The following is a 72,089-nucleotide window of genomic DNA, read 5'->3' as shown; positions in this document are numbered from 1 at the left end:
GGGGTGTTACAGAGGTGGTATCAGAGCATGGTTACGTCCATGCTTCCGGAACTCATGATTTAATCGGTTTTCAAATATTTTATCGAGTCAAAAGGAGTCACAAAAGGCATTAGGAAACCGGTCACGTCCAGCGATAGGATTTATTGTTTTAAGAATTAGGATTAGATAGTTGAGTTTAGAATTGCTAGGTTGTTGGTTAGCTTTGCGGTTAGGTTGTGGTTAGTTTCTGTTGGGTTAGTTGTTGACTAACTTGCGTGTGAGTGTTCTTTTAGTTGCAGCTTGTAAGTGTGTTCGTTGATCGGCGCTTTAATGGTGAAAACCTTAAAGTGAAAGGAGTTCAAGGCCAAAAACCCAAAGCCGAAGAGATAGAATGAAGATGGTTCAGAGGACTGGACAGTGGTATGGACTGGACATATGAGAAGAAGCGAGACTACATTTGGAAAGGACTTCAGCAGTATATGTTTAAAGGAAGATCGAGAAAAGGATTGAGTAGTCAGGAGCAAGAATGATCTATCCGAAGGAAAGGATAGTATCATGGGAAATCAGTGCTGTGGCATAGGCAAAGCAAGATGATGCAGTGATCATTCCATTGAAGAGAGACAGAGACGAGTATGAAGACCGAAGAAACCGAAAGAGAGATTTCAAGGGAGAATCGATAAAGAAGCAAATCAAGTGATCAAGACCGCAAGATGAAGTAATCCAAGGAGAGATAGTCATCAAGGGATAGCATGTCGTGAAGCTGAGCAGTTACACACTTAAGAATTCGAGGACGAATTCTATTAAGGGGGGGGGGAGAATGTGATAACCCGCCCTTAGGGGTAAAATGGTCGAGATCGACAAAGTCGGAGTTTGGAGCCAAGCTTTTGGGAATCAAAAGATGAGGAGGAATGTTGAGTTTTGATCATTTCAAACTTAACATGGTTCAGAGAAAATAGAAGATTGGTCGAGCATCAACTTGGTGGTCGAATCGCGGGCGACAACGATGGATCGAGAAGTTTCAAAGTATGAGAAGGTCAAGAATGGATCGTAAGTGAAGCATGAGTCGAAGTAAGCTGCTCTACCCTTATCAGAAGAATCTTAGATTGATCAGACGGACGTTTTGGAAGCATAACATTTTTGGAAGCACGACGGGATAGAAGCTCGACGTTTTCAAAGCATGACGTGACTTAGCCACTAAGTTTTCTCCGAAACTTCGTAAGAGCGGAATATTAATTCAGAGACATTATAAGTCGGAAGCAGGATGGGAAGCAAGCAGGACGGGAAGCAAGCATGATGGGAAGCAAGCACGACGGGCAAACCCGAAATCGACCGAAAACCCTGATTTCGGTATTGTCTATTTTTCGAGGAAGCCGGAGGCTCGGGAGATATTTTTCTTCAAGTTCAGAATCCTTATGGAGTCTATTAGTAATATTCAGAGCATCAGAACGGGAGCGGAAAAATATTCAAGATTGATCGCGGGTCGAAAAATCACCGGAAGGGCCGAAACCGCACAAATGGACCGAGAAGCTCGAGGTGGCTTGATCTAAGTGATCAGGACGTGATGTCTATCTCTTAACCAGCTGAGTGTCAAGGGAAGCTCGAGGTGTCGCTGTGCATGGGAGCAGCACATGCGGCTTGACACACAGAAGCACGAGGTGCCGCGCAACCTGCGATCGAAGCATGCAGATCGACATGTGGTCACTGTGTGTCGCCGTGCATGTGATCCAGCCATGCTGAGAGACATCTGGTCGTCCATAAAGGAGAGAGGTGTCATCCTGCATGAGTTTGATCCATGCTGACCGCCATCTGGAGCACGAGGTGCCGCGACGCATGCAACCGGAAGCATGCGAGACGACACACGGGCACTTGGGTGGTGAAACCTTACTGGTTGGTGTATACTATAAATACCCCACGACCCCTTGCCATTTCATTCATCCAGACCTTTCAAAATCAGTCCCAAACGTTGCTAGAGAGAGAGAGAGAAAGTAGAAAAAAGAAGTAAGAGGTTCCGATCTTTTTCGAGCGTTTTAGAGAGTTTTCGAGATCAGTTTCTCTACTGATTTCGAGTGAGTGCTTAGGGAAGGCTCTGTCCAAATCAATTCGTCCAAGCAAGTCATATTCTCTGGTGATCAAGTGGAGGTGCTGTCCAAGGTCAGTTCAGATCCATGGGTTCAGTTCAGTCGAAGATTTGAAGATCGATACTCTGCCGAAAGTCCGAAGAAATCGTCCAGCAGCTAGGGGAGGTTCTGCTCGAGTTGAGTTCTGTCCAGACCAGTATCAGGGGAGGTTCTGTCCAAGTCAAGATCAGTCCAGTCCAGTCCATTCAAGATGTCGAGGTTGGGTTTTGGCTAAGTCCTCTCCGATCAACCAGCTGCTTATCGGCAAAGAACACTGTGAGTTGGCTTGTTTGAATTCCACTTGGAATCTAGGATAGTTTTATTTATTGATTGAGTTCCACTTGGAACTTAGGTTAGATCGAGTCGCATATAGATTAGATTAGATCACGCTATTGCATGATAGAGTCCTTAGGGTTATTTTATTGAATTGGACTCAGCTTAGCACGGGCTAAGTTGAGATGAACGGAATTAAGACTGAGTTAAAAACCTGACTAGGACTAGGGCTAGGATGCATCATGTTTTCTATTCTTGCTTGGTTATTTGGTTGAGTGCAGGTTCCCGTTATCTTTAAAGATAGTTTCATAGCAGGAGGCTTAACTATCTGGGTAACGGTTTGATTGAGTTGATTGCTTGGTAGATTAATTAAATGCTTGCTTGTTTATTTAATCTTGTTGATTGAGGTTAGTCAGCTCTTGGTAAGGGAGTGACTAACCGGTTGAGTTGTTTATTGTTGATATTGTTGTTTAGTATTTTAGATGATGGTATTAGTAGTCTTAGGCCATATAGGCCGGATTACTGGTACTAGTTGTTAGTTGTAGAGTCTAGAGTCTAGGATAGTGTTGTGTGTGTGTGTTGCCGACAGTATGTGCGTAACCCGCCCATACTAGGCTTGTTTAGGGTTGATTAGTGTTTCCTCGCTGCCTCGTATTTAGCGGGTTTAAGGAAACCCCTTATTCGCTGGATCGGGAAGACTCAGAGAGACGGGATCATGGCCTATGGCTGAGTGATTACACGACGGTGTAATGTGACAGTGACCCGAAGGACTGTGGGCTGTCGAGCGGTGACCCGAAGGACTGTGGGCCGCGGTCGGTTGAAAGTTCCTCTCTTCTGGCCTTTGTGGTAGGAAGTTAGGATGTTGCCGATTTTGGGGATGAACACGAAATCACCATTTCCCGGGTTAGAGTATTGGTTAGAGTGTTGTGTTTTATTAGAGTGTCGTAGAGGGTTGTGGAACCCTCAAGTTAGTGTAGCATCGATATACGGTGTTACATTTTAGATCGAGTCGTAGTTAGTATTCTTGTTATTGTGATTGTGGTTGATTGATTTGCTTGCAGGTTCCTGTTACTTGAAGTTAGATCATGGCAGGAGGCCAAGTCTAACTTAGTAACCGGTTTATTAATAGTAGTTTGTGATTGTTGATTGGTGTGTATTGGTTAGTGTAGGCCTGATGTTGGCATGTATGTGTCTGAAGGATTGCTTGTGAAGGGTGGTGGATATTAAAGCTATGTGGTATCATTGGTTGGCCGATCATGTTTTTGTCTGATTGTTGGTCGACCGATTGATGATACTTATATAGTCTAGGTGTCTAACACTACACGAGTATTGAACTCAGGCGTATATATGGTTAACTAGGGGATTGGTTGTTGACTTGTTTTTCATGCAGGGTCCTGTTACTCGAAGTTAGGCAATGGCAGGAGGCCATGTCTAACTCAGTAACAGTTTGTGTAGCCTTAGTTTAGATTTCTTGCTAAGGCTATATTGATTGTTATTTTGGGTTGTCTGGGTTAGGTTTAGGTTGGGGTAGAGGTAGCCAGCTCACTGAGTAACATTAGGTTACTCATCCATCTCCGTTGTCTTTTTGCAGGTTTCTTTAGTAGGACGATCGGATAGCTTGGTGCTGAACGTTAGGACCACCGGTGTAGATTTGCTTGCCTTTTGTTAAACGGTATTTTTGATTTGCGTTTAGTTGACTCGATTTTGGCATTAGGCCGGGACCGGTCTCGAATTATTCAATGTATGAATATTTCTTTGAATCAATAAAGTAATTGTTTTATATGCGCTTCATGAGTACTCTGATATTTGACTAGTCCGGTCTAACACAACGTTAGGTCGTTGTACGGGTTGAAAAGCCTTAGGCCTCGATCTAACGGAAAACGTTAACTTTGGGTACGGGTTGCAAAGCCTTATGCCTTGAGTTAGCGGGACGTGTTAGTGGATGAACTGGTCTAAGTCGTGGAGTAAATTTTGTGACTCTGACCGGATCGTCCCTAGCCCGTCACGTAGCGCTTCCGGACCATGGTGTTGGGTTGGACGGTCAGTCATGTTCTTGTTTGATTGTTGGCTGGCCGGTTGGCCTTTCATCTCCAACCCTTGGCGTTGGTCGCTCCGTCGGTCATGTTCTTGTTTGATTGTTGGCCGGTGGTTCGACCTATGTCTAGGACGGTTCGGGGGTGTTACAGATGTGGTATCACCTGTAAACACCCCGAACCGTCCTAGACATAGGTCGAACCACCGGCCAACAATCAAACAAGAACATGACCGACGGAGCGACCAACGCCAAGGGTTGGAGATGAAAGGCCAACCGGCCAGCCAACAATCAAACAAGAACATGACTGACCGTCCAACCCAACACCATGGTCCGGAAGCGCAAACGTGACGGGCTAGGGATGATCCGGTCAGAGTCACAAAATTTACTCCACGACTTAGACCAGTTCATCCACTAACTCGTCCCGCTAACTCAAGGCATAAGGCTTTGCAACCCGTATCTAGAGTTAACGGTTTCCGTTAGATCGAAGCCTAAGGCTTTTCAACCCGTACCACGACCTAACGTTGTGTTAGACCGGACTAGTCAAATATCAGAGTACTCATGAAGCGCATATAAAACAATAACTTTATTGATTCAAAGAAATATTCATACATTGAATAATTCGAGACCGGTCCCGGCCTAACGCCAAAATCGAGTCAACTAAACGCAAATCAAAAATACCGTTTAACAAAAGGCAAGCAAATCTACACCGGTGTCCTAACGTCCAGCACCAAGCTATCCGATCGTCCTACTAAAGAAACCTGCAAAAAGGACAATGGAGATTGAATGAGTAACCTAATGTTACTCAGTGAGCTGGCTACCTCTACCCCAACCTAAAACTAACCCAGACAACACAAAATAACAATCAATATAGCCTTAGCAAGAAATCTAAACTAAGGCTACACAACTGTTACTGAGTTAGACATGGCCTCCTGCCATTGCCTAACTTCGAGTAACAGGAACCTGCAAGCAAATCAATCAACCACAAGCACAATAACAATAAGATACTAATACTACGACTCGATCTAATACGTAACACCGTATATCAGTGTTACACTTACTCGAGGGTTCCACAACCCTCTACGACACTCTAAACAAAACAAAACTCTAACCCAATACTCTAACCAATACTCTAACCCGGGAAATGGTGATTTCGTGTTCATCCCCAAAATCGGCAACATCCTAACTCCTACCACAAAGGCCAGAAGAGAGGAACTTTCAACCGACCGCGGCCCACAGTCCTTCGGGTCACCGCTCGACAGCCCACAGTCCTTCGGGTCACTGTCACATTACACCGTCGTGTAATCACTCAGCCATAGGCCATGATCCCGTCTCTCTGAGTCTCCCGATCCAGCGAATAAGGGGTTTCCTTAAACCCGCTAAATACGAGGCAGCGAGGAAACACTAATCAACCATACACAAGCCTAGTATGGGCGGGTTACGCACATACTGTCGGCAACACACACACAACACTATCCTAGACTCTAGACTCTACGACACTAACAACTAGTACCAGTAATCCGGCCTATATGGCCTAAGACTACTAATACCATCAACTAACAACTAACAACTAAAATACTAAACAACAATATCAACAATAAACAGCTCAACCGGTTAGTCACTCCCTTACCAAGAGCTGACTAACCTCAATCAACAAGATTAAATAAACAAGCAATCAACTCAATCAAACCGTTACCCAGATAGTTCAGCCTCCTGCTGATAAACTATCCTTAAAGATAACGGGAACCTGCACTCAACCAAATAACCAAGCAAGAATAGAAAACATGATGCATCCTAGCCCTAGTCCTAGTCAGGTTATTAACTCAGTCTTAATTCCGTTCATCTCAGCTTAGCCCGTGCTAAACTGAGCCCAATTCAATAAAATAACCCTAAGGACTCTATCATGCAATAGCGTGTTCATTCTAATCTATAATCTATATGCATACTCGATCTAACCTAAGTTCCAAGTGGAACTCAAACAAAACCAACTAACAAAACTACCCTAGATTCCAAGTGGAATCCAAACAAACCAACTCACAAAACTATCCTAAATTCCAAGTGGAATTCAAACAAGCCGACTCACAAAACTATCCTAAATTCCAAGTGGAATTCAAACAAGCCAACTCACAGTGTTCTTTGCCGCTAAGCAGCTGGTTGATCGGAGAGGACTTAGCCAAAACCCAACCTCGACATCTTGAATGGACTGGACTGGACTGATCTTGACTTGGACAGAACCTCCCTTGATACTGGTATGGACAGAACTCAACTCGAGCAGAACCTCCCCTAGCTGCTGGACGATTTCTTCGGACTTTCGGCAGAGTATCGAACTGATCTCGACTGAACTGAACCCATGGATCTGAACTGACCTTGGACAGCACCTCCACTTGATCACCAGAGAATATGACTTGCTTGGACGAATTGGTTTGGACAGAGCCTCCCCTAGACACTCACTCGAAATCAGTAGAGAAACTGATCTCGAAAACTCTCTAAAACGCTCGAAAAAGATCGGAACCTCTTGCTTTCTTTTTCTACTTTCTCTCTCTCTCTCTAGCAACGTTTGGGACTGATTTTGAAAGGTCTGGATGAATGAAATGGCAAGGGGTCGTGGGGTATTTATAGTATACACCAACCAGTAAGGTTTCACCACCCAAGTGCCCGTGTGTCGTCTCGCATGCTTCCGGTTGCATGCGTCGTGGCACCTCGTGCTCCACATGGCGGTCAGCATGGATCAAACTCATGCAGGATGACACCTCTCTCCTGCCTGGACGACCAGATGTCTCTCAGCATGGCTGGATCACATGCACGGCGACACACAGTGACCACATGTCGATCTGCATGCTTCGATCGCAGGTTGCGCGGCACCTCGTGCTTCTGTGTGTCAAGCTGCATGCTGTGATCCTTTGTGCTTCAACACCTCGTGCTTCTGTTGACACTCAGCTACTTAGAGGATAGATATCACGTTCTGGTCACTTAGATCAAGCCACCTCGAGCTTCCCGGTCGAATTGTGCAGTTTAAGTTCTTCCGGTGAATTTTCGACCCGCGATCAATCTTGAATATTTTTCCGCTCCCGTTCTGAGGCTCTGAATACTTTTAAATAAACTCCATAGGAATCCTGATCTTGAATAAAAATATTTCCCGAGCCTCCGGCTTCCTCGAAAAATAGACAAAACCGAAATCAGGGTTTTCGGCCAACTTCGGGTTTTCCCGTCGTGCTTGCTTCCCGTCATGCTTGCTTCCCGTCCTGCTTACTTCCCGTCCTGCTTCCGACTTATAATGTCTCCAGAATAATATTTTACTCATACGAAGATTTTCCGAGAAAACTTCGTGATGAAGAAACGTCGGTCTTCAAAAACGTCGAGCTTCTAAACCGTCGTGCTTCCAAAAAATGTGATTCTTCCAAAACGACCGTCTGATCAATCTAAGCCACTTCTAAAAATGGTAGAGCAGCTTATCTGACTCCAGGTTCTCTCACGATCAATTCTCTGACCATCTCGTACTTTGAAACTTCTCGATCCATCGTTGTCGCCCTTGATTCGACCATCAAGTTGATGCTCGACCAATCTTCTATTTTCTCTGAACCATGTTGAGTTTGAAATGATCAAAACTCAACATTCCTCCTCATCCTTTGATTCCCAAAAGCTTGGCTCCAAACTTCGACTTTGTCGATCTCGACCATTTTACCCCTAAGGGCGGGTTATCACATTTCCCCCCCCCCTTAATAGAATTCGTCCTCGAATTCTTAAGTGTGTAACTGCTCAGCTTCACGACATGCTCTCCCTGAATGACTATCTCTCCTTGGATCACTTTATTTCGCGGTCTTGATCACTTGATGTGCTTCTTTGTCGATTCACCCTTTGGAATCTCTCTTTCGGTTTCTTTGGTCTCCATACTCGTCTCTGTCTCTCTTCAATGGAATGATCACTGCGTCATCTTACTTTGCCTCTGCCATAGCACTGATTTCCCATGATACTATCCTTTCCTTCGGATAGTTCATTCTTGCTCCTGATTACTCAAACCTTTTCTCGATCTTCCTTTACCCAGATACTTCTGAAGTCCTTTCCAAATGAAGTCTCGCTTCTTCTCATATGTCCAGTCCATACCACTGTCCAGTCCTCTGAACCATCTTCATTCTATCTCTTCGGCTTTGGGTTTTTGGCCTTGAACTCCTTCCACTTTAAGGTTTCAACCATTAAAGTGCCGATCAACGAACACACTTACAAGCTGCAACTAAAAGAACACTCACACGCAAGTTAGTCAACAACTAACCCAACAAAACTAACCACAACCTAACCGCAAAGCTAACCAACAACCTAGCAATTCTAAACTCCACTATCTAATCCTAATTCCTAAAAGTACGGCGTGGTCGAATAATACTCTAACTCGATCTAACCTAAGTTCCAAGTGGAACTCAATCAATAAATAATACTATCCTAAATTCCAAGTGGAATTCAAACAAAACCAACTCACAGTGTTCTTTGCCGATAAGCAGCTGGTTGATCGGAGAGGACTAAGCCAAAACCCAACCTCGACATCTTGAATGGACCGGACTGGACTGATCTTGAATTGGACAGAACCTCCCCTGATACTGGTCTGGACAGAACTCAACTCGAGCAGAACCTCAAAAAGATCGGAACCTCTTACTTCTTTTTTAGAGAAAGAGAGAGAGAGAGAAAGTAGAAAAAAAAAGAAGTAAGAGGTTCCGATCTTTTTCGAGCGTTTTAGAGAGTTTTCGAGATCAGATTCTCTACTGATTTCGAGTGAGTGCCTAGGGAAGGCTCTGTCCAAATCAATTCGTCCAAGACTACCATATTCTCTGGTGATCAAGTGGAGGTGCTGTCCAAGTTCAGTCCAGATCCATGGGTTCAGTTCAGTCGAAGATTTGAAGCTCGATACTCTGCCGAAAGTCCGAAGAAATCGTCCAGCAGCTAGGGGAGGTTCTGCTCGAGTTGAGTTCTGTCCAGACCAGTATCAGGGGAGGTTCTGTCCAATTCAAGATCAGTCCAGTCCGGTCCATTTAAGATGTCGAGGTTGGGTTTTGGCTTAGTCCTCTCCGATCAACCAGCTGCTTATCGGCAAAGAACACTGTGAGTTGGTTTTGTTTGAATTCCACTTGGAATTTAGGATAGTATTATTTATTGATTGAGTTCCACTTGGAACTTAGGTTAGATCGAGTTTGCATATAGATTATAGATTAGAATCATCACGCTATTGCATGGTAGAGTCCTTAGGGTTTTATTATTGAATTGGACTCAGTTTAGCACGGGCTAAGCTGAGATGAACGGAATTAAGACTGAGGTAATAACCTGATTAGGACTAGGGCTAGGGTGCATCATGTTTTCTATTCTTGCTTGGTTATTTGGTTGAGTGCAGGTTCCCGTTATCTTTAAGGATAGTTTATCAGCAGGAGGCTTAACTATCTGGGTAACGGTTTGATTGAGTTGATTGCTTGATAGATTAATTAAATGCTTGCTTGTTTATTTAATCTTGTTGATTGAGGTTAGTCAGCTCTTGGTAAGGGAGTGACTAACCGGTTGAGCTGTTTATTGTTGATATTGTTGTTTAGTATTTTAGTTGTTAGTTGTTAGTTGATGGTATTAGTAGTCTTAGGCCATATAGGCCGGATTACTGGTACTAGTTGTTAGTGTCGTAGAGTCTAGAGTCTAGGATAGTGTTGTGTGTGTGTTGCCGACAGTATGTGCGTAACCCGCCCATACTAGGCTTGTTTAGGGTTGATTAGTGTTTCCTCGCTGCCTCGTATTTAGCGGGTTTAAGGAAACCCCTTATTCGCTGGATCGGGATGACTCAGAGAGACGGGATCATGGCCTATGGCTGAGTGATTACACGACGGTGTAATGTGACAGTGACCCGAAGGACTGTGGGCTGTCGAGCGGTGACCCGAAGGACTGTGGGCCGCGGTCGGTTGAAAGTTCCTCTCTTCTGGCCTTTGTGGTAGGAAGTTAGGATGTTGCCGATTTTGGGGATGAACACGAAATCACCATTTCCCGGCTAGGAAGTTAGGATGTTGCCGATTTGGGGATGAACACAAAATCAACATTTCCCGGGTTAGAGTATTAGGTTAGAGTGTTGTGTTTTATTAGAGTGTCGTAGAGGGTTGTGGAACCCTCGAGTTAGTGTAGCATCGATATACGGTGTTACATTTTAGATCGAGTCGTAGTATAGTATCTTTTTCTTGTTATTGTGATTGTGGTTGATTGATTTGCTTGCAGGTTCCTGTTACTTGAAGTTAGATCATGGCAGGGGGCCAAGTCTAACTTAGTAACCGGGTTATTAGATAGTAGTTGTGATTGTTGATTGGTGTTGATTGGTTAGTGTAGGCCTGATGTTGGCATGTATGTGTCTGAAGGATTGCTTGTGAAGGGTGGTGGATATTAAAGCTATGTGGTATCATTGGTTGGCCGATCATGTTCTTGTCTGATTGTTGGTCGACCGATTGATGTTATTTGTATAGTCTAGATATCTAACACTACACGAGTATTGAACTCAGGCGTATATATGGTTAACTAGGGGATTGGTTGTTGACTTGTTTTCATGCAGGTTCCTATTACTCGAAGTTAGGCAATGGCAGGAGGCCATGTCTAACTCAGTAACAGTTTGTGTAGCCTTAGTTTAGATTTCTTGCTAAGGCTATATTGATTGTTATTTTGGGTTGTCTGGGTTAGTTCTAGGTTGGGGTAGAGGTAGCCAGCTCACTGAGTAACATTAGGTTACTCATCCATCTCCGTTGTCCTTTTTGCAGGTTCCTTTAGTAGGACGATCGGATAGCTTGGTGCTGGACGTTAGGACCACCGGTGTAGATTTGCTTGCCTTTTGTTAAACGGTATTTTTGGATTTGCGTTTAGTTGACTCGATTTTGGCGTTAGGCCGGGACCGGTCTCGAATTATTCAATGTATGAAAATTTCTTTGAATCAATAAAGTTATTGTTTTATATGCGCTTCATGAGTACTCTGATATTTGACTAGTCCGGTCTAACACAACGTTAGGTCGTGGTACGGGTTGAAAAGCCTTAGGCTTCGATCTAACGGAAACCGTTAACTCTAGATACGGGTTGCAAAGCCTTATGCCTTGAGTTAGCGGGACGAGTTAGTGGATGAACTGGTCTAAGTCGTGGAGTAAATTTTGTGACTCTGACCGGATCATCCCTAGCCCGTCACGTAGCGCTTCCGGACCATGGTGTTGGGTTGGACGGTCAGTCATGTTCTTGTTTGATTGTTGGCTGGCCGGTTGGCCTTTCATCTCCAACCCTTGGCGTTGGTCGCTCCGTCGGTCATGTTCTTGTTTGATTGTTGGCCGGTGGTTTGACCTATGTCTAGGACAGTTCGGGGGTGTTACAGTGGTGGTATCAGAGCATGGTTACGTCCATGCTTCCGGAACTCATGATTTAATCGGTTTTCAAATATTTTATCTAGTCAAATGAGTCACAAAAGGCATTAGGGAAACCGGTCACGTCCAGCGATAGGATTTATTGTTTTAGGAATTAGGATTAGGTAGTGGAGTCTAGAATTGCTAGGTTGTTGGTTAGCTTTGCGGTTAGGTTGTGGTTAGTGTTTGTTGGGTTAGTTGTTGACTAACTTGCGTGTGAGTGTTCTTTTAGTTGCAGCTTGTAAGTTTGTTCGTTGATCGGCACTTTAATGGTGAAAACCTTAAAGTGAAAGGAGTTCAAGGCCAAAAACCAAAGCCGGAGAGATAGAGTGAAGATGGTTCAGAGGACTGGACAGTGGTATGGACTGGACAGATGAAAAGAAGCAAGACTTTGTTGGGAAAGGACTTCAGCAGTATCTTGGTATCAGGAGCAAGAATGATTTATCTGATGGAAAGGATAGTATCATGGGAAATCAGTACTATGGCAGAGGCAAAGCAACATGACGCAGTGATCATACCATTAAAGAGAGACAGAGACGAGTATGGAGATCAAAGAAACCGAAAGAGAGATTCCAAGGGTGAATCGACAAAGAAGCACATCAAGTGATCAAGACCGCGAAATGAAGTGATCCAAGGAGAGATGGTCATTCAGGGAGAGCATGTCGTGAAGCTGAGCAGTTACACACTTAAGAATTCGAGGACGAATTCTATTAAGGGGGGGAGAATGTGATAACCCGCCCTTAGGGGTAAAATGGTCGAGATCGACAAAGTCGGAGTTTGGAGCCAAGCTTTTGGGAATCAAAGGATGATGAAGAATGTTGAGTTTCGATCATTTCAAACTCAACATGGTTCAGAAAAAATAGAAGATTGGTCGAGCATCAACTCAGTGGTCGAATCGCGGGCGACAACGATGGATCGAGAAGTTTCAAAGTACGAGATGGATGAAGAATTGCTCGTGAGTGAACCTGGAGTCAGATAAGCTGCTCTACCATTTTTAGAAGTGACTTAGATTGATCAGACGGTTGTTTTGGAAGCATCACATTTTTCGAAGCACGACGGTTTAGAAGCTCGACGTTTTTGAAGACCGACGTTTCTTCATCACGAAGTTTTCTCGGAAAATCTTCGTATGAGTAAAATATTATTCTGGAGACATTATAAGTCGGAAGCAGGACGGGAAGTAAGCAGGACGGGAAGCAAGCATGACGGGAAGCAAGCACGACGGGAAAATACGAAGTTGGCCGAAAACCCTAATTTCGGTATTGTGGATTTCTCGGGGAAGCCGGAGACTCGGGATGTATTTTTATTCAAGATCAGGATTCCTATGGAGTTTATTAAAAGTATTCAGAGAATCAGAACGGGAGCGGAAAAATATTCAAGATTGATCACGGGTCGAAAATTCACCAGAAGGACCGAAACCGCACAAATAAACCGGGAAGCTCGAGGTGGCTTGATCTGAGAGGTTAGGACGTGATGTTTATCCATTAAGCAGCTGAGTGTCTACACAAGCTCGAGGTGTCGCCGTGCATGAAGCCAGAACATGCAGCTTGACACACAGAAGCACGAGGTGCCGCGCAACCTGCGATCGAAGCATGCAGATCGACATGTGTCCGCTGTGGTGTCGAAATGGATGAGTTCAAAACTTGGATCAGACATGTGGAAGGTGTGGTGTCACCCTGCAGGACACTCTGGTCATGCCATCAGACATGTGGAGCACGAGGTGCCGCGACGCATGCGTCCGGAGCCATGCGGAGCGACACACGGGCTGCCACCAACCTGAACCTGATTCGCTGATGTATCCTATATAAAGACCACGACCCCTTCCCATTTCTTTCATCCAGACCTGTCCAAAGTCACTCCAAAACGTTGCTAGAGAGAGAGAGAGAGAAAGTAGAAAAAAAAGAAGTAAGAGGTTCCGATCTTTTTCGAGCGTTTTAGAGAGTTTTCGAGATCAGATTCTCTACTGATTTCGAGTGAGTGCCTAGGGAAGGCTCTGTCCAAATCAATTCGTCCAAGACTACCATATTCTCTGGTGATCAAGTGGAGGTGCTGTCCAAGTTCAGTTCAGATCCATGGGTTCAGTTCAGTCGAAGATTTGAAGCTCGATACTCTGCCGAAAGTCCGAAGAAATCGTCCAGCAGCTAGGGGAGGTTCTGCTCGAGTTGAGTTCTGTCCAGACCAGTATCAGGGGAGGTTCTGTCCAATTCAAGATCAGTCCAGTCCGGTCCATTTAAGATGTCGAGGTTGGGTTTTGGCTTAGTCCTCTCCGATCAACCAGCTACTTATCGGCAAAGAACACTGTGAGTTGGTTTTGTTTGAATTCCACTTGGAATTTAGGATAGTATTATTTATTGATTGAGTTCCACTTGGAACTTAGGTTAGATCGAGTTTGCATATAGATTATAGATTAGAATCATCACGCTATTGCATGGTAGAGTCCTTAGGGTTTTATTATTGAATTGGACTCAGTTTAGCACGGGCTAAGCTGAGATGAACGGAATTAAGACTGAGGTAATAACCTGATTAGGACTAGGGCTAGGGTGCATCATGTTTTCTATTCTTGCTTGGTTATTTGGTTGAGTGCAGGTTCCCGTTATCTTTAAGGATAGTTTATCAGCAGGAGGCTTAACTATCTGGGTAACGGTTTGATTGAGTTGATTGCTTGATAGATTAATTAAATGCTTGCTTGTTTATTTAATCTTGTTGTTTGAGGTTAGTCAGCTCTTGGTAAGGGAATGACTAACCGGTTGAGTTGTTTATTATTGATATTGTTGTTTAGTATTTTAGATGGTGGTATTAGTAGTCTTAGGCCATATAGGCCGGATTACTGGTACTAGTTGTTAGTTGTAGAGTCTAGAGTCTAGGATAGTGTTGTGTGTGTGTTGCCGACAGTATGTGCGTAACCCGCCCATACTAGGCTTGTTTAGGGTTGATTAGTGTTTCCTCGCTGCCTCGTATTTAGCGGGTTTAAGGAAACCCCTTATTCGCTGGATCGGGATGACTCAGAGAGACGAGATCATGGCCTATGGCTGAGTGATTACACGATGGTGTAATGTGACAGTGACCCGAAGGACTGTGGGCTGTCGAGCGGTGACCCGAAGGACTGTGGGCCGCGGTCGGTTGAAAGTTCCTCTCTTCTGGCCTTTGTGGTAGGAAGTTAGGATGTTGCCGATTTGGGGATGAACACAAAATCAACATTTCCCGGGTTAGAGTATTAGGTTAGAGTGTTGTGTTTTATTAGAGTGTCGTAGAGGGTTGTGGAACCCTCGAGTTAGTGTAGCATCGATATACGGTGTTACGTATTAGATCGAGTCGTAGTATTAGTATCTTCTTGTTATTGTGATTGTGGTTGATTGATTTGCTTGCAGGTTCCTGTTACTTGAAGTTAAATCATGGCAGGAGGCCAAGTCTAACTTAGTAACCGGTTTATTAGATAGTAGTTGTGATTGTTTAGTGTAGACCTGATGTTGGCATGTATGTGTCTGAAGGATTGCTTGTGAAGGGTGGTGGATATTAAAGCTATGTGGTATCATTAGTTGGCCGATCATGTTCTTGTCTGATTGTTGGTCGACCGATTGATGATATTTGTATAGTCTAGATATCTAACACTACACGAGTATTGAACTCAGGCGTATATATGGTTAACTAGGGGATTGGTTGTTGACTTGTTTTCATGCAGGTTCCTATTACTCGAAGTTAGGCAATGGCTGGAGGCCATGTCTAACTCAGTAACAGTTTGTGTAGCCTTAGTTTAGATTTCTTGCTAAGGCTATATTGATTGTTATTTTTAGGTTGGGGTAGAGGTAGCCAGCTCACTGAGTAACATTAGGTTACTCATCCCTCTCCGTTGTCCTTTTTGCAGGTTTCTTTAGTAAGGACGATCGGATAGCTTGGTGCTGGACGTTAGGACCACCGGTGTAGATTTGCTTGCCTTTTGTTAAACGGTATTTTTGGATTTGCGTTTAGTTGACTCGATTTTGGCGTTAGGCCGGGACCGGTCTCGAATTATTCAATGTATGAAAAAGCCAACAATCAAACAAGAACATGACTGACCGTCCAACCCAACACCATGGTCCGGAAGCGCTACGTGACGGGCTAGGGACGATCCGGTCAGAGTCACAAAATTTACCCACTGTAACACCCCCGAACTGTCCTAGACATAGGTCAAACCACCGGCCAACAATCAAACAAGAACATGACCGACGGAGCGACCAACGCCAAGGGTTGGAGATGAAAGGCCAACCGGCCAGCCAACAATCAAACAAGAACATGACTGACCGTCCAACCCAACACCATGGTCCGGAAGCGCTACGTGACGGGCTAGGGATGATCCGGTCAGAGTCACAAAATTTACTCCACGACTTAGACCAGTTCATCCACTAACTCGTCCCGCTAACTCAAGGCATAAGGCTTTGCAACCCGTATCTAGAGTTAACGGTTTCCGTTAGATCGAAGCCTAAGGCTTTTCAACCCGTACCACGACCTAACGTTGTGTTAGACCGGACTAGTCAAATATCAGAGTACTCATGAAGCGCATATAAAACAATAACTTTATTGATTCAAAGAAATTTTCATACATTGAATAATTCGAGACCGGTCCCGGCCTAACGCCAAAATCGAGTCAACTAAACGCAAATCCAAAATACCGTTTAACAAAAGGCAAGCAAATCTACACCGGTGGTCCTAACGTCCAGCACCAAGCTATCCGATCGTCCTACTAAAGGAACAGTGTTCTTGCAGCTGGTTTTGATCGGAGAGAGCCTAGCCAAAACCCAACCTTGACGTCTTGAATGGACTGGACTGGACTGATCTTGAATTGGACAGAACCTCCCCTGATACTGGTATGGACAGAACTCAACTCGAGCAGAACCTCCCCTAGCTGCTGGACGATTTCTTCGGACTTTCAGCAGAGTATCGAATTGATCTCGACTGAACTGAACCCCATCTTGGACAGCACCTCCACTTGATCATCAGAGAATATGACTTGCTTGGACGAATTAATTTGGACAGAGCCTTCCCTAGCTGCTGGCTAATACTTCAGAACTTCTCGGCAGAGTTTCGGACCTCAAAAATGCTCTAGAACTCTCAAAACAACTCGAACCTCTTACTTCTTTTTTCTACTTTCTCTCTCTCACTCTAGCAACGTTTTGGAGTGACTTTGGACAGGTCTGGATGAAAGAAATGGGAAGGGGTCGTGGTCTTTATATAGGATACATCAGCGAATCAGATCGAAGTTGGTAGCAGCACGTGTGTCGCTTCGCATGCCTCCGGACGCATGCGTCGCGGCACCTCGTGCTCCACATGTCTGATGGCATGACCAGAGTGTCCTGCAGGGTGACACCACACCTTCCACATGTCTGATCCACGTTCTGAACTCATCCATTTTGACACCACAGCGCACACATGTCGATCTGCATGCTTCGATCGCAGGTTGCGCGGCACCTCGTGCTTCTGTGTGTCAAGCCGCATGTGCTGCTCCCATGCACAGCGACACCTCGTGCTTGTGTAGACAGATAGGTCATCAGATCACTGACACCACGTCCTGTCCCCTTAGATCAAGCCACCTCGAGCTTCCCGGTCGAATTATGCGGTTTCGGCTTTTCTGATGAATTTTCGACCCGCGATCAATCCTGAATATTTTTCTGCTCCCGTTCTGATGCTCTGAATATTATTAATAGACTCCATAAGGATTCTGAACTTGAAGAAAAATATCTCCCGAGCCTCCGGCTTCCTCGAAAAATAGACAATACCGAAATCAGGGTTTTCGGTCGATTTCAGGTTTTCCCGTCGTGCTTGCTTCCCGTCATGCTTGCTTCCCGTCCTGCTTGCTTCCCGTCCTGCTTCCGACTTATAATGTCTCTGAAATAATATTCCGCTCACACGAAGTTTTGGGGAAAACTTAGTGGCTAAGTCACGTCAGCTTAACGTCGTGCTTCTATCCCGTCGTGCTTCCAAAAATGTTATGCTTCCAAAACGACCGTCTGATCAATCCAAGTCACTTCTAAAAATGGTAGAGCAGCTTATCTAACTCCTGGTTCACTCACGATCAATTCTTCAACCATCTCGTACTTTGAAACTTCTCGATCGATCCTTATTGCATGCGGTTCGACCACTGAGTTGATGCTCGACCAATCTTCTATTTTCTCTGAACCATGTTAAGTTTGAAATGATCAAGACTCAACATTCCTCCTCATCCTTTGATTCCCAAAAGCTTGGCTTCAAAATCCAACTTTGTCGATCTCGACCATTTTACCCCTAAGGGCGGGTTATCACATTACAATAACAACCAACTTAATATTCTCAAAGTATACTCTCAAAACACAATCCCAACATATTTGCCTAAAACATAATTAATAGATCAGATAATATCAAATAACTACCAAACTCCGATTCCCATTCGAAAATATATTTTATTCAGTGGGTATATATACCTTTTAGGCAAAGATGTTGATAACACCGTGATAAAGAAAACATATGCAAAGAAAATGAAAGCTACAACAAAGCTATTATACCTTTCCGATATCAAGCCGTACAAACCTGAATGGTGGGTCCAAATCAAAGTCCTTCATACCTGGAAACATCGAAGTGATTATGGTGAGACCATGGAAATCGTTTTTGCTGACAAGAAGGTAAACAATTGTTATTTGCTTTTTCTACGTAATATAAATATCTTATATGTTAGTAGTTGATACCAAAATATCTTTAACCTATAATACTATGTTTTCATTATTTTAGGGTAACAAAATCCAAGCATCATGCAAGAAAAACTACTTGCTTAGTTTGGAAACAGAATGCCGGGTGGGTGAATGGATAAACGTTGAAAATTTTGTGCTGACTACAGCTACCGGTGGATACCGACCTACCAATCACCCCTATAAGATGTCTTTCATGAAGTTCACCTCCATTATTCATCCATATGAGTACAATAATATCGATATGTTCCTGGACTTAGTGGAGTTTGAAAACATATTGAGTGGACAGCTAGACAATAATCTCTTGATTGGTATATTATTGATTTTTCTTATCACAGTTTCTTTGATTATTGTTTATGGATATAACATTCATTTTCGTATGTTGTGGGGCAAGCCATATATATTGGTGAGAAGTTAACTCTGCAGTGTAGTGGTGGTAAAGAAAAAAAAGAAGATTGAATTCACTCTCAGAGACATAAAGTAAGTATTAAGAATTTGTCTAAATACTGCAATAAGAAATTATTTATTTTTTAAATGAAATGAAATGAAGATGAAACTATTTTGTGTTTATTTGTAGTGATGAGCGCATACCATGTTGTCTTTGGGGTAACTTTGCTGATACTTTGGAATCCTATATAGAAGAAGCACAATTGGGAGTGGTAGTGTTTTTGATCCTATTTGCAAAAATTGGATCTTTTAGAAGTAAATATTCTTTACAAATCTTATTTTAAATAATGTTTAAATATATTAAACAATTTATATATACATGTCTATATATGAGCTTGAATTTTATGTTATTTGTTGTGATTTAAGTAAACTCCAAATTTCAAATGCTTTTGATACCTCTCAATTACTGATCAATCCACCAATAGAGGAGAGTGCTGCATTGAAAGAAATGTTAGTCATTTTTCTTGACCCGTGCTTTGAAAGAGCGGAATTACTTTTTAGTTATCAAAAATATATTAAAACATATTAGAATTAGACATATTTTATATATTTTCACATTTCAATGTGCATAAATTTTCTTTTTGAAAATACATATTCTATATAATATCTTTTTTATTTAATTATATTTGTAATTATTTAAATTATTTGGTTTTATCTATTTTAATATTATTTTATTTTTTTAACCAAAACTTAGGCGATTACTTTTAATTAATTATTAAGAATGGATCAATGTTCATATTTGATATGGATATGTGGTCGAACAGATAGTCTGATCTGTAATTACTTAGTCTAACTTTAATAAAAATTGTTAATTAAAAATCTACCATTTAAATTTAAACTACGACCTTGGTCCGGTAAAAACTTAAAATACCCCTATCTGAGTTTAGGTTTAGTAAGCAGACGCATGAGTATTTGAGTTTGAATGAAATTATATGTACTTGTATTGTGGAATCATGTGTATAAATTCACTTGTTTAGTTCTATTTATTTTAATCTTTTCCTATTTTTACCAACACTTATGCGGTTATATTTAATTAATTGTTAATATGAAATCTATGTTCATATTTGATCTGGATTTGTGGTCAGGCAGTGACCCGTATATATTTTGGTCCAACTTTAAATAAAAACTGTTAATTAAAAATAGTATTTAAAGTTTAACATATGTTAATAACATTATTTTGTATAAGAATTTTATTACATAATTAACAAATTTTAAGCTGTTTTATTGGTAGATAATAATTTAATTAAATGAAAGTATTTTCAAAAGTAAGTAGGTTAATTTACCAGTCTAATATAAATTTATCATATTTAATTTATATAATACTTCTACTACTGTTCTGTAGCTTGATAGTAACAAACTCCAACGGTCTCACTAATTAACCGCCATAACGGCTCAACGGCCACAGCTCTCTCATGCCAGTTTGCTACTCTCCTGCCACGTAAACCTTGCTTCTTGAATGGTTCAGTTCAACATTGGGCACTTATCAAATACCCCTCCTCCCCCCCCCCCCCCCCAAAGCTTCGGAAATTGTCTCTGGTGATTGCAGGAACAGAGCCTTTAAACGTTGCATACCAGAATGCTCAACGAACGCAGGACTGGAAGGCAGTGAATCAGCACAAGGTTGCCACTATGAAGAATAAAACCATACTCTTGATCTCCTTTGCTTAATCATAAACTGCTGGTTGTAACATAGTTCCATGTAATATTTTAATCGAAAACTTCACTAACCCTTGTACTCTATTTGAAACTAAACCACCAATCCTTGCACAATTTCAGTTTCAGAGTAATAATAAACATAAATAAAATGAATTTTGGAAGAAAGTATATGAGAATAAAAATCTAGGGAGAGGAGTATATAAGCAATTGATTCATAGTATCATCAAAGGTAAATTTGTATTTGACAAAGTTTTGATATTTCTTGTATATAGACTGTAATTTCTCATTTAGATAAGTATTCAAAGGTTATTACTGTAACCAACACTAGGGAGCTTCATTTTTATATCCAATCGAACATTTTCATGGTATATTATAAAATGAATGTCATGAGTGATGAGGACATCAAGTCATCATCATAAAAGGAGAGAGGAACCAGGAGCAAATCATTGGAGAACATGAAACTGAGAAGAGCTAAAGAAGCAAACCAGGACATATGTGCAATCAAAATGCCATATCTTACAAACCAGGAGGAATTTATTCATGAAACTGAGTTTTCTGGATTCTACACTCAATAAGAGCACACGGAGAATTGGTTTCATATCAAAATGATTAATGGTTTAGAAGATATGTCATTTAAAAATCAAAGGTGGTCCGACTTGCCTTATTTGGATGATCAGGAGCTTATGTTATGTCAAACTCATTATTGGCATCCAGACGACTTTGTGCTACTTCTAAAAGAAATCTACACCACATTATGGAGCACCATACCACATTGGATCAGGCGGATCCCAATCACATACCCAGAAGATGAACCGGAGCTATTTATGGCAAGTTTGATTAGAAATTGGTTTCTCAATTCCAAACCAGGATTTGGCAACCTGGATTGATTTCCCACAAAACCAAAGAAGCTAGAAGACCTTAATGTATCACCAAAAACGCAGAGGACCACTTGGAGTATTATCTGGACTAACTTACGTTATTTGGAGGGGCCAAATACATATTCTGTCATAAATCTCCTCTTTTGCTTATTCTTTGGAGTCAGGAAGATTTATTGCACGACCAGAAGCACTACAAGACTTCACCATTACATGCCTAAACTATCAAGATTCAACAATCCCCTTCATCAAGCCAAATCCCTTTAAAGATTTCAAACGGCTAGTTTTTTATTTATGAAAGTTTCTGTTTATTTCTTCCTTTCAAGAGCAGTATATAAGCTCATTGGTATCCTCATTTGTAAGGCACGTTTTTATCTAAGTATTAATCAGTGAGTATTGTTTTATTTTCAAAGAAATGTGTCTTTTAGTTGTTCTTGTCTTTAGATTCATTTGAGAGATACATTTGGTTCTATAGATTTCTGGATTAGTTTTTTTTGTGAGATTCAAGCAAGTCTGGTTCGTCACTGATTGAGAGAGTCAATCACTATCATCCCCCTATCTATCCATCCGCTGCTGAAGAGATTCTGTTCACCAAGAGTTTCTAGCCTTTGATAGCTTAGGCTTGTATCAATGAGTAACAAATATATCCCACATGCAAATGAAAAATCTAAACATAGACAACTTTGTAACCACTGGTGAATAGAACGTCTTCCAATTGACATGTGGAAAATAGTTGAATATTGACCTAATAAAACCATCTAACTTCGTTAAACTATATGTGGTGTACATTTTTATTTTAAATTAGATTTAGCTTTAACATGCTAATGAAATATATTAATCAGAAAGATATTATATTTACACTATATATATATATATATATATATATATATATATATTTGTTTTCCATTTTTACTTTATTTTTCCTTTAGTGAAAATATAAATAAAAAAATTATTAAAAAATATTTATCAAATTCCTCATTAGTATATATAGCTCACATCCACACAAAAAATTTATCTTATCGCTCCCTTCTAGGGTTTAATGTATGTTGCACGATGAAGCCGCCTCCAAAAAATTTTCTTCGGGTATGTCGAATTTTCTTCTCTCTTGTGAATTCAATATCCTTAATTTAGTTTATCAGATCTTTACAGGATTTCAATTTTGATATCTTACCCGATATATAATAACAATTAATTGAAGTGTTAGAATATTTTCATCATGAAATTTTGTTAAGAAATCAAATATGTGGGTGTCTGTTTATTTGTCTTTTATATATATAAATCAATCAATAATGATTGATTTTCAAGATTAGGGTACAAAAATCAAACCCAAAATCCAAATCTGAACCCATTTCCAAAAGTCAAAATCCGTCGTCCAACTTGAGCATAGCACTAAGGACTTCAGCTATGTGATAATATCATATTGAAGCAAAAATTCAAGCGGGTATCCGAATACCTACGATTACTTAGCCTCATTAACTTATTCTTACCTAAATTTAAGTATGTTTATGTTTTCTAATGCTTTAAAGGATATTTAGATAATATGTATTGAACTTTTGATTGATTCATAAACTTTTTGGTGATCTGGATAGTTTTATGGAGTTTTCAGGCAGTTCATATACTTTAGGATATTTTGCTTTGGATTTGAAGGTAATTTCGAAAATCAAGTAACATTTGATCCAAATCACACCCAGAAAAGCCACCTGATATGAAACTACAAATTTCTGAGTGAAACTTATGACCTTAATATCAAAATCTCAAAATCCAAAAACCTGAGTTTCCAACTTGCATATGTGCTTCAATGTTCACCTCTATTTAACTCTTATTCAGTATGTAGGCATTCTTAATCATTAAAGCACAATAAATCTTAAATTTTAGATGCTTGATAATAAATAGTTGAAGTGTTCCAAAGATTTCTACCTATATATAAACCATTTGATATCTGGTCACTTTGATAGCAGTTTATTGCTTTATTACATTTTTCTATTCATGTGAAAAGTAGATCATTTGAGGTTTATTAATTAATCAGAGGTATTATGTCTGAAACTGGTTTGCAAGATATGAATGGGCGGTCAATATTTTATCTTGGTCTTGCTTTTTTAGTTTACTTACAAATGTTGTATGGTCTTGTGTTTTAGGAGGCTTTGCGTGAAACAACACTTTCGAAGGCAAGAGAATCAGCAATCTGTGCTCATAAAGTAAACATTTTTCTTTAATGTTTTATTATTTGTTATTTCAACTGTGTTATAAATGATTAGCTAGTTCTATTTGATCAAGAGGTGAACTCCAAAAAGAAATCATGTATTTAAAGTGATTTTATATTTTTTTCTTATTTAATTTTGATTTTCAGATTACAAGAGCGTCAACAATAGATGCTGATACAGTAAGTATTTTTTTCTAAATGTTTGATGATTTATTATTTCTTTCTTTTTTGAAAAATAAAATAAAATTTATTGGTCTATAAATAAAAAAATGACATTTAAAAAGAATCGAGGCTATAGAAAGAAGGGTGAACTTGTGAGATGACTATATTGAGAAAATATTAAGCAAATTACCATGTAATAAAGTAAGAGGCTTGGTGTGATAATATGACATGAAAACGGACCATTTTTTCCTTTCTCTGCGTGAATGTTTGCCAATACACTGCAGAAATATACTATACTATATTTGTTAGATATGTAGTATAAAACATAATAAACCAACATATTATATTTTAATGTAAATTGTTTATCTTGTTCAAATGTGAATGATAAAAATCATTAGAGAGAGATTATATTATTGCGATAAATATAATAGTATACTATAAGTATTAGCAAAATCTTGTTTTGAATATAGGTAAATCATGTGTATTATTCTATTTTAATATTGTTCAGATATAGTTTAGTATAAACTTTCGTTTGATAGTTTTTTTAAATCCGTTTAATTTTTTTTAAGTTATAACATATGTAGAAAAATTGTATTTTCTATCAACATAATTATTTGATTGAATTATATATGATACATATCAAATAAAATTAGGAGGGAGAGAAGAAAAAAACAAAAGAAATAAAAAGAGAAAAAAATGTATGTCTGCAAACGGTTGTGGTTGATCAAGGGTAGTTAGTGTTAGGTTAGTGTAATATTATACAAAATACACTGAATACTCTAGCCTACAGATTGTTATGTGAATAAACTTAGTTTATGTGTTTGTTATGTATATGTGCTCTAATTTCCCTAGAAATAATAAACTTAAGAATGAATTATTATTTCAAATGAACATGATTTGCTAGTTCTAGACTTCTAGTTGATGAAATTAAGTTTTTAATGATTTTTGTATCATTTTTTTGAAGTTGAAGTCATTTGTTACTGTCACTCATTCCACAAACAGATGGCTACAACAATGTTGTTTTGAAATCAATAACACAACTAGTGATTTTGTTCTTTTCTTCAATGAATAATGTCGTTCTTTAAATTTCCCCATTCCATAGTAGAAGAAAGTTTCACTGCTATCTATTCCATTCTCGAATCTTTCTCCTTAATTGTGTGATGCATCATAGTTATATTGAGAGGTCTTCCATTTTCATGGGAAGTTCATGTACACAAATGATGCATCACAGTGACTGTTACTATTATGATTGCTTGAAAACCATCCGTTTCTACTTCTCGTAATGACTACCATTGAAATGTTTAAACTGTATTGATTAATTTTGGATTGTACTCCTTATTTTTTGCTTTCTTCGTGTTGCCATGTTTTCCTTTTGATTTTCTGTTTAGATTTTTGGTCTTGTATATCTTCCTAAGTTTTGTCAAAAATTCAAAAATTAATAAAAAATTTTACATTTACTTACAAAGAAAAATAGTTTGATAGTTAAAAGCATTTTCTTTTCTTTAAAAGTAGTGGACAAAAAATATTCACGAAGTTGGGTTTTGTTGAAACGAAAAAGCTGAGCTGAGGTTTCATAAAATAATTTGATAGAAAGAAGGTCACGTGTCTTTCACGTGATTGTCTTCACTGTTTCAGACTTTTTTAGCAAAATGTTAAGGTTTGAAACTGTCGCGGGGGGTGGGATGGGGCGATACTGCTCGTTGTATCTATGGCGGAGAGAGACGCCGTGTCGCTATATCCACTAACTGACTTCCCTGTTTCCAATAGAAAACTACGGCAACACAAAGTTCTAGTCTTTGATACGTCGCCGTATGAGTGACATGGATATGTTTTTTTTTTTGAGAAAAGAGTGACATGGATATGTTGTTGCAGGCTAAACACTTAATACCAGCTGTGAACGGTTTGCATTGGCGAAACTCTCGGGAGATTCATGAGCTTCTTAACGACAACAAAGACTTCTGCATTTACTATCACGATGGAAAGAAGGTGCAATACACTTTCTGTGTGTTCTTCTCCACTTTTTTTTGTTGATACGTTACTGATTTTGACGTCTTTTCTTGCAGATTAATGTTGAGAAATTAGCAGGAGCGTTGCCTTTGCACCTCCTAGCAGAGATCAAGGCTCATGATAGAGATGTAAACTTTGAGTATATGTTGTCTGGGATCAGACTATTGCATACCTTGTGCGAGTTAACATCTCGTCACTCTAAACTTGACCAGGTTCGGTCTTTTATATTTCTGGAAAGAGTTGGAGTTTATATGTGTCTATGTAATGGAGTAGTAATTAGAAAAATGCATGTTTATGTTTATGTTTTGCATATTGTGGTAGGTCTTGCTTGATGATCATGTATTATCAGCTAAGATGCTTGACCTGGTGATCAATACGATGGTAGCTCTTGGCGGTAACAGAAAGGTTCTTGTCCGAAAAAAACTCTCTCTCTGTCTCTCAATTTGTGATTTTTGGAACCCTTGAATTCTATCCACTGGTGAATTCGTCTATTTTCTTAACAGTTTCTAAACGTCTTCTTATTTATTATGTTGTTTCAAACACTTTTTTTCGCGGTTCTATATATTCATCTCTAGTTCTTTTTTTTTCCAGGAAAGCTGGAAGTCAGATAATGATTCATTGGTAGAAGCTACAATGGTGGCTTCTACTCTTCACTTGTTGCACGGGTTTATCTCTCCTGAGTTCCAAGATATTGTTTTCGTCTTGCTTTCCCACCCTAAGGTATGATGAGCGTTACCATGATGTGTGTTTGAAATGCCAATATGTGGAAAAGAATATTCTTGTTGGAAATTAGGAAAGATCATGCTTATGCTTTGAGATGTTGTGTTCTTTCTATGTTAGGATTCGTTGATCTGATTCTTATGTTTCTCATCTAGGTTGATTTGTTTATAGAAACCGCTTTTGGAGCGGTTCACAATGTTATGAGATCTTTAACAGCGAAGTTGCTGTATCAGCAAAGTGACCAGCCGAGAAAGTTAGGTGTGAATCCTTTAGGGGGCGCTAACTTTCACTGCCAACAAGCTGAAGCTGCTTTGCAGTTCCTTCACTCTCTATGCCAAGAAAAAATGTTTAGCGAACACGTAGCTAAAAACAAGGTTTCTCTAATGCTTGGTTGTTAAACCTTGACATGCAACAACTTTAGATTAACTAGTCTCCTGTACATTTATGTTATGTTTATAATGTCACGGAGAATGATTCTCAAAAAAATAAAATTTGTTTTTTTTCCCTGGTATTTCACTCTCAGGAGCTGTGTGGAAAAGGTGGTCTTCTTATGCTAGCTGAATCCATACTCTCACTAGCTGTTTCACCTGGATTTGTTAGAGAAGCCAGAACAGTAGCTTCCATGCATAGAATAAAAGCAAAAGTCCTTTCACTTGTAAGTCAATTATAAATTATCATACTGTTTCTGTATTTACTCTCTGTAACTCACACAAAAGTTTATGTTCCTGCAGTTGCACCATATCTTTGAGGCGGAAAATGTCTCATTCCTTGACGAGGTTGAACGTGCAGGAAACCTGCATTTAGCCCAACCTATTGCTTCAGAGGTTAGTGTCTTAATAATTAAGTAGTTCTGCTCTAAAGTTAGTGTAGACTTATTTAGTGTTGATATACCCGTAACGTAGGTCCTTAGATTATTGAAGCATGGCCTTTCTGAATCTCCCAATGATAGTGATTCTACTGACTATCCAATGGGTTTTCTGCGACTTAATGCTATGCGCTTGGCTGATGTGTTCTCGGATGACTCAAACTTTCGACGTTTTTTTACTGATCATTTTGTAAGTTTTGAATACTTTCCTGCCTTTACAAAAGACTCTCGAGGTACTCAAGTTCTATGATTTGATATGTGATGGATGGATGGATGTTTAATCTTGTCTATGTAACAGAGTATGATTCTCAGCGCAGTATTTTGTCTATCTCATGAAGATTTCGTGTCAATGTTGTGCTCTTCTACCCTTTCTTCAAGGGAGGATGATGCAACACTTGACTACGAACTGTTTAGTTCAGCTGGATGTGCTTTAAAAGTATTTTCATCTTCTGGTATTTGGAACATACCTCAATTCAGGCTTAATTTCCAAAACAACCTCACCATGTCTTCCTACGCGCATCAAAGAACATCTTTACTTGTTAAAATCATGGCGAATCTTCACTGCTTCTCTCCTGGTATCTGCACAGGTGACTTCTTTGTCCTGGATCATATCTGTGTGGCAGGCATACCTTTTTTTAGTAAAAAAAAGGTGGTTTCACCTCTTTGCCGGGAACCCAAGCATTGTAAATAGTCCTTCCTAATGTGGATTGTACCCGGGTGGCGGAAGTTACAGCCGCAACCCCTTTACCACTAGGCCAACACAATGTTGGTAACAGGCATACTTTTTGTTTCTTACTCAATGAATTTTGCTTTTGAAACCCCGCAGAAGATGACAGGAACCGTTTCATTAATAGCTTTGTCAGTGGATTGCGAAAGGATCCTGTAAGCATGATGATTCAGTTGCCAAACTCTTCATATACTCCGGTGCCACAAAGAGCCACTAGTGTTTGTAGAAACATATGTGTGTAGTACCTTATACCCTGGCAAATCTATTGTTTCTTTCTTATTACAATGTGTGTTGAGGTGATGGATATTTTGTATTTGTAGGTTCTCTGTTGCGTCATGCAGAATACTTGATCGCTAGTACCCTCGATGTCAAAGATTTAATGATGTTGAGGTGATAGAAACTCTCAATCATTTTATAATTTACCTAGGACAAATAGTAAATGACATTTTTATATTTCCATTGATATATATATATATTTTATGTGGTTTGCAGGGTGTTTTGTAAACAGTTGCAACCGTTGATCCGTTCTGAGTTTGAGCTAAGTCAAGCTAAGGTGAATGTACTCTCTTATACATGGTTGTCACAACTGCCTGTTTAGTTTAACTTTAAAATGTAATCTTATGTTCTGGTAAGCAGCAGAGAAAAGAGCCGCTGAATCTTAACATTGAGAGAGCTTCAAAGGAACCTAATGCACGAGTGGAAGGTGCGGCGAGAGACTATGAAGTGAACGAGAATATGGAAATAGTTCCACGTTTGAAAGAGAGCGACGCAGATACGAGGAATCTTGAAACCAGTGGTTTTGATAGAAGCTCTAAAAGAGAGAATAGTTTAGTTGAAGATGGAGAGTTGGCTCAGGCTCTTACTAAGTTGTTTAAAGGGAGTGGATCTGGAGAGGTGAAGGAGGCTGGGAAGAAAAGGAAGCGTAGTATTATGAGTGATGATCAAATGGAGATGATGGAGACGGCCATTGCAGTCGAATCTGATATGCAGCGAGATTCAGCTTGGATAAGGAAATGGGCTGATAAGTTAAATCAAAATGTGAATTCTCAAGAATTACTAATCTTTTAAGTTTTGCAACCAGTACTACCAATCTCTGAGCTTGTTAACTATGTGGTTTTGCAGGGTCCTGGGGTTACAGCTTTGCAGCTGAAAAACTGGTACATGCTTGATTGCTTCTCTTTCTCAGCTACATAGAATTACTATTTCTTTATCTAACATTGCTAGTTTTTTTTTTGGTTTCAGGCTGAGTAACAGAAGAGCCAAACTAGCTAGAGCAAAGTCAGGGATAACAAGCAAGGGCAAGAAGTGAATTCTGAGGTTTGGAGTTATGAGAGTGACTTATGTGAAGAAGCTTCTGTATCAGACCCTGTTGATTTGACTTTGATCTTTACTTTCTTTTCTTTAACGGCTTAGAGATTCTCTTTTGGTCTAAATTGGAAATATTCTCTCTCATTTGATTTAGAATTGATAAATTACAAAATATGGGTCTCTCAAAGCATGGAATAATTTTAAAATTTTATACAAATGCTTTTTTATTTATTTAAAGTAGGCATGACATAAAAGTTGTAAATCTAAGTTCGAACCAACTCAAAACCAAAAAGTTCAATCCATACCCAGTAAGAAATATAAGAAATAATAGAATGGGTCTTATAGAACGGTACAAAAAAAATATCTGAATCCGAAATGGTATTAGCTGAATCCCAACGAATAATCCAAAAATATTTAAAAAAACTTGATTAAATCCAAAAACTGATTCGCAATTCCAAATTATTAGAAATATAAATATCTGAAACATAAATATGTACTTTAATATTCAGTTTTATATTTATTTTGAAATGATATTTAAAAGTAATTATTTAATCTTAAATAAGTACCTTAAATATCCATTTATATATAAATAAGTGTTCAATTTCTTATGTTTTGCTTTTAAATTTTGGATTTAACTTCAGATGTATCCGAACCTAACTGATATAACCTGAATCTGAAAGATATATGGTTACTTTATGGTTTTTAGGATGTGATACAAATTAGTACCAAAAACTATGTGTTATATCCAAAAAGTACAAATTTATCAGAACGACACCTACGATGAAATAAAAATTAGAACTGAAATTCAATATACCCAACTCGTATCCCAACGAATTCCCGAACACCCAAGCCTAGCTTAAAGTGTGTTTTATGTTTTTTTCAACTACTTTTATATTTGATAAATATTTTACATGTTTGTTAAAATAAACCATAAAACTATACTTATAAAATATCAATAATTAACATGTTCTATCATATCATTAAATATTATTAATAACTAGCTACTACTACCATGCAAACTAAATTAATGCATACCTAGCTGCACAAAATATATATTATGCATGACAACATCTCTCAACCAGTGGCAGACCCAAGATGTTCTTCTCAAAGCCCATATGAAAATTGGTAAAATTAAAATAAAAAGGTACCACTGGGAGTCGGACTCAGAATAGGAGTGTCAACTAGAAGGATTTTAACCATTTACGCTGCCGCAATAATTAAACATAAGCCTAAAGTAAATGTTTATATTTTTAAGGGGTTGCAGTTGACACTCCTATTAACCATGTGGGTCCGCCTCTGCTCTCGACTTGATGAAGTTATGTAGTTAACATCATGGGTTTAATTTCATTCGTACAAAAGTGATGTGGATGCCATAGATCGTTTAGATCTTCAGTTTTATCAATTAAAATTTGATGTACCTAACGGTAGTTTAAAAAATTAGATTTTGATCCGCGTTTAAAAGGGTACTATTTTTTTAACAAAATCTAATTTACAAAAGCAATATGTTATATAAAATTTGATAAGTAGTTTTTTAACATTTTTATTTTAGTGTATTTGAAAACATAATTATATTATTTTATTTATATTAAATATAAAAGTTGTATAAGATATTATTTAATTTTGTTTTTAAATTATTGTAATATGTTTTGTTATTAACTTTTAATAAAAAAATTGTAATTCGTTTGATTAATTGTGATATGTACAGATTTGATCAACTTTTTATTATAAAAATCATTTGATGTCCGAAATCATTTTTCCATTTTGAATTGTTCACAAAGATTTTCAATATTTTGTAGGTTCAACTTTTTAAAATCCTACTAGAGTTAATGTGCGGGTATTTTTTATTTATAAATTTTAAATTTTAATGTTATCATTAATATTTTAGATATGATATTTATATTTTAGTGTTATATATTGTGCAACTCCTTAACTTTATTGCTTAGGTTTTTATTATATTTAATATATATTGATTTATTTTATATATTTTATTTTAATTAATTGTTATTACGTTTTTGAGTTGGTACGATAATTTATAATCTGAAATAAGCAAATAAAAAATCTTTTTAAAATATGATTTTTGAAATATATATAGCTGTCAAATAAAAGTTTAACATATGTTAATAACATTATTTTTTGTATAATAATATTACATAATTAAAATATTTTAATCCGTTTTAATGGTATATAATAATTTAATTAAATGAAAGTATTTTCAAAAGTAAGTAGGTTAATTTACCAGTTTAATAAAGATTTATCATATTTAATTTATATAATACTTATATTTTAATTAAAAAAGATTATAAAACAAATTACAAAAATTTATATTTTTTTTTATAATAAAACTTAATTAATATGAATTTAAAGTAATAATAAATTATTAATTACAAAATTAATTGATGCTTTATTTAATTAAAATGTTTTGAAAGTTTAATAAGATTTTGTTAGATTCTCTCTTAACAGATTTTGTTATAACAAAAATAAAATAAAATTTAAATTTATAGTCAGAACAAATTTATAATTTACTTTTATTGATTATTGTGTCATACTATATTATGTAATTAATAAAATGGACCTACTATGACTTTTGTATAGTAGATAAAAAGTGACTCTATTTTAATAGATTAGATGTGATCTATGGGAGTTTTGCAAATATGAATCAAAACTTGAATCAAATTTTGATGTTGTGTTGTAGAATGGTTAAAATATTTTAGGTTTGTGTAGTAGAATGTTTAAAATATATTTTCGATGTTGTATCAATAACTTCAATAATGTCAAGTACCATTGGAAAATAATATTATAGACATCAACATATTTACCAAATTATTTTCCTTAACATCTTTTCAAGTTTACAAAGAATTCACAACTAAAAGAGTACACATAGCAATCATAAACAAACCATAAACAAAAAAATTACAAATGAAGACTGAGACCATTCTTCGACATAGATAAGTTTGGACTCTACTTAAGTGAGATATTATCGGTCCAGAAGACCCCACTCCAATATGTTTAATTAACTAAAACTATATTATACATTGCTACCATAATTAATCTTATTTATTTCTTTGTTTTGCATAACCAAGTTAAATACAATAACAAAATTAACTTGATCTAATTCTAAGGCGGACCAAAATAATTTTGGTCTGTAATTCAATATATGCATAATTATGATTAATTCGAAAACATTTAAACTCTTATACTCTAAATCAAATCTATAATCAGAGTAGGAACAAATAATTACGTTTAATAATATTCTATTTAGTTTTATAGATATAAATTATGATATATATATATATATATATATATATATATATATATATATAAAGTATTAACCAATTGTTATAATTGATTATTTCTTGAAATTATATGCGTGTATGTTTTCAAGAATTATTGTTGTGTTTGATTTATGTAACTATGAATTTGTCACATTTTAGGTTGTTTATTTTCTTAATTATTTTAAAATGTATATATCAAAATCATGAGTAATTCAATAAAATACACCTATAAATTTAAGACAGTAAACCAAGATTAATACAACTAACAAAACTAATCAAAACTCTAACCTGATTAGAGTTAGAAAACATGATTTAACTAAGAGAAGAAGAAACAATTCCACATATTCAAATAGTAACCAAACCTTCATCGGGAATTCCGCCAGCTTTAACGTTCATGCATTCATAAATTAATAGAAGTGACCAACTTTAACGTTCATGCATTCATAAATTAATAGTTAAAAGACAAAAGAGACATTAATTAATTTACTTAAGGAGTCCTAATATCTATTTCATCGGGAATTCCGCCAAAATATGCCATGTTTTCTTGTAGTAACGGCCGTATTAGCATCCAAGTTATTAAGAACGAAGCTAATCTCCAAACCATAATTTCCACCTCCGACCACAAGAACATTTTTACCTTTAAATTCACGTCCAGACTTGTACTGATTTGAATGCACAATTTGACCAGTGAAAGTATCAAGCCCTTTAACCGCTGGAACGTACCCTTCTCCGTTCTCTCCAGTCGCAACCACCACAAACTACGACCAGTTAGTTTTGGAGTTTGTGGTACTGCTTAGAGTTTCTGGTGGTTGCGACCGAAGAAAACAGAAAGCATTCTCTTATGGCGGTGAAAGGCTTGATTATTTCATTGGTGAGACTGTGCAATCAAGTCGGTATAGCATGTACGTGACTTTAAAGGTAGAAATATTTTTGCTGGAGGTGGAAATTCTGGTTTGAAGATTAGCTTTGATCTTAATAACTTGGATGCTAATACGATCGTTCTGACTAGAACTCCAGTAAGTAAGTTAATTAATGTGGATTTTTTTTTTATTTATTAATTTCTGAATGAGTGAACGTCAGAGCTGAACATTTTTATTTCATGTCCAATCGCAGTTTAGATTTATTTTTTTTCAGGGTGAAAAAATTACTAATATGCCTCTCAACAATAATTGATGTTTTATTTATTCATGGTTAAAATTTTGTTTGAATTTTTGAGTTTTGAGCTCTATTGTGCATAGAATCATATGATAATATGCTAATCGCTACAATCTTTGGCTAGTTTATTAAAATATGGTTATTATCAATGTCCACAACTTTAACAAAGAAAATAAATATCTTATTTCTAAAAAAAACGCTTAGAATCTATAACTTCTTAATATTCTTATTTTTTCATTAACATATGTCATTATATTTAATCCATTCTCTGAATTTGTACATGGGCATGTATTGACCAAAGAAAATATATATTTGGACAATTCCTGCACTGATGACTGGAGTTCTCCCAATAAATGATTTGGTGGCGAAAATACCTTTTTTTGGTCGGACGAGCAAATACTTGGAAGGATCTCCATACATAATAACCATACCTTAGCTATCAACATCCCCAATTTTGTCAAGCATAGTCACCGGAAAATACTTCAGCAATGACATCTCCAATTATACATCTTCTTTGGTCAATACATGTCTCTTCACAAATTCAGAGAATGAATTAATGGCAACCGAAAAAATAAGAATATAAGAAGTTACATGTTTAGTGTTTATTATTTTTGAATTTGATAATATTGGATTGATTATTTATTGAATTATTTGTATTATTGTTTCAGTCAGGCTATCTTTAGTGAACAGTGTAGGATATTAGATCTAGGAAAGCGTACATTTGCACCCAAAAGGGTAAACCTAGTTTGAGGTTTTTCTAAGATTGTGATTCGTGGTTGATTGAGATAGAATATTGTAAGCCTGATTTTACTACTGACTGTTAATGTTTAGGTGGTGGTAAAACTACAACATGTACCAAGTATGTTTATTATCATTAGAAGATAGTAACAGACCAGCTCTAGTGTGAGCCGATACTTTCAGGGCTGGTGCTTTCGACCAGTTCAAATTCCGGAGTTTGTGGTACTGGTCGGAATTTCTGGTTGTTGCGAAGATAACATAGATCAATACGGCGGTGAAAGGCTTGATACTCTCATCGGTGAGCTTGTGCATTCAAGTCGGTAAGTCCTGACATGACTTTAAAGGTAAAAATGTTCTCATCTGAGATGGAAATTCTGGTTTGGAGATTATCTTTGATCTTAAGAAACATATGAGTAATTATTTCTTATTAAAAAAAATCAAATTCTAAACAACACTTTGACATACAAGAGAAGTGCGTAGCTTTAACATTTATGCATTAAGATAAAAAATAAAAGCAACATTAGTGAATTCATGCTTACCGGAGTTCTAATGAGAACGGCCGTGTTACCATATAACTTATTAAGATCATAGCTAATCTCCAAACCCGAATTACCGCCTCCAACTTCAAAAACGTTTTTCCCTGTAAAATCACGTCCAGACTTGTACAGACTCGAGTGCACAATCTCACCAGGGAAAGTATCAATCCCTTCCACCCCCAGAATATAGGGATCTCCGTTCTCTCCAGTTGCAACGACGACAAACTCCGACCAGTACACCTCGGTTTCTCCGGTCACTGTGTCTTCGCCTCTACCCTCCACTTGTTGTGGAGACATCGAACGTTGACAACTTCACAGTTCGGTTGTATCTAGGGTTTATGTTGAAACAGGTGACGTAAGCGTCAAGGTAGTCGATGAAAAGCTCTTTGGGCATGAAGGTTGGAACTTCGGGAACATGCGGCATGAAAGGTAGCTGACAAAAGTTTTTGGCTAAGTGAATTTTGAGACGGTCGTAGGTTCATTTCTTCCACAGTGATGCATAGATGTTTTCTTTCCGAGGATCACATTTGGGACTGAGTGTTGGTTGAGACAACCCGATGTTGCTAAACCAGCTGGTCCAGCTCCCATAATCACCACTACCGTCTCCATATCTATCTCGTATTTTAGCTTTGGTGGATTTTCTTTTGCGCGTTACTGGGAGATGTTCATTGTATTGTTATATAGAGTATCAGGACATGGTAATGTGTGAGCAAAAAAAATGAAATATAGAAGAGAAAAATACCAAAATAGCACCAAACCAAATTTTTGTCATAAAAATAGCATCACAAGGAGGAAAATGATCAAAATAAGTTTTATTGAAAGGTAAATGTACATTTATAACCCTTGAGTTAATTAATCTATACTATTAAAGCAGAATCCCTCATAGGATTCTGCCCTTAAGTTTTCAAGTTAATTACATGTTTCTGCCATTGCCTTTTTTTTAAGAAAAAGAAATTTTGCCAATTATTTTAGACTAATCAGAACTCTTCAAATTTTACAGCCTAGCAAATCTATTTAAGACCATTGCCGATTAAGTCCAGCCCTTTTTAAAATCCAAACAGAAATTAATCTTCAGCCCATCGAATCATCTTCTTTTTTTTTGTCAAATCCACTACCCCGAAATGAAAACACTAGCAAAGATAAATATAGCATACAGATAAACATAAATGTAAATCAATGTTCATAATAAGCTTATTTAGATGATCCATGACACATACATATATTTTGATTTCTTTGCAAAATGCAATATATAATGTAAATCAATGTTCATAATAAGCTTATTTAGATGATCCATGACACATACATATATTTTGATTTCTTTGCAAAATGCAATATATAATGGCGGACACTTTAATCAAACCAGAAATATTAAAATATATTTGACCACAAGTTACTATGGTATATTTCAAAATTTTTATAAGAATATTAATTTAAAAATCTAATGAATATATGTATTTAAAAATCTATTTACTTTTAAAAACCAAAAAAATTTATATATAGTTTGGATACCATATATATTACTACTTTAATTTATATAATTTATATAAACCAAAAAAATTAATATATTACTTTGGGGTGCCAATGTCTTTTCTTCCTTTTTAGTTTAATTATAACGACTAGATACCAAATCTATTCCAAGTATATTCTTTAACCTATTCCGTATATCATCTCCTATTATAAATTTAAAAGTTAAATTATATATGGCAAAGCTTCACTATTTTATAACTATATTAAATGTTACCCAAAAAATAGAAAAAGAAGATTATACGATTTTCCTAAAATCACACTTCAAAAAATTACATCTACTCATATTGCTTGTGCAATACTCACAAAATATATTGGGATTTCGAAATGTTAATTGAACCTTCATAATATTATCAATTATTGATATCAAATCAGAACCCATAAAATCTCGGGAGATACGATCTATGATTATGCAACAAGTTACACGGAAAACCTAAACACCTATCCCTTCGACCTCTTCCTCTTATAAATAGCAATCACCTCTTCCTAATCTAACCGACACCGTCAAACAAAGAAATGGCTACACAAAAGCAAATCCGAACATTGAGTGCTTCTAATGGAAAATTGACCTTTCAAGACTTGAGGCCCCGGTACACTACTAAATAAGTTCATGTGAAGGTTCTACATTCTTGGGTCCATAACATTCAAGGTGAAACCATGGAATTCATCTTGGCTGATGAGAATGTAAGCAACCTTAACTGCCTATTTATGGTTTCGAATATATATATATATATATATATATATATAATATTTAAAAGTGCAACTGTGTTCTTAATATTTTCAATCTGTTTTTTACAGGGGTGATAAGTTTCACGCAACATGCAAACAGACTTACATTGAAAGTAAAGGGAGGCTTTCTTCGGTTGGAGTATGGCGCAACATCCGGAATTTCCATGTTAGAATCAACAAACCATGAGCATTACTCAATCCAATCAAACGAAAAATCGGATTAACTGTTGATTATTTATCAAAGAAAAAGAAAGAAAAAATAATTCAAATTAGATTTAACCTTTTGTTATCTTTCTCTGCCTTTTACTATTCCGTTGAATAGATTGGAGTAGGTAAAGTCGAAAACCATCTCGGCCTCATCGTTGAAATCACAGATGGCTACAAATTTGACATGCAAACATTTCTGAAAAAAAAACAAAAGTATATATTTATTGATGTTAGAGATTTGTAAAAATAGAACTACACAATCTATATAATATATATAAAAAAGAGAGGGAATATTACTGTCTATAGATCGGAGAAATTCAGTCATCGGTGAATCTATAACTTCATGTCTTTTTGGTTTTGCAGAGGGAGTTAGTTTTTTTTTCTCGATGCAGTTTTTGGAATAAACAAATTGAATGTTGTCGATAGACAATAATGTGACCGTGGGCTGGGCCTTTAAAATTGATTGGTATTAAGTGATCAAATATTACTAAAAAGTCCGAATATTAAACCACTAGATGAGAAAAAAATATTATAGATAACCCAATTCAAAATAGATTAATAAAGCCAATTTATAATGAAGAAATATATTCAATTTATATGCACACTCTATACATATAATTTTTTATCAGTTACATTAAATAATAGAAATTTAAAAAAATTCCAAAAAAAGTTAGTCCAAAAATAATAGAAATTAAAAAAGAAAAATTATCATTTACTTTTGACTATTTGTATATATTTTCAAATATTTTGGAAAAATAAAAAAGTATCTTATATATTTTGGATATTTTTAATATACACTAAATCTAAAATAATCAATATATTTAGGTATATATATCTATTTCAGATACATTAGGGTACCAAAAATATTTAGGTTCGGGTCGGGTTGGTTTCGGTTCTATAAATACCAAAATTTTGAACATGTTCAGATATTTAATAAATTTCGGTCCGGATTCAGTACTACTTTTTCGGATCGGGTTCGGTTTGGTTTTTTCGGATCAGGGTTTTGTGCCCAACCCTAAATGGTACAAGTGTCGTCTATTTTTCTTAGATTTTTTTTTAAAAACCGAGAGAAATTGAGATTAATTGACAACCATGCAATTATACATAATTATATGAAAGTTATATATCGGCAATTCATATTGTAACAAATAAACCATACCTATCTGTAAACAACAAAGTAAACATAACTATACTGTAATTAGTTTACAAAAATTAAATTGAAATATATATTAGCAAGAATTTAAATTTCTTTCTAATTAGATTTTAACAATTAAAAATTCCCGCGCTTTCAAAGCGCGGGTCAAAATCTAGTTTAAGACTTAAGGTTTAGAGTTAAGAGATGTGATTTTAGAAATGTGTTCAAATATTTAAAAACAAAAAACAAAATTAAAATTTTCAAAACAAAAAAGTGGTATTTTAGTCATTTTATCTTTTGAATGCTATTTTGTGACAAAAAAATTAAAAAATGATATTTTAAAGAATTGCCCAATATAAAATCTGTATATATTTTGACACTTGTAAACCAATGCAAAATGGTATTTATTATTGCTGAATGTTTTGGAGCTATTTACATAATTTCTAGAGAGAATTCAGTAACTTCAGTTAAAAGTTAAAACACAGACGAGCACGTATAAACGTTACGAACTTATAAAAAAAACATTACGAACTTAAGAGCATAAGAAAAAAAAAAAAAAAAAAAAAAAAAAAGAACTTAAGAGCATAAGAGCAACATTAGTAATGGATATGTTAAACTGAGTCTCTACCTAGAGATGGCAATTGGGCTCTCCCGTCCCGTCCCGTCCCGAACCGCTGCGGGTTCGACTTCTGGCGGTACACGGCGGGCCTGTCCCGCGCGGGATGCGGTCCTTAAACTAGCTGTCCAATCCCGTACCGCGAAATATGCAGGCCTTCGCGGGCCGTCCCGCGGGACATCGAGTATTACATTGCTTATTTCTACATGCACAAACAAACATAGACATGAATTGATTTTCATCTTGCACATGATCGAATATACTCTTATAAGATCAATACATTAAACTTATACAAAACAAATGTATTTATTATCATTTATGATGACTTGAAGAAACTCTACAGTGCAGATTAGAGGCACTTAGGAGACCGGAAGCATCATCGATACTGAAACCACCATCAATGGAATTCCATAGTGTCTAATCTCTCTCTCTCTCTCTCTCTCTCTCTCTCTCTCTCTCTCTCTCTCTCTCTCTCTCTCTCTCTCTCTCTCTCTTCTCTCTCTCTCTCTCCTCTCTCTCTCTCTCTCTCTCTCTCTCTCTCTCTCTCTCTCTCTCTCTCTCTCTCTCTCTCTCTCTCTCTTCTCTCTCTCTCTCTCTCTCTCTCTCTCTCTCTCTCTCTCTCTCTCTCTCTCTCTCTCTCTCTCTCTCTCTCTCTCTCTCTCTCTCTTCTCTCTCTCTCTCTCACTCTCTCTCTCTCTCTCTCTCTCTCTCTCTCTCTCTCTCTCTCTCTCTTCTCTCTCTCTCTCTCTCTCTCTCTCTCTCTCTCTCTCTCTCTCTCTCATGTGAAAGCATAAATGGAGACTTAGTATTGCTGTAAATCCCGCGGTTTAACCCATCCCGCTTTCGACCCGTTCCGCTTTGAGCCCGTCCCGCTTTGAACCCGTCCCGCTTTGAGCCCGTCCCGCGAGGCCCGCAATTTTGCGGGCTTATCAAATGGAGGTCCAATCCCGCCCCGCAGCAAGTCTTTACGGGCCAGGCCCGCGGTCCAGGTCCTTGATTGCCATCCCTATCTCTACCTATTATTATATTTAATATCAAAAGCAATTAAATTGTACAATTAAAATTTATTGTGTTATAACTATTTTAACCATTCTAAATGGACACCGGAGAATTTCATGCACAACTGATTCTTTAGTAACAAGCGATTTTTACTTTTTTCATATTCTCTCTCCCACTTTTTATTTTTTTTATTAATTATTTTGGAAAGAGGTAATATACGATCACTGCAAGTGTTCAGAACATCATTATCCTAAAGATCCCTTAAGAATCTCTTGATTAATTTTTAATACTATCTATTCTATTAATTCTTCAACATGTCCAATTGATATTAGTTGTGTCCAATATATAATTTCTACAAAACATACTTTTTTAATATAACTGCAATGAAACTAGCATAACCACCACATTAATCCGTCTAATAATAGGGTAACCGCCTCATAAACCAGCATGACCACTTATCCATGCAGTTATTCATTACAAACAGCAATTGAAAAATATGCGAATATATAGGGGATAGATAAAATATATTACGTCAGTTTTTTCTATTTTTTCTAATAATTGGACCAAATCTATTTTTCTGAGTATATATCTAAAAAATAAGAACATTTCAGGAATCAAATCTATTATTCTAAAGTCAATTTTGATGCATTGTGTTGCATTGCGTATTTGTATGGGCTTTTAAAATATCTACTGTTTGAAAATTATTTTGTCTAATTGAGCTTAATTAGATATTAATAATCTACATTATTATCAAATAATTTCTATAATTTGTTATTATCTTTTAATAAAATACCTACTTAAGTTTGGAAATAAAATGTGGGAAATTAAAACTGTTATCATATATGAAACTACAAAAAAATATAACATATTGCAAATTTTATGAATAAAGATTAAAAATAATTTCCCAAACGTATATGACACAAGTACATATATATGAAACTTGATATATTTAATATACTTACAAGAATTATCTATTCTATTAAATTCATATCATGCAAAAATATGATTATAAATTAAAGGGCGATATATTTTTGGCATAGCAATTTTGTAAGTTTTTGAATAGGATTAAGTAGATTTTTTTACTCGAAGGGAGGGTATATTTTTACTTATATCATGCAAAGAATACATTTTCTTAATAATTAAACAAGAATTTGGCATAATAATTAATTAAATTTATAAAAAAAATTTTAGAAATATAAATTTTAAAAATGAAATTAGTATACTTAAACTAAAAGTATAAAGTTAATATTTTTTTCAGATTTTAAAAATTTTTGGTCAGTCTTCGGGGCGGGTTGGATTTGATATTGATTTTCAGATATAACACTTTAAGAACCGTTTGAGTATATATACTAGGTCTAATAAAGTATGAAACTTTATTTTCGAGTCGATTCCGAATCGGTTTTCTTTTTTTATATGAATATTTTTGACTAATTATGTTAGCTAATTACAAGGAAAATATAATATGTTGCAAAAACTAGGAATAAAGTTTAAAAATAATTTTTGAAATGCATATAGCATAAGTGTATAATTATGCAATTTAAACTATTTAATATAGTTACCAAAAATTATATTAAATTAAATTTATATTAAATGCAAATATGATTATAAAAACACAAATATATTACAAAAAACAAATATGACTAAGAAAACAAAAATATAAAAATTAAATATTTCAAAAAAATAAAATAAAAAACATATGACCCACCCTTTTAAAAATTTATATTATGAAACGATAATTTGGGCTTCGAATATTGTTAACCGTTCGTAACTTCCCTATATTTCTGTTTTTATGTTCAAATAAAAAAACAAATAATTTGGACTGAATATTGACAAAAAGACGAAGCCTTACCATATGATACATGTACATACTTACAAAACTTATCTATTCTATTAAATTCATATCATACAGAATATGATTATACAAACACACAAACATAAAAATTATGTTTCTTTGAAAATAAAATTAAAACTAAAACTAAACAACTAAAATTAAAATTAAAAATTATTATCATGATCCGATATTCTACAGATTTTAGTTTAACGGGTTTTAAATAGATTTCTACATTTGGACCCGCCTTTTTATATATTTTTAGTTTTATATTCTTTTAGAAATTTAATTTTTATATTTATATGTTTTAGTCATATTTGTGTTTTTCATTGTATAACATTTCTCTTAATAATTAATAGGAGGTTTTAATCATTGTATTAAAATAGTTTTACCATACATATATCAATATGTCATGTTTCTATTTTAATAGTATTGACTAGATTCGGATTCGCCTTTAAAAGAGCTGGTATATTTTTTTGTTTTACATATTTTAGAAATTTAATTTTTATATTTATGTTTTTAATAATATTTATATTTTTCTTTGTATAATATTTCTTTTAAATAATTAATAAGAGGTTTTAATAATTATCGTAAAATAATTTGACCACACATATATCAATAGGTCATATTCCTGTTTTAGTATATTGATATTATATAATGAAAAAAACGTAAATAAAAACATAAATATAAAAATTAAATTTATAAAAAATGTAAAATAAAAAATATACCCACCCTTCTAAGGGCGGGTCAAAATCTAGTTTAAGTAGTAAATTTGGTTAAGAGACCTAGTTAAGAACTTTCAACTTTTATGTCTTTTATTGCAAGTATTTTATTAAAAACTTATTAAAAAATTAAACATTGTAAAAAAAAATACATTACAGAGCCAAAAGGAAAATTGAAAATGCTATGCACAAAGTGATTATAATCCTAAGCTTAGTTAGGCAACAACAACAAAATTTACCTCCCTGAGATCATCTTCGTCAAGCCCATCAGGAACATTGTAGCTCCTACCAAGCTTTTCTTGAATCTCAGAACTCACATCCATCATCTCATTTTGCAAATTCTATATAAGATAAAGATTGAAACTTAGCAAGAAATAAACACCAAGATGTTGAAGAAGCAACTTAAACGTACATCGATATCTTGAATCTGCACGGTCTTCATCATCCCTTTCAGCTCCTTGTTCGCAGACTTCCCTGCATTTTGAAGCCCTATCAAAGAAAGTTCCATCTCTTGCTTGAAGAAGAGGCTGCAAAGAGCATCATTACCGGAAAAAACAAGTGAATCTGTGTTCTCTCAGCATCAAGACATAACTGTCTACCAACATAACTAATTTTCCAACAATTATTTAGTTTCATAGAAACCTGTTGTTGGATACCATGTTCCTTCAAGAAGAAGAAAAAACAAAATTTCCAACTATATGGATTTGAAATCTCCTTCATGAACCACATTTATGGCACTAATCATTTGAAAGGTGCTCTCGTTCTTAACTGGACATGGTGCTAACTAGAAAGACATTCCCTACTCTGCCAAGCATAAACGAATCATGATCACCATTCTGCTAACTAGAAAGTACTCATACTCATAAACACAAAACCATCGTAGCTTACTGATGTCCTCAGAAGACAATAACCTAGTGATATAGCTCCATTTGTATGACTAGTAGATCCTTAAACTTTCAAACCAGCTTCTTGAATGTCACAAGCTAAGAACTTGCAGAAAGGGAAACAGAAAAAAAAGTTAAGAACTTTACCAAGTAGGGAGGATCTGCAACAATTATATGGAAGCAATGTTTCAGCTGAAGTGGCAACTCTCCAGTTTCGTTGTAATCATAAAACGTGAACTCACTTCCATATCTCTCAAACCTCATATCGTACTCCAACAGTTGCACCTGGAGACTCGGATCCTTCTTCTGCCTCCTTTATTCGATGAACTTGCAACAAACAAAAAAACAGAATTAAAATTGATCAATTACGAAGAACACAACAAACAACAAACAAGAAAAAGATTAATCAAACAACAACGGAGTCTCCGACGATGGAGATAGTTATACATTTTTTATTCACATGTCTTTTCATGTCTTTTTATATATTTTAAGTTCTTTTCTTTTAGAATGTTGCAATTTGGCCAAACACTTGTTAATTGTGCATTTTTATTTTTGGATAGGTCACAAAATTTCTAATCGTGACTATAACCTCTGATTAATGCACAAAATGACTTTATAAAAAACTAAGAATATAAAAATGGTCTGAGAATTTTAGGTATCTAATCTTTTTTTCAGTAATAATTTGATAACATATTATATTAGTCACTAAAAATTCAAGATAAATAAAAGATAAAAAATAATATAAATATATTTTAAATATTTTATTTAATCATAACTAAAAATAACATAAAGTTTCACTATTTATTATTTTATACTATTTTCTATTATTTCATTTACAGATTATATATTTATTTTATCATTAAGAATCATAAAATAACCAAGTAAAGAAGAAAAAGTCAGAGCACAACACATACAACACATGATCTAAAAATAAAACTTCTATTATCACAGTGGAAAGCAAAATACCATAATAACACTAACTCAATAAAAATCTGGAGTCGAAAGGAGATCAAGAACGAAGACTAACTTACCTCACCTTACCATAAACTTTCTTGGCCTAAACAAGCAATGTTCATAAAAGGGTAGAAAGATAAAATACAAGATAAATCATTCTCTGAACAAAAGGAGCGTGATCAAGCATCAATACAAAGAATCAAAAAGGAAGGTGATAGGAAGAATAATCACAGTAAGACATAAATCACCACAAACGAGGAAGACACATGCTTAAAGTATTGAAAACACAACCATCAGCTAAGAGATAAGAAGCACAAACAAGGCGCCCATGCCAGTAGAGAACCATAAAATTTTGGATAAAAGGGATCAAAGCTCCAAAAAACTAATTATGTACACCTATACCGAAGGAAGTAGGGGAAAAAGAGAAACAGCATGAGAGAAGAAGAATGAAAGCCAACCACCGAAACCAGAGTCCAAGCTTGAGACTAGAAACAAACTTTCAACCCACAGAGCATACACAAAAACACTACCCTAACAAAGAGTGGCAAACATGTTGAAAATGAGAGTAACTAAAGACGCGAGCAGAAATAAAAGCTGCAACGAGATAAGAGAATAGAGAGAGAATGGGAAACATCACGCACAAAATCAACAAATCGTGGAACTGTTCTCGAGTTATGAAAGAGAGCATAGAAGTCATATCACCAAAAACCAGATTTTGAAAACCGAGACGAGCGAGGAGAATCGAAGGTAAGATAACAGCGAGGAAAACAACATGAAAGACGACTAAACTCTGATCCAACCCAAGAAGATATAGTCCAAAACATCAGCCAAAATCTAAGGATGAAAAGGACAACCAATATTGACCGGAAAAACCTACAATGGCGTGAGAAACAACCACACAACTCGGAACTCATAAGTATGATCTACAAAAAATACTAGATAATCTCACATGAAAAGAAGGGAAGAAAGATTTTATTCCCAAACATAACAACCATTCCTAAGAGAAGTACCGCACATTGGAAAGGTAAACAAAATATATAGATGGTGATGGTTTAAGGTCAAATATGGGTAGAAGACAAAAAAATCTTAAAATAATAATGTCAAACATTTTGAAAAAATAAAATACAATTTTTGAACGCTGAAACTGTTAGTCATAAAATCAACAAATACCTAAATGCAAAGATATTAAAATTCAATATGCTTTACATCAGTGGCTCACTTCACCACTAACAAATAATACTTATATATACATCTATTTTTTTTTGAAACACAAACTTTCATTAATCTTCAAACATACGAACTACAATCAAGAAAGGAGTTTAAACAAACTCTACCAACAACAAGCAATACAACATACAAACTAGATATAGAGATTCCTCTGAGATAGAATGACAGCGAATTCGGAGCGAAGCTCGAATGCGTCCGAACAAGGTTCACAGCACTGCTGGAAGCTTGAGAATTAGTCACTTTGAATTGTGACGTTGACACCAAATCCGCACCTCGGAATATCGTCGAAACGAAATCCGTTGCATCTTCAGGCCCCGAACGGACCGGTACACAAGATAGCAAAATAGTTATAGATATGGATAAACACTTCTATTTAACGTTTGGAAGAGAAACACTCCTTAAAAAGGAGGCAGTGTATAAGACGGTTGGTCCCAATGAATCCGCTGGTAAGTGATGAAGTAGAGCTTTCTTTGCATAAAAGAGATACAGAGTTGTGTGCAAATCAGCTTCGGTAAAGATCCCGGTGACTCCACCGATAATCTTTAGACAAGTAGTCAAAGAGACTAATAATCCCCACACAAATGTGAGCTGTGAAGCTAGTGGGTTGGGCAAGTAGTCACATATACAACCTATTGAGTTTAACAGGTCCATAAGTAGCTCATGATATCCCAACCCAAAAGACGTGAAGTCATGACGTTGTGGGAAACTGAACGGAGCGGCAATGGAACAGCGACGAGGGAGGAGAGGAGTGGCGGTTGTAGAGCGGTAAGGTGTAGCGGCCGTGTGAGCTGGTGAGCAGGTGATGAAGAGTGGAGCTTCACGGTGGCCAGGAGTTGTGAGAGGCAGAGCTTTATGGGGAGTCCCCCATGAAAAGCGAGATCCGGTGAACTCGTGACCGACGAGAGCAGATCCGTCGTTTCTCCACACTGAACGAAGGCTATTGGGGTGAAAGAGGACGGGAATAGAGTGGAGAGCACATGAGGCGGAAGTGTTGTTGGTGGTGAATCTTGGACGAGCTTTTCGGGAATCCCCGATTAACAGTGCTGTTCCAGTGAGTATGCCATAGTGACCATAGACTGCGACGGTCATGGTAGACGACGGCGTGACCCAACCCAGAACAAAAGGTTTGTAACAGAGAAACATTGAAACAGAGTACGAGTGTAAAACGGGTTGAGAAGAGAAGGGAGATAAAAGCAGAATGGGTGAGGGTTGACGCCGGCGAACTCGTGCTCCACCGGCGTCGGGATTCAAGCAGATCTGGATTGTCTCGGTTATTGTGCCTGAGAGAGTTCAAAATTCATATATCTATCTATTATAATAAAGTTAGCTTTGCTATCTCTTTAGAGTGGCACATCATCATGGAGAGGAGAGCAAATTAGGACAGATGTCTTCTTCTATGTATACTTTCTATAGCTGTCTTTATACGGTTCACTCGAGTGGGGGTCAAGACTTCGAATGCCCAATAGATAAACTGTCCTAATAAGTGATTTTCTGTTTGATAAAATGTAGGCTTTCTGGCTCACTAAGATAAGTCCCTTCTCCTTTTGTTTTTCTTTTGGTCAACAGATAAGTCCCTTCTCACGTTGTATCTTTTTAATGTTTTCAAAGACGGTGGCTGTGCGAAACGTTACGCATATCCTCTACTTCCCGGAGCTTAAGTTATTATTGTTAATAATATCTATCAATCAAAGTAGATCAGCACTTGCTCAACCATCCAACTTCCCTACCTTCATTACCCATGTCAATCATTATAAATATGAAGACGAAGCTAGAGCTGCTAGACGTACCTCCACAGAACTCAGTCTTTTGCAATCTTCTTTCTGACCAAACTCTTTCTAAAAGCAGCAATGATTATGTCGAATTCTCAAGTTCTTCTTTCTGAGTTGAAGGCATGTCAATGTATGCAGACTATTGTTACACGGCTCCTTCGTATCAGGGAAACAAGGAATGTAAAAAAATGGAGATTTTATGAGAATTCATATGGTTCTGGTAGATAAGAAGGTATTTCTTCTCCACTGAATGTCGCATACTTGTATATTTAGAAATCTTGAAAAGTCTTCTAATTACTTAGCTTCAAGTAAAAACCAGACTAGATTCAGGGTTGCCTAATAGCACATGTCCAAAACGTTGGAAGTGGTTCTCTTCGGTGCGTTTGTTGGTTACATGGACGCAGGCGATATGTTTAATTGGAAAGCAAGGATCTTTTATAAAATCAATAGTGGCGAACTCCGGTGCATCAGTTCACATTTTGTCAGAAGGTATTATCATCATACATACTTTCGTATGAATCTCTTTATTGGTATTTGAAGTTGTGTGCTATAAATTATACTTCATCTGAGGCTATTAGATAATGATACGTAAAGTTTTTTTTTTTCGCGCTGCTAAAGGAAACAATGTCTTGTGCTGCAAAAGATGGGAGGATATTGCTGTACAGGGGGACGCCTTAAAGATTGTGAAAGCGTTACAAGCGGTGTTGGACACCTAAGGACATTTGTGGCTGACCATTTTGTAGTTCCTCTTTGATTAGAAAGCAAGCTTTTGTTGTCTGAAACTTATTTTAGTTTAGTTTTCTTTGTTAATGATTCTTGGTGAGCAAACCGAGGAAAAACAGTCTTCTAATTAAGACACAGTTATGAGAGGTAAAGGTTGAGCTTCTTTCCTGTTGAGAGATATTCAATATGCGCAAAGACGTTCAGCAGAAGCGCTAATTGCAAATTGAGATGTTATCTTTTCTTTTTTTTTGTTTTAGTATATACCAGTTTGGTTTATGATGTTTAAATTCATGTTACTTCTAAAAATTTTCATGATAATCCAGAAATTCCACGTATTTGACACCCTTCCTCTCATTAATAGGACAATTACGATGTCCAATTGTCACAAATTTTAATGGACATGTTCATGCATATATGATACATATATATTGCTTGCATGATCACTTATTATGACATGTTTAGCCAAGAAAACACTGGGACTATTTTCGTATATGGTCTATGATATTCTAGGAAATATAGTTTAATTCATTTGTTTATCAGAGCAACGTCCTGAGTACTATATCTTCTTTCATCACATGTTCTTTGATTCAAGAAAAATTCCAGAAAAACTTAAAAAACAATTAGAGCATCTATATCGTCTAAACAAAATGAAAATCAACATAAAACTAAACTTAAATTTAAATTTTGATATTTAGACTAATTTTTGGAAACTAAACATCAAAGTTTCACTAACATAAATGTATTAAATGTAAATTTCAAAAATAATTATGTCAAAATAAAGTTCAAATCAATTTCTCAAAATAAAAAGGGTTAAAATCAGTCTAAAATGACTAAAAGTACCTAGAAGAAATTATCTAAATATCTAGGTTAATTTATTGAAAATTAACATATTATATTTAATCAAATATTAAAATATAGTAAAATTTAACTGCACGAAGAAACAAATTAAATTTTAAAAGTGTTGAAAATTCTAAAAAATCATATGTGTCAATATAAAATAGAAATAAGGTTAAATATATTTTAATCACAAAATTATAAGATAAAAATTATGAATTTAATAAGTTGTTTAGAGCTTTTGATTACACTTAAGTAAATCGCAATACATTTTTAATTGTTACCTTCAATCTATCAATTTACTGTTAGATTTGTCCATCGTTCATTTATAATGTTATATTAAATGAATTTGTGTAAAGACTAATTTAGGTTAAAACATCACCAATTAATGCATTGAGAATTCTTTACAATTCTATAAAAATATTCTAAATTACTTCTCACTATTCCAAAGCCTTCTTTAACTTAAAAATAGAGGAAATGTTTTTCTACTGTAACATACAAACAATATTCTTAAGTAATAAATTTATAAATTTCTTTTTTTTTGAATTTACCGATGACTATTATATATATATATAACTAAACATTGAATCGTTCATACTGAAATCTACAACAGATTTCACATTTTTATAACAAATAACTATGTAAAAATAATAAATACCAAAGAATCAATATTGAAAATAAATTATGGCTTCAAAACTTAAAGAATTACTGAATCATTTAACTGGCATGAAAATTTACAGATTTAAGTATTCAAAATTATTTTACTTCATAAAATAATCTGAAAATCAATCAGATGATCTATAAGAAAATATATGATATCCATAAGATAATAGAAAACATTTTTTATTAAATGTAGAGTATTTTTGATTTTAAGAAATATTTAAACATGATTACTATAAGATCAATAGAAACATTTGATATGTTAAATTAAATTAATGATATTTCAAACAAAAAAATATAATGTTTCAAAACAAATATATGATATAATATTTAAAACATTTTTTTGAAATATATAGTTTAAGTTATATTTAACATTAATGTTATAGAATATTTTTAGACAAACAAACCGCGCTTAGATCGGTAAAATCTCTAGTAAATTTAAAACTGAGCGGGCATCCACGTAGTTAAAAATTATTTATTATGCCGCGTGTATCTTTATAACTTATAAGCTCTTGTTTTTATGAAATGTAATGACATTACTCTGAAACTTCCGACCACCACCATTGCTCTGTAAATTCACCGGCAAGATATAACGACGACAAATATAAATTAATTTATTACTGTCATTTTTCTGATGATACCTCAACTAAATACAGAGAATGGTCCTATGTCTGTAAATTCTGACATTATTCTGATAAAATTTACCGAGAAATCTATGAGAATAAGTATTTGTGGGAACTGTTTTTAATTGCCGAAAATATTCCGAGAATGTTTCCGAGAACTTGACGAGAACGTCTTTTCCTCAACATTTTTCTGCAAATTTCCGATAAAATTTGAAGTTCCGCACCATTATCTCGCACAATTGTCGGTAGCGTTCCGAGAACTAAGGATGTCGGAGTTTTTTGTCAGAGTCCGTTACATTTTCTTGTAGTGTAAGTATGAGTTCTTTTGTATTTGTATTGTAAATAAATTAAGTGAACCATGCATAACCAGCTACTAAACTCATAACCATTTTGACAGTGAACCAAAGTAAACTCATAACATTTAGTTGAACCATGAATAATATGAACTACCATTTTCATCGATCATCACATACAATCAAAAGCAAAAATAAAAACTACCATAGCATAAGAAACACATAACACTTACATGAACTGCCTAGTTGGAGTCGTCATTGTGATTCTTGAGGTACTCCAAGTAGTCATTGAAGTGGACCTTACTCTCGTATTCATCACTTTCATACTCGTTTTCATCATTCTCATACTCGTTAACATCAACATACGGTGAATCATCGTTTCACTCGTCTTCTGGGTCACGTAAATCGTCGACCAATTCGTCAGGTATATCTTGGGTATGGCCCTTGGTTTTCTTAGCCTCAACAGACGCCGGATTCTCTACGCCCTCATGGTTCACAGCGTTCAGTTCTCCTTCCAACTTCATAGCGGCCGAATCCTCTATGCCCTCATGGTTCACAGCGTTCAGTTCTCCTTCCAACTTCGCAGCAGCCGAATCCTCTATGCCCTCATGGTTCACAGCATTCAGTTCTCCTTCCAACTTTGCAGGCGCCGAATCCTCTATGCCTTCATGGTTCACGGCGTTCGTTTCTCCTTCCACCTTGCCATAGTTTCTGATATTCAGTTTGATTTGTGTTAGAGAGAATGATTAATAAAATATCATTGAGGAGTCTTGTTTTCGGCCTTATGTATAGAAAGGGAAAAGATGTATGGGCCTTTGTATCTTAGCTCTTGTATTTTCAAAATATCCAAATGATTTGAGCATCAAAGTATCTCACTTTAGTCATGCTATTGATGTCATGATTGCCTTTTTAGTGTGAAACATTTATTAATCATATAGTCTTTCTTTTTTTTCTTCAAAATACATTTTAGAAAATAAACATAATCAAAACAAATTTCTTTCAGACTGAAATCCACTACATATTTCACATTTTTATAACAAATAACTATTTACAAAATAATAATACCAAAATAATCAATATTGAAAATAAATTATGGCTTCAAAACTTAAAGAATTACTGAATCATTTAATTGGCATGAAAATTTACAGATTTAAGTATTCAAAATTATTTTACTTCATAATATAATCTGAAAATCATTCAGATGATCTATAAAAAAATATATGATATCCATAAGATAATAGAATACATTTTTATTAAATGTAGAGTATTTTATATTTTAAGAAATATTTAAACATGATTACTATAAGATTAATAGAAACATTTGATATGTTAAAATAAATTAATGAAGTTTCAAACAAAATCAAACCAAATAAATGATATAATATTTAAAAACATTTTTTAAATATATAGTTTAAGTTATATTTAACATTAATTTAATAGAATATGTTTAGACAAACAAACCGCGCGTAGCGCGTTCAAATCTCTAGTACATTTAAAACTGCGCAGGCATCCACATAGTTAAATATTATTTATTATGCCGCGTGTATCTTTATAACTTATAAGCTCTTGTTTTATGCAATGTAATGACATTACTCTGAAACTTGCGACCACCACCATTGCTCTGTAAATTCACCGGCAAGATATAACGACGACAAATATATATTAATTTAATACTATCATTTTTCTAATGATACCTCAACTAAATACCGAGAATGGTCCTATGTCGGTAAATTCCGACATTATTCTGATAAACTTTACCGAGAAATCTATGAGAATAAGTATTCGTGGGAACTGTTTTTAATTGCCGATAATTTTTCCGAGAACTTGACGAGAACGTCTTTTCCTCGACATTTTTCTGCAAATTTTCGATAAAATTTGAAGTTCCTCACTATTATCTCGCACAATTTTTGGTAGCGTTCTGAGAACTAAGGATGTCGTAGTTGGAGTCCGTTACATTTTCTTGTAGTGTAAGTAGTGAGTTCTTTTGTATTTGTATTGTAAATAAATTAAGTGAACCATGCATAACCAGCTACTAAACTCATAATTATTTTGACAGTGAACCACAGTAAACTCATAACATTTAGTTGAACCATGCATAATATGAACTAACATTTTCTTCGATCATCACATACAATCAAAAGCAAAAATAAAAACTACCATCGAATAAAAAACACAAAACACTTACATGAACTGGCTAGTTGGAGTCATTATTGTGATTCTGGAGGTACTCCACGTATTCATTGAAGTGGACCTTACTCTCGTATTCATCACTGTCATACTCGTTTTCATCACTCTCATACTCGTTAACATCAACATACGGTGCATCATCGATCCACTCGTCTTCTGGGTCACGTAAATCATCGACCAATTCGTCTGGTATATCGTGGGTATGGCCCTTGGTCTTCTTCACCGCAACAGCCGCTAAATCCTCTACGCCCTCATGGTTCACAGCGTTCAGTTATCCTTCCAACTTAATAGCGGCCGAATCCTCTACGCTCTCATGGTTAACAGCGTTAAGTTCTCCTTCCAACTTCATAGCGGTTGTATCCTCTATGCCCTCATGGTTCACAGCGTTCATTTCTTCTTCCAACTTCGCAGGCGCTGAATCCTCTATGCCATCATGGTTCACGGCGTTCATTTCTCCTTCCACATTTGCCATTGTTTCTGATTTTCAATTTGGTTTGTGTTAGAGAGAATGATTAATAAAATATCACTGAAGAGTCTTGTTTTCGGCCTTATTTATAGAAAGGGAAAAGATGTATGGGCCTTTGTACCTTAGCTCTTGTATTTTCAAAATATCCAAAAGATTTGAGCATCAAAGTATCTCACTTTAGTCATGCTATTGATGTCATGATTGTCTTTTTAGCCTGAAATATTTATTAATCATGTAGTCTCTCTTTTTTTCCGTCAAAATACGTTTTAAAAATTAAACGTAATCAAAACAAATTTGAAATAGGGCTGGGCATTTTACCCGATACCCAAACATGTATATCTGAATCCAACCCGTTGACTAATATATATATAATTAAACATTGAATAGTTCATATTGAAATCTACTACAGATTTCACATTTTTATAACAAATAACTATTTATAAAATAATAAATACCAAAAGAATATATATATTGAAAATAAATTATGGCTTCAACACTTAAAGAAATACTGAATCATTTAATTGGCATGAAAATTTACAGATTTAAGTATTCAAAATTATTTTACTTCATAAAATAATCTGAAAAGAAATCAGATGATCTATCAGAACATATATGATATCCATAAGATAATAGAAAACATTTTTTTATTAAAAGTAGGGTATTTTAGATTTTAAGAAAGATTTAAACAAGATTACTATAATATTAATAGAAACATTTGATATTTTAAAATAAATTAATGATATTTCAAATAAAAAATAATGTTTCAAAACAAATAAATGATATAATATTTAAAAACAATTTTTTTGAAATATATAGTTTAAGTTATAGTTAACATTAATGTTAAAGAATTTTTTAGATAAACAAACCGCGCGTAGCGCGGTCAAAGTACATTTAAAACTGTGCGGGCATCCACGTTGTTAAAAATTATTTATTATGCGGCATGTATCCTTATAACTTATAAGCTCTTGTTTTTATGCAATGTAATGACATTACTCTGAAACTTCCGACCACCACCATTTTTCTGTAAATTCACCGGCAAGATATAGCGATGACAAATATATATTAATTTTTTACTGTCATTTTTCTGATGATACCTCAACTAAATACCGAGAATGGTCCTATGTTGGTAAATTCTGACATTATTCTGATAAACTTTACCGAGAAATCTATGAGAATAAGTATTTGTGGGAACTGTTTTTAGTTGCCGAGATTTTTTCCGAGAATTTGACGAGAACGTCTTTTCCTCGACATTTTTCTGCAATTTTTTGATAAAATTTGAAGTTCCTCACTATTATCTCGCACAATTGTTGGTAGCGTTCTGAGAACTAAGGATGTCGGAGTTTTTGAGTCCGTTACATTTTCTTGTAGTATAAGTAGTGAGTTCTTTTGTATATGTATTGTAAATAAATTAAGTGAACCATGCATAACAAGCTACTAAACTCATAACCATTTTGACAGTGAACCACAGTAAACTCATAACATTTAGTTGGACCATGCATAATATGAACTACCATTTTCATCGATCATCACATACAATCAAAAGCAAAAATAAGCTACCATAGCATAAGAAACACAGAACACTTACATGAACTGGCTAGTTGGAGTCATTATTGTGATTCTGAAGGTAATCCACGTAGTCATTGAAGTGGACCTTACTCTCGTATTCATCACTGTCATACTCGTTTTCATCACTCTCATACTCGTTAACTTCAACATAAGATGCATCATCGATCCACTCGTCTTATGGGTCACATAAATCGTCGACCAATTCGTCCGGTATATCGTGGGTATGGCCCTTGTTCTTAACCACAACAGCCGCCGAATCCTCTACGCCCTCATGGTTCACAACTTTCAGTTCTCCTTCCAACAACATAGCGGCCGAATCTTCTATGCCTTCATAGTTCACAGCGTTCTGTTCTCCTTCCAACTTCGCAGCCGCCAAATGCTCTATGCCTTCATGATTCACGGCGTTCTTTTCTCCTTCCACATTTGCCATAGTTTCTGATTTTCAATTTGATTTGTGTTAGAGAGAATGATTAATAAAATATCATTGAAAAATCCTGTTTTCGGCCTTATTTATTGAAAGGGCAAAGATGTATGGGCCTTTGTATCTTAGCTCTTGTAATTTCAAAAAAACCAAAAGATTTGAGCATCAAAGTATCTCACTTTAGTCGTGCTATTGATGTCATGATTGCCTTTTTAGTCTAACAAATTTATTAATCATGTAGTCTCTCTTTTTTTCTTCAAAATACGTATTAAAAATTAAACGTAATTAAAAAAAATTTGAATAGGGATGGGCATTTTCCCTGATACCCGAACATGTATATCTGATCCCAACCCAATGAATCGTTCATACTGAAATCTACTACAGATTTCATATTTTTATAACAAATAAATATTTACAAAATAATAAATACCAAAAGAAACAATATTGAGAATAAATTATGACTTTAAAACTAAAAAGAATTACTGAATCATTTAATTGGCATGAAAATTTACAGATTTAAGTATTCAATAGTATTTTACTTCATAAAATAATCTGAAAATCAATCAGATGATCTATAAGAAAATATATAATATCCATAAGATAATAGAAAACATTTTTTTATTAAATGTAGAGTATTTTAGATTTTAAGAAAGATTTAAACATGATTACTATAAGATTAGTAGAAACATTTGATATGTTAAAATAAATTAATGATATTTCAAACAAAAAATATAACGTTTCAAAACAAATCAATGATATAATATTTTAAAACAATACTTTTTTGAAATATGTAGTTTAAGTTATATATAACATTAATGTTATAGAATATTTCTAGACAAATAAACCGTGCGTAGCGCGTTAAAATCTCTAGTATATTTAAAATTACGCGGGTATCCACGTAGTTAATTATTATTTATTATGCCGCATGTATCTTTATAAATTATAAGCTCTTGTGTTTATGCAATGTAATGACATTACTCTGAAACTTGCGACCACCACCATTGCTCTGTTAATTCACCGGCATGATATAACGACGACAAATATACATTAGTTTATTACTGTCATTTTTCTGATGATACCTCAACTAAATACTGAGAATGGTCCTATGTCGGTGAATTCCAGAATTATTCTGAAAAACTTTACCGAGAAATCTATGAGAATAAGTATTTGTGGGAACTGTTTTTAATTGCCGAGAATATTCCGAGATTTTTTCCAAGAACTTGACGAGAACTTTTTTTCCTCAATATTTTTCTACAAATTTCCGATAAAATTTGAAGTTCCTCACTATTATCTCGAAAAATTGTCGGTAGCGTTCCGAGAATTAAGGATGTCGGAGTTTTTTTTGTCAGATTCCGTTACATTTTCTTGTAGTGTAAGTAGTGAGTTCTTTTGTATTTGTATTGTAAATAAATTAAGTGAACCATGCATAACCAGCTACTAAACTCATAACCATTTTGACAGTGAATCACCGTAAACATATAACATTTAGTTGAACCATGCATAATATGAACTACCATTTTCATATCATCACATACAATCAAAAGCAAAAAACAAAAGCTACCATAGCATGAGAAAGACAGAACACTTACTTGAACTGGCTAGTTGGAGTCGTCATGTTGATTCTGAAGGTACTCCACGTAGTCATTGAAGTGTACCTTACTCTCGTATTCATCACTATCATACTCGTTTTCATCACTCTCATACTCGTTAACATCAACATACGGTGCATCATCGATCCACTCGTCTTATGGGTCACGTAAATCGTCGACCAATTCGTATGGTATATCGTGGGTATCGCCCTTGGTCTTCTTAGCCGCAACAGCCGCCGAATCCTCTACGCCCTCATGGTTCACAGCGTTCAGTTCTCCTTCAAACTTCATAGCGGCCGAATCCTCTATGCCCTCATGGTTCACAGCATTCAGTTCTCCTTCCAACTTCGCAGCGGCCAAATCCTCTATGCCCTCATGGTTCACAGCATTCAGTTCTCCTTCCAACTTTGCAGGCGCTGAATCCTCTATGCCGTCATGGTTCACAGCATTCATTTCTCCTTCCACCTTTGCCATAGTTTCTGATTTTCAATTTGATTTGTGTTAGAGAAAATGATTAATAAAATATCATTGAAGAGTCTTGTTTTTGGCCTTATTTATAGAAAGGAAAAATATGTATGAGCCTTTGTATCTTAGCTCTTGTATTTCCAAAATAACCAAAAGATTTGAGCATCAAAGTATCTCACTTTAGTCATGCTATTGATGTCATGATTTCCTTTTTAGTCTGACACATTTATTAATCATGTTGTCTCTCTTTTTTTTCTTCAAAATACGTTTTAAAAATTAAACGTAATCAAAACAAATTTCGAATAGGGATGGACATTTTACCCGATACCCAAACATGTATATCTGAACCCAACCCGATGACTAATATATATAACTAATAATTAAATTGTTCATACTGAAATCTACTACAGATTTCACATCTATATAACAAATAACTATTTACAAAATAATAAATACCAAAAGAATCAATATTGAAAATAAATTATGGCTTCAAAACTTAAAGAATTACTGAATCGTTTAATTAGCATGAAAATTTACAGATTTTAGTATTCAAAATTATTTTACTTCATAAAATAATCTTAAAATCAATCAGATGATCTATAAAAAAATATATATGATATCCATAAGACAATAGAAAACATTTTTGTTAAATTTAGAGTATTTTAGATTTTAAGAAAGATTTAAACATGATTACTATAAGATTAATAGAAACATTTGATATGTTAAAATAAATTAATGATATTTCAAACAAAAAAATATAATGTTTCAAAACAAATAAATGACATAATATTTAAAAAACAATTTTTTTTGAAATATATAATTTAAGTATATTTAACATTAATGTTGTAGAATATTTTTAGACAAACAAACCGAGCATAGTGCGGTAAAATCTCTAGTACATTTAAAACTGTACGGGCATCCACATACTTAAAAATTATTTTTATGCTGCTTGTATCTTTATAACTTATAAGTTCTTGTTTTTATGCAATATAATGACATTACTCTGAAACTTCCGACCACCACCATTGCTCTGTAAATTCATTGGTAAGATATAACGACGACAACAGATTATATGGAGGAGACTCGAGGGGGTTCAATATGGATGATATTCTTATCAAAATGCTCTTTCAAACAACGTTTTATCATCTATGGTGAGAACGTAATGCGAGGAGGCATCATACTAGTTGGATGACTGCAGAAGCTATGTGCAAAATAATAGATAAAGCTATGCGAAATCGCATCACCTCACTCAAATACAGAGCTGGCCACAAGCTTGAAGGATTAATGCGTCGGTGGTTTTTCCACACTGTTTAGTCACGAATCTTTTTTTATTTTCATTTTCTTCAAATATGCATAGGCTAGCATAGCTTAGTAGTCAAAGTTACTCTTACTATTCTTTTGTAAATGTCAGCTCCCTTAAAGGATGAATAAATTTGAAATTTCATCAAAAAAAAAGATATAACAACGACAAATATAAATTAATTTATTACTGTCATTTTTCTGAAGATGCCTCAACTAAATACCGAGAATGGTCCTATGTCAGTAAATTCTGACATTATTCTGATAAACTTTACCGAGAAATCTATGAGAATAAGTATTTGTGGGAACTGTTTTCAAATTAAGAAATCTATGAGAAATCTATGAGAATAAGTATCATATGTCTCAAATTAAGAATTTACTTTCTAACGTTTTTGATAGGCTTGGGTGTTCGGGTATCCGTTGGCGTTCGGATCGGGTTTTTTGGATTTTCAGGTTTTCGGTTTTACGCTTTTAGGTCCCATACTTTTATTAGTACGGGTCTGGTTCGGATAATAACACTTCGGATTCGGTTAAAAATTGTATTGCTTCCTGAAACTCATAAAGTAACCATATATCGTTCGAATTCGGGTTATATCGGTTTGGTTCGAGTATAACTAAAGTAAAATACAAAAACTTAAAGAAAAACATAAAGAAAAATACCTAAATCAAATAAAAATTAATCTATCAAACATAAAATTGATAAAAATAATTAATAATAAAATGTTAGATCAAGCATGAAAACAAACATCATTTGTAAACAATATACATTACCTTACAAAAAGTAGACTTCTTATTTCAATGAGCAAATTATAAAGTATCTATTTATAACTAATTGTGTACTTAAAACATTTATAAATTTTTTAATATTTATTATTATATATCATATTATCATCAATATTGAATTTAATAATTGAAATACTTATATATATTTCAAAATATTTATATTGAGTATTAGTTTCGGGTTTTTCGGGTTACTCGTTCGGGTTCGGTTAATAACACTTTAGATTCGGATATTTTTTATACCACCCTACAAAATCCGTTCAGGTATTTTTACATTTCGGATCGGATAAAGGGTCGGGTTTTTCGGATCGGGTTCGGTTCGGATTTCGGGTTCCGAATTTTATGTCCAGGCCTAGTTTTTGATATGTATTTTTGTTATCATTATTAATTTATTTAGATACTAGGGGTTGGTCCGCCTTACGGACGGGTGAGTTTACATTAAAACTATTTTATATTTTATATAAAAGATATATTAATTTATAAAACGTTTGAAATTTTATTTTATATTGAAAATAATAAATGTAATCTTTTTAATTATAAATTATATTGTAAATTTTATTAAACATTGTTGGTTCAAGTTGAAAAGATCATTAACTTTTTTTTAATAGGAATCATACATGCGGGGTATGTGTGTTAATTATGTAATCAAATGCTTGGTGTGTGTTTGATGTTGATATTAGAAGTGAGTACTTGACTCGGATTTTGTGGTGCTGAAATGACGGTTACCTTTGATGTTTACCTTTTTTTTTTGAGCAAAGCTTTGATGTTTACTTTAAACAGTAGGGAAATTAGGTCCAATATACAAAAAAGGTGACGAGCACGTGACTTTTATATGATGGTTTTGATTTATTTTATGAAGAAGTGACGAGCACGTGACTTTTTGGTGAAATTCATTTCAAACAATTATTTGTTTGTAAGACAATTGTATTATTTATTATTTTCAAATTTCGGGTGGTCTGATTTTTTTATTCTAAAAGAAAAGGGGTTTAGTAAATGGTCAATTTGCTTCATATTCATAGCAGCACCATATATGAAGAATATAGCCATGCATGAAAAGCGGTGTCAATTTGATACAAAAGTAGACAACGCTTTTTTTTCCCGCGAGTAAAAGATAATTAACACAACACTAGATATCATACTATACAATATTTGTCTAATATATAGTACAGAACAATTATTTTATAATACCAACCATTATGAAAAGGACGAAGAAAATAAAAAGGTTGAAAAAGATGAAAGGTTTGTAGAGAGTACACTATACCCTAAACCTAAACTATATACCTTAAACCCAAAACCGAAACTCAAACCATATACACTAAACCCTAAACCCAAACCATATACCCTAAACCTAAACCCTAAACCCAAACCATATACCCAAATACTAAACCCTAAACCCAAACCATATACCCTAGTCCCAAATCCTAAACCCTAAACCCAAACCCTAAACCCAAATCATATACCCTAAACTCAAACCATAAACCATAAACCCAAACTCTGAACCCTAAACCCAAACTATATACCCTAAACCCAAACTCTAAACCCAAACCATATATCCAAACCATATACTTTAAACCCAAACCCTAATCCTAAACCCTAAATCCTAAACCCAAACTTTTATCCATTTCGTAACTATACTATACATATTATGGTATGGAATACTCGACACTCCCACAAACTTTGTATATATGAAATTCTCTAAAATTTTCTTAGAGAGAGAGATGATGAGTGGCGACAGTGTTGGAGAACAAAACAGTGTACTTGATCAAGTAGTGAGTAAGAAGAATCAAGAGGCAGAGAAGGATATATAAATTACAAAAGAAGAGAAAAAAAAATTATCATACTATACAGTAATTTAAAATAGTATGGATTCAAAATTGCGATTATGAAATATTATAAAATATATGTTTGTTTTGAAATTTTTAAAACATATTATGTGTAGAAAAAAAAGACTTGTTTTTATCATATAAACAACAAAATTGTACAATTGTTTTTACAGAAATTGAAACCAATTAAGAATTGAAGGGGAAACCATATTTATAAAAAAAAAATAAAAAAAAAACCCATTCAAGGGCAATATAACAAATATTTCACAAATATCATAGCCTATGCTTTGCTATGTACATATGTTTCATTTAAATCCTACAATGTATATGTGATCAAATTTCCCTTTAGTAAATATAAAGTCCTTTGTCTAGGTTTGGATTTTGGTATTCTGGACATAGAAAACTAAAAAACTTACAAAATTTGTACTCTGTTTGATAACCTTTTGGATTCGTTTAGGCAAATGGTTTGAGTTTTATTATATATGTTTTGTCCAAATTCAGTAATTGCTGATATCATCGTTGCTTGTTATTTTTAATAATTTATTAGTTGCTATAGCTTTACAACTTTTTCAAAGCTCAAGATATACTTATAAGTCATGTACATCTTAAATGATATGATCAGTTCCAAGCAACAATGTTATGTAAGTCATGTATACTTTATTTTGAGCTTGAAATCCTTTGATTGCTTTAATGTCTCTTTAAGTTGTTTATGAAAACATGATCATGTGCTTAAGCCTATTATCCAACAGAATCATTGAATTCATGAGATCCTCTGTTTCACCAGAACGTTGTCTTTTGACCTTAGCAAACTTGCACTGGCTTATCTTCAACATATCAAGACATATGTCTTCTTTCTATAAAAGTTTATGGGGAAAAGAAATCACCATTTTGTTTATCTTTTCTCTATTGTAGGCGTTTAAGAACGCAGTAAGAGAAATACATATGTGATATGACTGCACCATTTATTCATGCAATTTCAAGAAAAATCTCAAGATTGCTTAAAAAGCAGTGGCCTGGACAATGAAGACGATGGTGACAGAGGTTGGGATGGAAGAGGCAACAGTGGTATGACTTCTCATAAACTAAATTACAGTACCAGAAATAATAACCGAAGGCAATGTCCTGTTATAGATTACTATTGTATATACAGCGGTCACAAACCAATAGTAAAAATATTTGTGGTGGTTCTTGTGAAAAGCAAGGAAAAATAGTGATCTTTGTATCGAGGAGATGACTCAAGAATATACTACACTGCATATTATAAACTCCTGACTGGTTAACCTTAAATTTAGGATGTTAAGTAACAGAGAAGCTTTCCGTTTCTAGTCACTTTCAGAGTTCAACAGTTTCAAATGTAACCACTGACCTCTTTGAGTGCATATTAGAGTTTTAAGTTCAGTCTGTCAAGGATTTAACTAATCATACTCTATATCATGACCTAAGACTCCTGAGTGTGCGTGATACATAATAGAGGTTGTATATAACTGAGTAATTCAGTTGACGGAAGAACATACTTTGACTGTGCAATATGAGTCAGAGAAGCTCATAAGAACATACAGTTTTGAGAAAAGAAATGGCGAGTGTTCATGAAGATATGATATAACATGTACCATGCATTTTAAGCCTCCTTGCAAGGCCTCAGGACAATGTCTAAAATAGCGTCAAATGTCTCTTCCCCGGATTCATGTTGCCAATCTCGGCTTCTTTCTCCGAGAGGATCAAACAGCAAACTGCAAAATGAAAAAAAAAAAATCTTTCTGAAAGTGAATACAGAACATCAAGTTCAAAACTTTTAGCATACAAACAAATCCAGTTTCTTTTTTCAATCAATCGAATCTTAAAATATTTTGTGCACGCAAATGGTGAGAGCTGGTGTCATAGTCAACACAATTTGGGAATATAATATACATCAGCTTGTCTATGAGGTTGTTACAGCTTTGCTACGTTATTTTTGATGAAAGGGTAATGCAACATGCTAATCTAAAAGACCGAATCAAGAGTGTACTTGAAGTACCTTTATTCATTATAAGAACCAGGGCCTCTGATCCATATGCTTAAGAATTTGGAAAAAGTACATTAAATTTTCATCAACACTTATGATCTCACAGCATTGTCATAGCCATCCTCTACAATCTGCGTGAGAAAAGAACAAAAGGTTAATATTATAAATTCTGCAACTTAATATTATAAACATCTGAAGCTTACATCGGACTGGTTTAAGAGTATATCTAGTATTCTTATTGAGCACCTCCGCCGTGTTTGAGCAACGGCCTGCTCTCAGGTTGCCGAGAAGAACATAGGAAGATGCCATTTTCGAAGGGCTCGCGGCTGTTTTGCAGATAAGCAAGAAATCTCGACTGTGTAAGTCTCCATTTCCCCAATAACCCTTATTTATAGGGGAAGTTTCAATCGGTTACAGAGGCTGCTCTTATTGAAATTAAATGACAGAGAGGGAAGAGAAGTGAGCGGAGCGTAATGACAGAATTGAAGATCGAATTGAATAATATTGAAACTAAGGTTACAGAACTCAGTGGAGAGGAAGAAGAAGGAGGCGACTACGTCGAGAACGTGAGATCTGAAGACCCAACCCTAAAAACTATCGGGCCTTGAAATTAAAAATTTGGCCCAAAATGATCAGAAAGCCCACATCTGCTCACATTTTAATCAGAGGATAGAAAAAAATAGAAGATGCGCGAGTGGAAAAGAGAGGAAAGAAAGAAGCTGTGTTCTCTACTCGACGCGTGTCGCGATTTGGGCATAGAAATGCTGAGATGGAAAACAATTTATTATTATAGAAGATTAGTAAACACTATTAATCATTAAAAAAATGAAATTAGGACTACTACCTAAGCTCTTTAGTCTATTTAGGTATATACCAATTGACACTATTAAAACACTGTATATAATTCTTTATGATTCTGCTATCCCTATAGCTACTCCAATACAATATTAGTCGATTCTTCTCCTGTCAAATCAGAAATATTAGTATTACATTACTTTACCAATTATTTCAAATTAATGTTCACTTTTCTTCCTCTTTCATCTCTTATATTTCATTCTTTTTCTTCTGTAAATAGCTTCCAATTACCAGAAGGTAACAGATTTTGTGAAAGATGAAACTCTTTTCTTAATACATATATCATTCTTAACAAAGACCCAAAACAAAGGTAAAAATAATTAATCTCAAGTAACTGGATTTTTAATGGTGTATATATATAATATTAGTTGGCTAATAATTTACCGTGATCAACGAAAACACTGACTAAACGTTACTCGTATATTCATATGTCATAGTTATGATCTTGATTTTTATAAAGTTATGTACCTGCAATATGAAGTCAAACTATTTAACCGGTCAATATTTACAACCGACGGGTAATTTTAACAATATCTGGCTAAGATGAACTTTAATACATTATCGTTTAGGGTGAAAGGACAAGTTATCCGGTTAACAAGATACAAAACTGTATAAAAAAACAGTTTTCTATATAATTTGATTACACTTATGTGGAGGTTTGGTTTCAGGAGTTCTTATTGGGTTTAGGATTTAGTATTGAGTTTAGGCTTTAATGACTAGGGTTTGGGTTTTGGGGTTACTAATAGGTTTAGAGTTTAAGTTTTAGGGTTTAGTGACTAGGGTTTGGATTTTTGGCTAACGTGGAGGTTTGGGTTCAGGGGTTCCTATTGGATTTAGGGTTTAGTATTTCGGGTTTAGAGTTTAGTATTTATATCATTCTATTTTTTTGTTTGGATTAAGTGTTTATTAACCTATGTTCCGTTAATATAGAAATAATCTAATTGACCGGTCAACAGTTACAGCACTCTCGGCATTCAAAAAGTATCTTGCTAAGGGAAATTTTAAACGTTATCGTTTTAGGTGAACGAAGATGTTAGCCAGTTAAATCGATAGTAAACTGTATACAAATTTAGTTTTCTACATAACTTATTTACACTTACGTTAGGGCTTGCACTAGCCTCTTAGTTTTATTATTAGCCGGTTAATTTATTTGCTAACATATAACTCTTTGTTTATATTTGTTATCTATTTAGAATTGATTCTTGAGATTTATTGTTAAACGTCTAATCTTTTTTAGTGGTAGCTAACATTAATTTTAGTTGAGCTATGGAAATTTTATCCGGATACATCATTTTTTCAAGTATTTGTATTTTTTCTATTGAAGCTAATAAAATGTTGACTTATTCTTGGGTTCACCCCTAGAGTGAACCTAGAGGTTCACCCAACCAATAGGAATCACTCATTTCACAATTGATATCTTTTAAAAAAGGAAACAAAATATTATCAAGTTATATTATATTTTTAAAATAAAAAATATTAAAAATAAATAAAAATAGTAATATATGCAAAAAAAATTAAAAATATTTTAACTCCGTCATCAAAACACTAAACCCTAAACTCTAAACTCTAAACTAAAAACATTAAACACTAAATCTTAAAAATACCAAATCCTCAATCTTAAAAAGAGTTTAGGGATTAAGATTAAGGGTTTAGTATTTTTCAGATTTATTGTTTTACTGTTTTTGATTTAAAATTTAGGATTATCCAAGTGTTTATGATTTACCCAAGGGTTTAGGATTTAGAGTTTATGATTTAGGGTTTAGTATTTCGATGATGGCGTTAAAATATCTAATTTTTTGCATATACTAGAGTTTAGGGTTTAGAGTTTAAGATTATCCAAGGGTTTAGCGTATATCCAAGGGTTTAGGGTATACTAAAGGGTTTAGGGTTTATGATTTAGGGTTTAAGGTATATTTTTGTGATATGTTAAAAAAAAAATTTAAATCATTTTTTTGTAACTACTATTATTTTTATTTGTTTTTATTTTATTTATTTTAAAAACATAATATAACTTGACAATATTTTGTTTCCTTTTCTAAAAGATATCAATTATGAAATGAGTGATTCCTATTGGTTGGGTGAACCTTTAGGTTCACTCTAGGGGTGAACCCAAGAATAACTCTAAAATGTTTGAAAGGATACGTCAAAATTTAGCCGGTTACACACCATCATAGACTAAACAGGTAAATAATGTTTTATTAATTTATATTTGAAATTAACCGTCTATTCTTTGGTATTGCCATTTCTGTATATATTTTCACAATACATTATCCAAACAGATCTTGAATTGCAACAACCATTAAGCACACACAATTCAAATCCTTCAATAAGTACTAGAAAGTAAAAGATGAAGTCTGTAATAAAAAGCTCATCACAATGGATAAATGAGGAATCAGCAGGGAAAAATAAATCTGCAACAAGAAGATGGGAAATACCATTTGTAGGCTTAATGTCATCATGGAGCAAGGAAGACAAATCTTCTCAGGAATTTAACACAGTAAATATTGTTAACCCTCTGATGTATCTCTCCTCCCGTGTATAAATATGTGTGGCAGCTTCGACGTCTGTGCATGTCTTTGTTTCTTCTGTGCCAAAGATCTGATCCAGAACTTGTTCTTTGAAATATCTTAATTCTCAATTCACAATTCACACTGGGAAGCTATGAGATCGTTGTAATAATTCATCTTCTCATCACAATAAAATGAGGGGGGGGGGAATATAAAAAAGAAAAAGGTTCTTTGTTTGTTAAATGGTCTCTATCTCTTTTCTCAGAGATCTATTAAAGATCTTTCACGTATCTTTTCAAATCTTTTTGATATTTGTCAAAAATTTTGTGTCAGTCCATATAGTACAATAGGATTTGGATGGAAAGTCGAATAGTATACTAAGAAAAGCTGAAATTGTCATTTCGTAACCACTTTATCTATAGTAAAACCTAATTTTTTATTGTTATTGGTATTTAGTTAATTTCATAGTTTTTTTTGGTTTTTGAGCAAATTAGCCCTTAAAAAAAAATTCTTTTACATTAACAATAGGAAAAAGGAAAAAGCTATAATGTGATCATAGTATAAATTGAGATGAGGTTCAAGGATTTAAGCAATCCTAACACGTAGAAACCCTAAAAATCTTTGATCAATTTCCGATGGCAAATAACCCTAAAGTTTTCCTCGAAATTGCCGTCGTCTTCGGAACAGTTGGTCGTATCGTGATAGAGCTCTTCGCGGACACGAACCCTAAGACGGCAGAGAACTTCCGGGCTCTGTGTACCGGCGAGAAAGGCATAGGGGAGTGTTTGATCGGAAAATGGTTCTATGCTAAAGTAGACAGATTTCGATTGTGGGTTTAGTCGAAGACGTTTTTATTCAGATGAGAAAGAGTTCAGTCGGTGTACAAAAAGGGAAACAAACGGTGAGAAAGAGAGAGAGAGACCGGAGCTCGAAGCTGACGGTCGGAAAAGTACAACGGCAAGAATACAAGATGAAAACCCTAATTCTAGTCGCCAGGTGAGTGTGTGTGTTTTCGGATCCTCTCCTCGTTGTCTCTTTGCCTCCTTTTATAGCTGACGTCCTCTTGATCTCATGACCTAATCTTCGTGACCTAAGCTTGTTGGGCTTTTGTCCGTGGGCCGGACGTCGCGACTCCTACTTAGCGGACCTCGGGGTGCCGCTATGTCGGGAAGCGAGCTGCCAACTAGAAGTGGCGGCCTTCTGTGCTATCGGGCCGAGCCGACGCAAAGTCATTAGTGGGCCGGGCCATCTATTATTCGGGCCTTGTGGGAGGATGTAAATCCTGTCCCTACAGTAAGTCCACCCCCCAGTTCATCGATGGGAGGCGCTAGCCGAGCTTGATGAATTGTGAAGAAGATGGCTTGAATAGTAGATGGGCCTAGGTACGGTGACGCGGCACGAGTGGATTTGGCTGTTTGACGTTAAGTCGGCGCAGCGGTTCTATCCAGTCGATTGGCGGGAGATCGGTATCGGTTTTACCTTAAACCGGTGGTTTTTTTTGGCTTGGTTCGGTTTCCATGGGAAATCGGACCGACGCATTGGTTCGGTTATTTGTTGATTTAAACCGACGGTTCGTCTTGGTTACCTCGGTTTACTCCGGTTCTGTCCGAGAAGGCGAAGCGACGCGTTGGTTTAGTAAGGCAATTAATGTCTAATCAAGGCTCAATTAGGCCCAGATAGACCTAATTATGACGCCTCGATTAGACGCGAGTCCCTCTCTCCTATATATAGTGCCTTCCCTTCTCATTTCTCTCATTCTTCTTCGCGAGACCAGGTACTTTCTCTCTCTTCGTCCACTTCTCTCTCTAGTTTGTTGTTGTATTATTATATAGCGGTATGTCGGCAAGTCGGAAGTTAACGAGAGAACATAAAGGGAAGAGAGTGGCGAGTGGATCCGGTCATACGGGAGACGGTGACGACTTCGATCAGATCCATCGGGAAGCGATGATGGATACTGAGAGCATGAGCCGGTCACAGAGACTTCTGGTTTCCGAGGCGGCACGGTTACATAGGGAGGAAAGAGAGGGAACGACTCCTCGGGCTAGCAAGTGCGGACGGGATGGTCAAGGAGGAGCGAGAAGTCGGAACTCTCCTCAAGATTTTCTCCCAACGATGTATTTCCCGGGAGGAATCTTTGAGGAGCTTTCGGCACTGCCTCCTGAGTTCCTCCGTTCTCCGGATGTAGAGGGACATGCCTGGAGCAACATCGAGGAGACTCGATCGACGCCGAGCAGTGTGAAGGCGTTGCTTCGGAATTTCCGGGGGACTGGAGTGACCTTTCTGATTCCGTCAAAGGAACAGAGACCATGGTCTCCGCCCTTCAGTTTCAGTGCGTCTACGAGTTCTACTTCCAGAAAGACACGAGGCTATGGTTCCCGATTCCTCGGTTAATTACGGCGTATGCGAGACGTCGGGATGCAGCGATAAGTCAGTTTTTGAACGGTTCGTATCGCTTAGCTGTGGCATTGATGGTCATGGCTGCCGAGAACGATGTTTCGCTGAGCATCCGAGCGTTTGAAGAATTGACATCTGTTCAAACGATGAACGACGGTCTCTGGGTGATCAAGATGCGCCCTAGCTACAACGTTGTTACTGGGTATCCGAGTAAGACGGCAGACTGGCAGAGAAACTATTTCTACGTCAAGTCGGATGAATCGGTATTCGAGGATCCTCCGGGCGAAGACTATCGATTCCTGTGGAATCCATATATTGGTAGTTTGCTCTGATCGACATAGGTTCGTTTTTTGGGTAGCTAATATGTTATCTTCTTTTTGCAGTCGATCATCCAACATCAGTCGTCTATCCGGAGGAATTTCTTGCGAACGCTCGTGCAGTTGCGCTGCTTCGTCAGGAGAATTGGAGTGCTATTACTCGGGAAAGGATTCTTCGGTGTGTCGACAGAATCTCGAGGAGTAAGTCTCTTTTTTTTTTGCTTCTGCTCGTTTCCCTTTTAGTGCTAAGCGAATAATTTACTGCTCTTGTTCTCTTTAAGGGATTGGAATTCGAGCATCTTCCAGCTGGTGTTCCCGGTAAAAGACGTTTAGCGCTTTTCTCTCGAGCGGATCAGAAGATAATCAACGAAGGCAGGAAGATGAGGCCTCAGCCGAATCTGAGCGAGCTAATAAGGGCTCAGCTGAATCTGCCGAGAACCGATCCTCCGCGTCACTTTCTACCGCAGGCTGACGAGAGCGCACCACCCGATCATCCGAGTGACGGATCTCCGGTTCGTATTGAAGGTTCTCCGACTGAGGAACCTGCTGCTGCTGCTGCTGAGGAACTCGACGAGGTCTCCGAGGATGTTCCAGTGATAACTCCCGGTCCTTCGAAGAAGAAGAAAGGAAAGAAGAGATCCCGAAGCGATTCTCCGGCTCAAGGGGATCAGGAGGACGGATCCGTCGATCGTTCGGAAACCGAGGGTCCTCCTAAGAAGAAAAAGAAGAAGGGAACTAAGACTGTTTGGGAACCGCTTCTGCAGGAACAAACCGGGCCTCGGGAAAGCGAGGAGGGTGATCGTGAGGATATTACCGCCGAACCAACAGAGGAGACAGAAGACGCTTCTCCCGAGGCTCAGCTCCGTCTGAACAGGAGGAAGAAGAAAACGGGTCCTAGCGAAGGGATCGTTCCAACCGAGGACCCGCTGATTCCAAGTTCCACGGTGGCTCCGGCTCAGCCATCTGCGTCGAAGGCTCCAGCCGGACGAAGCTCTGTCCCGAGAAGGGGTCCTCCCGAGTTTCCAGATCGAGTGCGCTTTGAGTATGATGGGACAACTCCCCTCATCTATGCTCCGGGTAAGTGCACCGAGCTGATGAGTCAAATAAACGGTGGTCCCCGGCCACTACTCCTGAACGATCTTGTCTTCAAAAAGGAGTACACTGACGCTGCTAAAGCCAAGCTTCGAGTAAGGATTTTTCTTGTCTTTTGGTTAAACAGAAGGTGTATTTGTAGTGATGCTGATGATGATCACGACCCTTTTCTTTGCAGGGCGATGGGAGCATGAATTTCGTTGTGGAGTTATATGACACCGAGCTTAAGGCGACTCGTGTCGAATTGAGGCGCTCCGAGAAACTGGTGGCGGCTAAGGACGCGTTTATTAGGAGGAAGAAAGCCGAGTGGACGGAGGAGACCGACAAGCTCAAAGTCAAGGCGTCCCGTGCGATCTCTCGTCGGAAGGCTCAAAAGGAGAAATTGGCTGCTACTAAAGCCGAGTTGGGTGCTGCGAAGTGCAACAGACGCTTCCGCAACATAGTCGATCGGGAGAAACACCGAGGGCCTTTTGATGATGCGAATGCTATGTATAATCAGGCGTTCGGGACGAGGTCTTGCCTTGAGGTCTTGCTGGAAGCAGGCCGCGACATTCCGCAGGACACTATCGACATGTTTGCGGTTCGGGAGAAATATTACGATCAGGTGGCTAAGGAGCTCGACGTGGGAGATATCCCGGAAAGCGACCTCACCCTTTCTCCGCTCGTGTTGCCTTCCCAGTTTGTTGACGAGAGGATGTTGGCTGGTCTCGACACTTTCGGGTCTAACACCAGTCTGATTGATCCGAATGACGCGGCTGCTCTTTCGGATTCAATTGCTGAAGGCTGCAAACGCCGGAAACTCGGTGAAGGGTCTTCGCGAGCGATGGTTTCAAACAATGACCCTGCTGGTGCTTTAACTTCTGGAGACCAAACTTTGGAGAAAGAGCCTGCGGAGAAAGAGCCAGTTTCGGATGTGGCTGGGAAGGGATCTCTGATCCTCCTCGCGTCAGATACCTCCGCCGAAGACCAGGCAGAAGATCAGGGTGAAGAGGAAGCGGCCGTGAATCAGAGGATCCCTCCCCCAACGGAGCAAGGAAGTGGACTGCAGAAGTCGCCCGGCGCTGATCTTGAGGCTTCGACGGAACCGACGGGACGGGGCGAAGATGGAGAACGCGGATCCGAAGACGGTGGAGCGAAAGCGCGGAGGCTCGAGGAACAAGAGCCCGGTGTGGTCGAGAATCTTGCTAAGGAGTGATTTGATCCTCCTTCCTTCTTTTTTGTCTACTTATTGCCTTCAGACTGTTATGTATTTTTTTATGCCCGATGGGGCTTTATCGTTTAAGATTCGCAGTACTCTATTGATCCGCTCGTCGTTTTGTTTGACCTTTGGGCAAGTAACGCTTTTCTTTTAGGAACAGTTGATTTAGTTCCGGCTTCTTGTTCAGAAGAATGTTTGTTATTGCTTTAATCTTTATCATTTCTTCTTTTGAGAATGTAAAGAGGAGTGTGGACTCTTTTA

At 36.0% G+C, this 72,089-nt stretch overlaps 1 protein-coding gene, 3 long non-coding RNA genes and 1 pseudogene across 6 annotated transcripts; 2 read left to right on the top strand and 3 right to left on the bottom strand.

Moving 5' to 3' along the window:
* The first annotated feature begins 18,268 nt into the window (after positions 1-18,268).
* LOC108841056 (uncharacterized) lies at positions 18,269-20,648 on the top strand. 2 transcript variants are annotated; one of them, XR_008937991.1, is made up of 5 exons: positions 18,269-18,409; positions 18,516-18,783; positions 18,867-18,952; positions 19,050-19,174; positions 20,262-20,648. It is a non-coding gene; the product is annotated as an uncharacterized LOC108841056 (long non-coding RNA). The 2 variants fall into 2 exon arrangements; XR_008937990.1 differs by having other exon boundaries at positions 18,270-18,409; positions 18,516-18,952.
* Positions 20,649-25,586: 4,938 nt separating this feature from the next.
* Positions 25,587-29,244, top strand: LOC108841385 (nodulin homeobox-like). Its single transcript, XM_018614146.2, has 13 exons — positions 25,587-25,798; positions 25,876-26,031; positions 26,141-26,224; positions 26,411-26,539; positions 26,695-26,913; positions 27,063-27,194; positions 27,271-27,363; positions 27,442-27,594; positions 27,703-27,991; positions 28,231-28,365; positions 28,452-28,521; positions 28,624-28,723; positions 28,768-29,244. Exons 1-13 carry the CDS (start codon positions 25,667-25,669, stop codon positions 29,197-29,199), a joined length of 2,124 nt encoding a protein of 707 aa, XP_018469648.2. The 5' UTR covers positions 25,587-25,666; the 3' UTR covers positions 29,200-29,244.
* Positions 29,245-34,993: 5,749 nt separating this feature from the next.
* LOC130494578 (probable indole-3-pyruvate monooxygenase YUCCA10) lies at positions 34,994-35,776 on the bottom strand (annotated as a pseudogene).
* Positions 35,777-39,344: 3,568 nt separating this feature from the next.
* LOC108834458 (uncharacterized) lies at positions 39,345-44,448 on the bottom strand. 2 transcript variants are annotated; one of them, XR_008942872.1, is made up of 4 exons: positions 43,932-44,448; positions 43,313-43,427; positions 43,140-43,241; positions 39,345-39,553 (listed from the first exon to the last, which is right to left on the bottom strand). It is a non-coding gene; the product is annotated as an uncharacterized LOC108834458 (long non-coding RNA). The 2 variants fall into 2 exon arrangements; XR_008942871.1 differs by lacking the exon at positions 39,345-39,553 and having other exon boundaries at positions 42,973-43,241; positions 43,932-44,394.
* Positions 44,449-62,924: 18,476 nt separating this feature from the next.
* Positions 62,925-64,045, bottom strand: LOC108841950 (uncharacterized). The gene is made up of 3 exons (XR_001948215.2): positions 63,669-64,045; positions 63,478-63,596; positions 62,925-63,193 (listed from the first exon to the last, which is right to left on the bottom strand). It is a non-coding gene; the product is annotated as an uncharacterized LOC108841950 (long non-coding RNA).
* Between the last annotated feature and the right edge of the window lie 8,044 nt (positions 64,046-72,089).

Source organism: Raphanus sativus, chromosome 2, assembly GCF_000801105.2.
Source record: "Raphanus sativus cultivar WK10039 chromosome 2, ASM80110v3, whole genome shotgun sequence".
Taxonomy (NCBI): domain Eukaryota; kingdom Viridiplantae; phylum Streptophyta; class Magnoliopsida; order Brassicales; family Brassicaceae; genus Raphanus; species Raphanus sativus.
This window is presented reverse-complemented; position numbering and strand designations above follow the sequence as displayed.

Coding starts and splice junctions, on each gene's coding strand:
- LOC108841385 (XM_018614146.2), top strand. CDS start 25,667: ATGGATATGTTGTTGCAGGCTAAACACTTAATACCAGCTGTGAACGGT. Junction 25,799..25,875: donor ACTATCACGATGGAAAGAAG/GTGCAATACACT, acceptor CTTTTCTTGCAG/ATTAATGTTGAGAAATTAGC. Junction 26,914..27,062: donor AACACGTAGCTAAAAACAAG/GTTTCTCTAATG, acceptor TTTCACTCTCAG/GAGCTGTGTGGAAAAGGTGG.